Here is a 58,457-nt window from a genome sequence, read left to right as displayed (position 1 = left end):
AGGCAGATCTCTGCAATATACCTGTGAGGTGCCTTGGATTGGCCCTGTATGCTGCCTGGTTTGTGTCTCGGTCTCTGGGAGCTCCCTGGGGTCTATGTTGTTTGAGTCTGCTGGTCTTCCTATGGGGTCACTCTCCCTTTCATCTTCTTCAGTCCTTTTCCTAATTCAACCAATTAAACCATAGGGGTCCTCAATGACTTCAGGTCAATTGTTGGGTGTATGTATCTGCCTCTGTCTCAGTCAGCTTCTGGTAAAGACTCTCAGAGGACAGTCATGCTAGGCTCCCATGTGTCAGCACACAATAGCATCAGTAATAGTGTCAGGCCTTGGTGTACCCCATAAGATGGATACCAAGTTGGTCTGGACAATGAGACCCCTTTCCTTCAATCTCTTCTCCATTTTTGTCTCTGCTGTTCATCCAGACAGGAACAAATATGAGTCAGAAATTCTGACTGTGGGTTAGTGATCCAGTCTATCTACAGGAGGTGGAATCTTTGAGTTCCCTCTCCCCAGTGTTGGGCATTTTGACTAAGGTCACCTCCAATGAGTCCAGAGAGTCTCTTCCCTCCAGGGCCACAGGTACTATCTAGAAGGACCCCCTACTTTTCACTCCCAGAGGCTGCATATTTCCAGTCATACTCCTGGCCCTCTGGGCTTCTCTCCTGTCCCCACTCCCCACCCATATCTCATCCTGTTCCTCTTTTCCCTTCTCCCTCCCCAATCCTGAGCAGATTCCTCCCTCCCTCTGCCTCCCATGATTATATTCTTCCCACTTCTAAGTGGCATCAAAGGCTCTTCACTTGGCCTTTCTGCATGTTACTATGGTCTGTAGGCTGTATCCTAGGTATTCAGTACTTTTGGGGTAATATACACTTAACAGTGAGCACATACTATGCATGTCCTTTTGGGTCTGAGTTACCTCAGGATATTCTGTATTGGGATTAGCTCTTCTTTGAAGGTCTGGTAGAATTCTTCATTAAAACCATTTGACTCTGGGTGTGTGTGTGGGGGGGCAGTTGATGATTATACCTATTTACTTAGGGTTTATGGAACTGCTTAGATAGTTTATCTGATATTGATTTAACTTTGGTATGTGATATCTGTCTAGAAAGTCACCCATTTCATCCAGATTTTCCACTTTTGTAGAGTATAGGTTTTGTAGTAGGTCCTGATGATTTTTATGAATTTCCTGGTTTTCTGTTGTCCTGTCTTCCGTTTCATTTGTCATTTTGTTAATTTGGATATTGTCTCTGTGCCCTTTAGTTAATGTGGCTAAGGCTCTATCTTGTTGATTTTTTTCAAGAACAAGCTGTTGGTCTTAATGATCCTTTGTATTTTTCTCTGTTTCTAACTGGTTGATTTCAGCCCTGAGTTTGATCATTTCCTTCAGTCTACTCCTCCTGGATGTTTGCTTCTTTTTGTTGTAGAGCTTTCAGGTCTGCTTTTAAGTTGCTCATGTGGGATCTCTCCAATTTCTTTATGAAGGCACTTTAGTGCTATGACTTTTCCTCTTAATACTGCTTTCTCTGTGTTCCATATGTTTGGGTTTTATGTGCCTTCGTTTTCATTGACTTCTATAAAGATGGCAGAGTATATAAGACTGTTTCTAAGATTATGGACATTGCTCTACTTCACCGACTATAGGAATACTTCAAAAATGCAATCAAAATAAGGCTATAACTTCAAAAAGACAAGAAGTACTGGCAGAAAAGTGGAGGTAGCAAGAGAGAGTGAGAGCAAGTAATAAAAGTGAAGACAGAAGCAAAAGGAGAGAAAAGGAGAGAGGGGACCCAAGGTCAAGTGTGGGGAAGGGATAAGCAGTAGCAGTCCATTGCCAATGGGGACGGAGTGCTTAGGCAGTGGTGAATAACTGCTGATACTCAAACGACCCAGTGCTAAGAAGATGTGCGTTGGCCGCTCGCCCCTCCTGCAGTCTGAGGCCTGCGGGTAAGTGCACCCAGGAGCCCCCCAGACACATTCTGGGGGATCCATAGACCCATAGCCAGCGCTAGCACGCCCCTTCCGCCACTCGCCCCTCCTGCAGTCTGAGGCCTGCGGGTAAGTGCACCCAGGAGCCCCCCAGACACATTCTGGGGGATCCATAGACCCATAGCCAGCGCTAGCACGCCCCTTCCGCCGCTCGCCCCTCCTGCAGTCTGAGGCCTGTGGGTGAGTGCACCCAGGAGTCCCCCAGACACATTCTGGGGGATCCATAGAACCCATAGCCTGTGCTAGCACGCTCCTTCTGCTGCTTGCCCCCCCTCCGGCCTGAGGCCTGCAGGGTCTGAGCCCCAGACCAGACCTCTACCAGGTCTGCAGTTGTGTGGACCCCGGATTCCACCTGAAACATACTGGAAGGTCCGCTCAACCCAGAGCCACAGAGGAACAACTGAACTCAGAGTGTCAGACAACATACCCTGAGATATCCAAGAGGAGACACTGCACCCAGAACAGCAGACATCTAGCTGGACTGCTACCTTGGAGGCACCATATCCTGAGGCATCCTAGAGATACCACTGTAATCAGGGCAGCTGGAAAAAAATCACAAAGACATCTGGACTCCTAGAAGACCAAACAAAATCGAGACAACTGGAAAGACAGGCTTCAATCAGAGACAGAAGTACAGGTAACACTAGAATTAACCAGATGGCAAAAGGCAGGCGCAAGAACGTAAGCAACAGAAACCAAAGTTACATGGCATCATCAGAACCCAGTTCCCCCATCATAGCAAGCCCTGAACACCCCATCACACCAGAAAGGCAGGATTCAGAATTAAAATCACTTCTCATGATGATGATAGAGGACTTTAAGAAAGACATAAATAACACTCTCAAAGAACAGATAGAAACCCTTAGAGAGGAAACACAAAAATCCCTTAAGGAATTACAAGAAAATGCAACCAAACGGGAGAAGGAATTAAACAAAACCATGCAGGATCTAAAAATGGAAGTAGAAACAATAAAGAAATCACAAAGGGAGAACACCCTGGAGATAGAAAACTTAAAAAAACGATCAGGAGTCATAGATACAAGTATTACCAACAGAATACAAGAGATGGAAGAGAGAATCTCATGTGCAGAAGATACCATGGAAAACATTGACACAACTGTCAAAGAAAATGCAAAATACAAAAAGCTACTAACCCAAAATATACAAGAAATCCAAGACACAATGAGAAGGCCAAACCTAAGGATAATAGGAATAGATGACGGGGAAGACTCCCAACTTAAAGGACCAGTAAATATTCTCAACAAAATTATAGAGGAAAACTTCCCTCACCTAAAGAAAGAGATGTCCATAAATATACAAGAAGCCTACAGAACTCCAAATAGTTTAGACCAGAAAAGAAATACTTCCCGCCACATAATAGTCAAAACATCAAATGTACAAAACAAAGAAAAAATACTAAAAGCAGTAAGGGAAAAAGGCAAAGTAGCATATAAAGGCAGACCTATAAGAATTACACCAGACTTTTCACCAGAGACCATAAAAGCCAGAAGATCCTGGACTGATATCATACAGACCCTAAAAGAACATAAATGTCAGCCCAGACTACTATACCCAGCAAAACTCTCAATCATTGATGGAGAAACCAAAATATTCCATGACAAATCCAAATTTACACAGTATCTCAACACAAACCCAGCACTTCAACGGATAATTGGTGGAAAACTCCATCACAAGGAGGGAAACTACAACCTGGAAAAAGCAGGAAAGTAATCCTCCAAAAACCGTAAAAGAAGGTAGCTACACAAACATATCTCCATTGCCAATAACAAAAATAACAGGAAACAACACTCATTTTTCCTTAATATCTCTTAATATCAATGGACTCAATTCTCCAGTAAAAAGACATAGACTATCAGACTGGATACGTAAACAGGACCCAACATTTTGCTGCATTCAGGAAACGCACCTCTGTGGAAAGGACAGACACTACCTCAGAGTAAAAGGTTGGAAAACAATCTACCAAGCAAATGGTCCCAAGAAACAAGCTGGAGTAGCGATTCTAATATCAAATAAAATCAGTTTTCAACCAGAAGTAATCAAAAAAGATAAAGAAGGACACTTCATATTCATGAAAGGAAAAATGTACCAAGAGGAACTTGCAATTCTCAACATCTATGCCCCAAATGTAAGGGCACCCACATACATAAAAGACACATTACTAAAACTTAAAGCATACATTGCACCCTACACAATAATAGTGGGAGATTTCAACACCCCACTCTCAGCTATGGACAGATCATGGAAACAGAAACTAAATCGAGACACAATGAAACTAACAGAAGTTATGAACCAATTGGACTTAACTGACATCTATAGAACATTTCATCCTAAAACAAAAGAATACACCTTCTTCTCAGCACCTCATGGTACCTTCTCGAAAATAGACCATATAATTGCTCACAAAACAGGCCTCAACAGATACAAAAAGATTGAAATAATCCCCAGCACCTTATCAGACCACCATGGATTAAGACTTGTCTTTGACATGGACAAAAACATCAGAAAACCGACATACACTTGGCAACTGAACAATGCTCTACTCAATGATAACTTGGTCAAGGAAGAAATTAAGAAAGAAATTAAAGACTTTTTAGATTTAAATGAAAATGAGGACACATCATATCAAAACATGTGGGACTCATTGAAAGCAGTACTAAGAGGAAAAATCATAGCTCTAAGTGCTCACAAAAAGAAAGTGGAAAGAGCATACATCAACAACTTGACAGCAAACCTGAAAGCATTAGAACAAAAAGAAGCTAGTATACCCAAGAGGAGTAGACGGCAGGAAATAGTCAAACTCAGGGCTGAAATCAACCAAGTCGAAACAAAAAGAACTATACAAAATATCAACAAAACCAGGAGCTGGTTCTTTGAGAAAATCAACAAGATAGACAAACCCTTAGCCAGACTAACCAAAGGGCGCAGAGACAGCATTCAAATTAATAAAATCAGAACTGAAAAGGGAGACATAACAACAGAAACAGAGGAAATTAAAAAAATTATCAGATCCTACTACAAAGGCCTATACTCAACAAAATTGGAAAATCTGGAGGAAATGGACAATTTTCTAGATAGATACCAGGTACCAAAGTTAAACGAGGAGCAGATAAACCACCTAAACAGTCCCATAACGCCTAAAGAAATAGACACAGTCATTAAAAATCTTCCCACCAAAAAATGTCCGGGGCCAGATGGTTTCAGTGCAGAATTCTTTCAGACCTTCAAGGAAGACCTAATACCAATCCTCTTCAAGTTATTCCATCGAATAGAAACAGAAGGAACACTACCCAATTCATTCTATGAAGCTACCATTACACTCATACCTAAACCACAGAAAGACCCAACAAAGAAAGAGAACTACAGACCAATCTCTCTTATGAATATTGATGCAAAAATACTCAATAAAATTCTCGCAAACCGAATCCAACAACACATCAAAACAATTATCCATCAAGATCAAGTAGGCTTTATCCCAGGAATGCAGGGATGGTTCAATATTCAGAAATCCATCAATGTAATCCACTACATAAATAAACTCAAAGAGAAAAACCACATGGTCATATCACTAGATGCTGAGAAAGCATTTGACAAAATTCAACATCCCTTCATGTTAAAAGTCTTGGAAAGATCAGGAATTCAAGGCCCATATCTAAACATAGTAAAAGCAATATACAGCAAGCCAGTAGCCAACATCAAACTAAATGGAGAGAAACTTGAAGCAATCCCACTAAGATCAGGGACTAGGCAAGGCTGCCCACTCTCACCTTACCTATTCAATATAGTACTGGAAGTCTTAGCTAGAGCAATTAGACAACAAAAGGAAGTCAAAGGTATACAGATAGGAAAGGAAGAAGTCAAAATTTCACTATTTGCAGATGATATGATAGTATACTTAAGTGAACCTAAAACTTCCACCAGAGAACTCCTAAACCTGATAAACAACTTTAGCAATGTGGCTGGATATAAAATCAACTCAAACAAATCAGTAGCCTTCCTCTACTCAAAGGATCAACAGGCAGAGAAAGAAATCAGGGAAATGACACCCTTCACAATAGCCACAAATAAAATAAATTATCTTGGAGTGAATCTAACAAAGCAAGTGAAAGATCTGTATGACAAGAACTTCAAGTCTCTCAAGAAAGAAATTGAAGAACATCTCAGAAGATGGAAAGATCTCCCATGCTCCTGGATTGGCAGGATTAACTTAGTAAAAATGGCTATCCTGCCAAAAGCAATCTATAGATTCAATGCAATACCCATCAAAATTCCAAATCAATTCTTCATAGAGATAGAAAGAGCAATTTACAAATTCATTTGGAATAACAAAAAACCTAGGATAGCGAGAACTATTCTCAACAATAAAAGAACCTCTGGGGGAATCACCATTCCGGACCTCAAACTGTACTACAGAGCAGTAGTGATAAAAACTGCTTGGTATTGGTACAGAGACAGAAAGGACGATCAATGGAACAGAATTGAAGACCCAGAAATGAACCCCCGCATACCTATGGTCACTTGATATTTGACAAGGGAGCTAAATTCATCCAGTGGAAAAAGGACAGCATTTTCAACAAGTGGTGCTGGCTCAACTGGAGGTCAACATGTAGAAGAATCCAAATTAATCCATTCTTATCCCCTTGCACAAAGCTCAACTCCAAGTGGATAAAGGACCTCCACATAAAGCCAGGTACACTGAAAATATTAGAAGAGAAGTTGGGGAAGACCCTCGAATACCTAGGCACAGGGGAAAAGTTCCTGAACAGAACACCAATGGCTTATGCTCTAAGATCAAGAATCGACAAATGGGACCTCATCAAATTGCAAAGCTTCTGTAAGGCAAAGGACACTGTCAATAGGACAAAATGGCAACCAACAGATTGGGAAAAGATCATTACCAATCCTACATCTGATAGGGGGCTAATATCTAATATTTACAAAGAACTCAAGAAATTAGATGCCAAACAACAAAATAACCCCATTAAAAAATGGGGTACAGAGCTAAACAAAGAATTCTCAACTGAGGAAACTCGAATGGCCGAGAAGCACCTTAAGAAATGCTCAACATCCTTAGTCATCAGGGAAATGCAAATCAAAACAACACTGAGATACCACCTCACACCAGTCAGAATGGCTAAGATCAAAAACTCAGGTGATAGTAGATGTTGGCGAGGATGTGAAGAAAGAGGATCACTCCTGCATTGTTGGTGGGGTTGCAAGCTGGTACAACCACTTTGGAAGTCAGTCTGGCGGTTCCTCAGAAAATTGGACATAGCACTACCTGAGGACCCAGCTATACCACTCCTGGGTATATACCCAGAAAATGCCTCAACAAATAACAAAGACATATGCTCCACTATGTTCATAGCAGCCCTATTTATAATAGCCAGAAGCTGGAAAGAACCCAGATGCCCTTCAACAGAGGAATGGATACAAAAAATGTGGTACATTTATACAATGGAATATTACTCAGCTATTAAAAATAATGAATTCGAGAAATTCTTAGGTAAATGGATGGATCTAGAAAATATCATCCTGAGTGAGGTAACCCAATCACAAAAGAACACACATGGTATTTACTCACTGATAAGCGGAGATTAGCCCAAAAGTTTGAAACAACAAAGATTCAACTACCAGACGACATGAAGCTCATGAAGAAGAAAGAACAAGTGAGGATGCCTAGGTCTTTCTTAGAAGGAGTAACTAAATAACCAAGGGAGCAAATATGGAGACAAAGTGTGGGTCAGAATCTGAAGGGGGGGGGTTGTAGGGAGACCATTGTGTCTGGGTATTCATTCCATAGGCAGTCATCAAAAATAGACGATGATAGGGATGTCAGGATGGGAAAGCTGACAGCAGCCTGATAAGGCTGTCTCCTTAGAGGTCTCTCAGAGTCGGACATACCCAGAGACAGGTACCCACAGCTATCCATTAATCTGATCAAAGTTCCCAATGGAGGAGTTAGAGAGTAAATTGAAGGAACCGTGAACCATAAGGGCTGGTGGCCCTGTGAGGAGAGCAAGAATACCAACCAGCCAGAGCTCCCCAGGGTCTAAACCACCAGCCCAGGAGCACATAGGGAGAGACACATGACTCCAGCTGTATATGTAGGGGAGGATGGCCCTGTTGGGCATAGGTGGGAGACAAGATCTTTGGTACCCTGAAGGCTGAGCCCTGAGGGGGGGGAATCTGAGGGTGGGGAGGGAGGCTGGGGGTAGGTGGGTAAACACCTTCATAGAGGCAGGAGGAGGGAGGATGGGATAAGGGGTTCCTGGGTGGTGGGGGAAATATGGTAAGGGGATAAAATTTGAAATATAAATATTATATCCAATAAAAGGGGAAAAATAGAAAAGTGGTTAGCACCAACATTCTTAATAAAATGTCAGCCCTCTTTAAAAAAAAAAAAACCTATCTTGATACTAAAATTTGTTTTGAGAATTGTATATTGCAGAATGATCAACCTTGGTGTATCTACTCAACAAGCAAGCTGGGCAGACCTGCTCAAACCTCTGAGGTCCGTGAATTCTATCTGGAGGCAGCGAAGACACAGCATCAGAGGATTGTCAACTTGCACTCCCCCCCACCCCTCTTCTAATATCTCAACGCCCATAATCAGCTTGAAGAAGCTAATGATGAGTCAGCACCCCTATTCCCTGGGCATGGGGACTAAGGTGGTAAATGTTGGGCTGTCTCCCTAGGAAAAAGTAGTGGTTTTGTCGGAATAGAGAGGATTAGCTAGGGTTTATTGCATAGCCATAACCTATTAGTAGAAATCTGTATAATTAATATCAAGATGAAGATATAAATTCTTAAATGGCACCAATTTACTTTGTTTACAAATTTTAAGGTTTTCAGTGGCATGAGCTTTTTAGTGATATAAGAGTGAGATGAATATTGTTACTCTCATAGGCATTGTACCAGTATAACACACTTAGGAATACAAAGCTTAGACCCAGTCCTTCTTTAACTTTTTTAACTGATTTGAGATGGTCAGCCTGTGAGTTAAGGGACTATAGCAAATTCATGACTTGGAGTTTATTATAAGGGTGTTCTCTATGTTTTATTTAGAAATAGCTGAGTGGAGTTAACAGGCAACACTCCAGATTACCTTACATGGAAAGCTGGTTTTCAAAACATCAGAAATCCTTAGAATTGACATGACAAACATTTCAGTATTAATGTTCATTTTCATTAGAGACCTGTCTGCTCCGGACAGCTTCCTATATTGAATTCTAAGAAGAAACTGAGCATCCTTGGAGTTACTCCAGTTGTGGTGAGACAGCCACTAGGCAAGAATTGCCACTTTCCTTCTACAGACAAATTACTGTCCAGAAAAGGACACACTTGCAGAATAGTCGACTGATTATATCTGCCTAGACAGAGTAATCAGCCCTTAATAATTCTGCAGCACTAAGGTCTGTCAGATGATCCTGGGCCAGAAGGCAGAAGAACAGATGCTCCAACGTTTCGAAGTAGAGCGAGTGTCCAGGTCTTCAGAGGTCTCTATAAATTGGCTAAGTTTTAGAAGCTGTGCTTGGTGCTTCCCACAATTATAGTCAACTCAGTCATTCTGGATTTCTGATGGGGTTGAAAACTTATAGCTATTTACTTTGAGAGAAAAGATCTGAGTGTATGGTCATCAGCTGACATTCATCCTAAAGCCAAGGAAAAAGCCAGGTTCAGAACTAAGTGTTTTAATTAGGATAGATGACAGAGGTGCTGGTTAGTCAACAAAAGGATGGACTGGGTATTAGGACTATCTTGTACCTCACTGGTACAAAGAGGCATAATTATGCTCTAATTGTATTTTGAGAGAAAAGTTTCCTTTTAACAGGAAGGGTGATGTGTAGGAGGAGCTAAGGTGGGAGGAGTACTGAGAGGAAGAAAAGGAGTAAGAAGAGGAGAAGAAGAAGGAGAGGAGAAGCTAGGTGATGAAAGAGAGATAGAGGGGGGAAACAGGGAAGCAGATGTTTATGTATCTCCACCAGTCAAAGATAGTTGATATATCTAGGTTGGGTAGTGGGTTACACCTCTGATTGAACAATACCAAACTTATAAAGCCTATGATTAACATTTCTTAAAAAAATGTATAAATGCAAAAAGGAAAAGGGGGCATGGGATAGGGGTTTTCTAAGGGGGGGGGGAATGGGGAAACGGGATGGTATCTGAAGTGTAAATGAAAGATCTAATAAAAAAAAATCTGTCACCCAAAAAAAAAAAAAAAAAAAAAAAAAGAAGATGTGCGTTAGTATATCTCTGTGTTCATGATCCTTTTGCATTATGTTTCACTCTGGGGGTTTTCCTTAAAGTTTCCACTTTTATTTGTAACAAATTCATGGTTTTCTCCTAAAATATGATAATGATAGCTTCTACTCCCTGTACTCCTCCCAGATCCAGTCCACATCCCCTTTCATCTGGATGACCTGTGTTTCTGTCTCTCATTACAAAAGCACAGGCTTCTAAGAGATTAAATGAAAAAAATAATAAAATAACATAGAATAAGATAAAACACAACTATCACATAGAACGTGAACAAGACAACAGAAGAAAAGAGCCCAAGAGTAGGCACAAGAATGAGACCCAGCTATTCACATAGTCAAAGGTCCCACACAATACAAACCTGAAAGCTATAGTATAATATATTCAGATAACGTGGAGCAGTCCATTTGACTTTATAATAGTGACTTTATAATATATATTATATTATATAATATAATTTTAATATAATAGGATATTAAAATCCTTTCTGTTATTGAAATTGCAATAAGAACTCTGTCTGTCTCCACCTGTCAAAATGTAGTTGATTCAGAGATAGATAGCAGTTATTTATAATTTCAAACAAATTCCAACAAGTTGTAAACCAATTGACTAAAGGTTATAAAATAGAAGCAAAGATTTATTGTAGGTGCAAGGACTGAGGGTATAATAATGGCTGTGTTTATGTATCAAAACTTCAATGATAACTCAGTTATGCTCTTTAACTCTGCACCAGCCTGTAGAGCTAGTGACAGATAATGAATGTCTAGTCTTATTGGATACATATGCAAACATCACTGATGCAAACTTCTTATTCAATTTATGAAGTGAATTTGTGTTTGAAATTTTAGCAAACTTTTGTGAAAAAGAAAAATGGATGCGTGTAAAAACCACGTGATGTATTCCCTAGAAAAGTTACCAAAAACTAGGACCATTACCTTGTATGGCATTGTTACATCAGAGCAGGAGGAGACAGCAAAATTAGGAGGAGGAAGGAGAAAGACAGCAGAGTGGAGTTACTTACAAATTGAGAGGGAAGTTGGGAATTAAGAGAGTAATACCCAGAATGCAGACAGAAAGAGGGACAAAGAAGAGGCTGCAGAGAGAGAAAAAGGAGCAGGCAGGCTTCTCCTTGCCATGAGACAGAACACGTCTTTTCTTAACAGCAAGGCAGGCTTGGTCTTACTAAAGAGGACAAAGCTTTTCTCTTTCTTACAGACTTGGTTTAATTCATTTAGCAATAAAAGGGTTTTCATTCTCTATGAAATGAAGATGTTAGCTCATCTTTTAAACAGAGTGTGTGAATTCTCTCTGCACTCATACTTGGACTTTTGACCTGTATGCATATGTAAGTATGGATGTGTGTGTAAAAGTATGTAATTATGATATAAGTATGCAACTGTGTTCAGCAGGAATGAATGAAGATATATCGATGTGTATACATGATTTTGTGTATGAATTTATGTATTCACGTATATTTGTGTTAAAGGTTTTCCTTTTGTGAGTGACTCTCTTCTGGTTCAACACAAGTCTCTTGCTCTAAACCTCTCTCCTGCCTGACAAGCTAGAGGCAAGTATTCTGGGAAAGAAGAAAAAACCCTGACAATTAGTCCTTTACTTAATCCCCCCATGTTTTATCATGAGGTGCTAAAAGTCAGAGACTGCAGTGTCTGGCCTCAAAGACAGGCAGGCCAGCTACTGTGGAAAAGTAACTTGGACTTAAGATAGGCAAACGTTATTATTATGAAAATCACAAGGCCAAGTGTTGTTCCCACTGATACACTCTGCTCCAACAAGTGTTGGAACAGAACAAGAATGTCATAATGGTCTCTGAAAGAGTATTACTCAGATGCTAAAAGTAAAAAAAAATCATGAAATTTGCATGCAGCTGGATGGAAGAGTACACTCTTCTTGAGTGAGGTAACTCAGATGCAGAAAGAAAAATATGGGATGTATTTGCTTACATGTGGTTATCATCAGTTAAATAAATAATAATAACCAAGCTACAGTTCATCGACCCAGAGAGGTTCTGTATAGAAGAAGTACAAGGTGGACACAAAAATCTCTCTGGGAGGAGAGAATAGAGTAGATAATGTGGATGAATGGGGAGGGTGCAAGAATAGGAGGATTACATGCATTGGGAGAGGGGTGATGACATTGATGAAGAGAATGTGGTAGAAACAACACTAATGGGTAGTTGGGAGGTGGTAAGGAGATTACTGCAGTAGAAACATTGTAAAATATATGAAGTCCATGCAAGTGTAGTATCCAAATAAGGAGAAAGTTGGAGTCTAAATTGGCCTTCTCAGGTCCCCATGCAGGGAACATAAAATCCAGTTGAGAGCATCACATAGCACCCCAGGAATTGCTGAGACCATAGTTTGCTCTCTGCAAACTGAGAGGAACCTTCAATTCTTAAAGAAACACACACACACACACACACACACACACACACACACACACACACACACACACACACACACACACGCATACATCTCATTGAACATGGAGAGGTGTAGAGCTGGTGTCTACCTACACAGATCTTTCACCCCTACATTCTGGTGTCTTTGGTACAGGAAAGTACTCTGCAAGCCACCAAAAGAGAAATGCAAACATCAGTCCAGCCACAAATATCTGGATCTACATGGTGGTCCCAAATGCAAAATATGCTAGATCATCTGTGGCATAATCCTGTGGGAGTAAACAACCTACATCTGAATTGACTTAAGGCCCATCCCACTACAGGGGACCTACACCTGACACTGCTTTGGTGATCAAGACCAGAGACTGGATAGCCCAGAGACCTAGAGTAAATCTAAATGCTATGAGTCATAACACAAAGGGGGGGAGATAAAACAAAGTGGGGAGATAAAATGAATCTTGAGGTAGCCTCAGGTAAAATATGTTTTATTTCTGCAGACCTAATTGTGACATTCATTCTGATGCACTTATTCAGACCTGGCTTGTACATAGAGAAACTAGGTAGACAACACTGGTTTAGAAAACAAAACCCAGGTAAATGTTCAGTGACCAGAATTTGGTGGTCCTATGTTCTGGATGGCTTGGTTTAGGACTATATCATCTATTTAGAACATGATCTCATGTTTGCATTGCATATGCTAGGCCTGTGCACATTTGCCTTCTCCTGTCATTGCTGGTTGCATGAAGACAGTATTGGGATGGGGGTGTTGTAGGTCTCTTGTTCATTGCTTCTGGGGTCTTGGGCTCAATGAGACTGTTATCTCAGGTCTGACCCCAAGTGCTTCAGTGTTAACATTTTCTGCTCTGGAAGATATGGGGCTGAATGGGATTCTATAGGGACCATCAACTTCTCCCTCCTGTGGAGTCACTGCTGGTCTAACTGGTAAATAGGTGCTTGCTGCCAATTCAAAGGACTGCATTGGAGATAATGCAGAAGAAGCAGGTTGGGAAGTCTTCATTCCATGGTCTTCACAGGCACCCAAGAGAATGAGGAAACAATAAGGAGTGGAAGGACTAATGAAAGGAGTGCATTTCCATAAGTAGCTTTAAAGTGACTGGATACACTGTCTGTGGGTAGATAGGTTACACATGTTATTAATAAACCACCATATTACCTAGCTTTCCTGACTAAAGGACATCCCTCTTCTGCAGTTGGATATTTCTGTAGGAGGAAAGAAGCCAAGGAAAAGTCAGGTAACAGTGAAGCCAATCAAGATAAGAAGGTATCTCCTAACCCTTAGATCTAGAGAGCCTTTCTTGCTGAGTCTAGAAACACAGCTGGTTAAATCAAAGTAGTCTGCATAGATAATGAAGCACAGTCTCCCCAAGGACATTTTAAGTAATAAACAACAAATCTTATTTGGGCCAGACTGTTTATAGTCTTCAGGTTTACTATATTAGCACCCCCTTCTCCTTCCTACATCTGCAAACCACATACTGAAAAAGCCCCTTACATGTTGCTTCACAGAAAGGCTATCCTAAAAGCCAGCTCATGCTGTTTCACTTCATTTTAAATCCCCAGGTACATTTTAATCTTTGCTTTTAACCTTGTTTGATATTATATGCATTGAGACATATGACTCCAAATTCCACAGGCTCATAAGTATAAGCATCTCAATGCCACCTACGGGGCACATCCTCTTGAAAAGCATATGCCCACCCAATTCTTATGCTTACTTGCATAGTGTCTTGTGTCCTTTTTCTACATGACTCTTTGTCTTACTACTTAATAGACTCAGTGATGTTGCTTCATGGTGACTATTTCTGAAATTCCTGTCTAATGTGGAATCATTGACTACCTTTATATGAGGAAAATTCCCTGCACTGCAGGGGACACAACTCCTGCTTGTCTTGACATTTGTTTATCTTTATTGTTTTCACCTTCCCAACCAAGATTGTTTGGTTCAGACAACAATGGAAAATACATGTAAGGACTGAAACTGTTTTGATGAATAAGAACTGTGTGTGCCTGTATGCATGTTGCATATTTGGTGTGTGTGTGTGTGTGTGTGTGTGTGTGTGTGTGTGTGTGTGTGTGTGTGTGTGTGTTTGTGTGTATGTATGTGGATGTGGATGTGTTTTTCTGGGTATTGAACCTAGTCACTTGCATAGGCTAGTAAATCACTGTAATGTCATGAAAGACATTTTCAACTTTTATATATAAATGTCCCTCCTAATATAATATTTAAGAATAGGAATAAGGGCTGAAGAGATGGCTCAGCCCTTCAGAGCACTGACTGCTCTTCCAGATGGACACAGTTCCATTCCCAGCAATCACACAGTGGCTCACAACCATCTGTGATGTGATCTGATGTCCTCTTCACATGTGTTTGAAGACAGTGACAATGTATTCAACTATAGGAAACAAACAAATCATTAAAAGAGGAATTGAAATATTATCCTACTTCTGGTATTTAAAGAAATATTACTATTATATAGTGTAGAGAAGATGCCATGAGGAGAAGGCTGACATGAAAAGAATCTGTTTCTCACAGTTTCTAAAGTCATCCTACACAACTCCACACAGGGTATAGTCTCCATGGTGTCTGTGCCCTGTGTGTGCTGGATGCTTCTGTTCACACTATTGAATACATCTGGCTTTCATTCAGCCTGCTGACTGAAATGCTTACGTCTTCTAGAAATAGTTCCACAGCCTATAAAACAAACCTAGCTCATCTTTCCTGGACTAAGTCACATTCACACATAAAACTATCAAAGCCACAAGTAGGACTGCCTGCTTCCTCACATAGTATGAGAATTAATATTGTTCATACTTACTGTTGAACGTTTTCTGTAATATATATTCCCTGTAATATATATTCCAGCCATGACCAGAAGGGGTCTGCTTTTGTAGATCTAAGCAAGTCACACTTTCACTAAACCACAATACTCGCTAATATATAATTATGATGCTAGAAATCTAAGTTTGTTTTCCATATCATACTTCCTTGTTTAAGGTGTAGTTCACATTATGCCTCAGACCATAACTTAGAGTACTTCTAGAGTTTGTACAGAATCTGTGGTGACTGAATCACACCAGTTATATACCCCAGGGAAAGAGAAAATGTAAAAGAAGGAAACTTGTGCATCCCTGGAAGCAGGCATGTACCTTCCTTGAAGAAATCCAGGATCACACTACTGAGAAATATATTGTGAAGCAAGATTGCAGTGAATGCTGTACAGCTCTAGTCTCAGCACTCAAGAGGAAGAGGGTCATGTGGATCTCTGTATTTGAGGCCTGCCACATTTGCAGAGTGAATTCTAGGACAACTAAGGCTACACAGTGACTCCCTGTCTTGACAATCAAATAAAGAATAGTAATATTAAAATGTGAGACTTTCACAACTAACTCTGATGTGGGAATGTGTGTCAATGTAGAGGACAAAGTCCTAAGCATATGTGTCCCAGAAAAGATGTACAAGGTCAGTGATGATCTAATGGCTTCTAATACTGAAGTAGTCCAAGATGACATGACTACCAGAACCTCTGGGACAATTTCTGAGGAGAAAAGGTAGAATCTGGATCTTAAATTATGGTTTTTGTTGCCAGATGGGCACATCTCAGTAACTATGTTTGACATTATTCTGTAAAACAATTTCAGGAACAAATAGTACCATTATTCTTAACTTACCTATTTTAGGATGAGGCACACTAATGGGAGATCACACAAACTCAATTACAGGGAAGGAATGAGGTTCTATTTCACATCCTTCTTCAAAGAGTACCTCCTAGTCTCCTATATCAGTGAAAAGTGCCAAAGTCATAGTATAGTATGTTTGTTCCTACTGAGTCAGCAACCCCTGTGCAATGGAGCAGAGGGCATCCCAGAGCAGGAAATGGATTGGTTATAAAAGCCAAGAGGACCATGATTTCTCTTTCTATTTTCTGTGTGTATGAATCCACACACAGTGGAAATCTACTTTTCTAATATTGAAATACATATCAAGGAGACATTTGCTAATATGGATAAAAACTGTCTGATGGTCTTTTTCCTCGTTAAATCTCCCATCCACATCTCCCTGCATCACGTTAATGGCTGTAAAGCTTCAATCTCAATGCAAGCATGAGTGTGTGCTGTTCTTACTGAGATACTTCCAGGTGGTCTCTCTGACAGTCATAGTGTTTGATTTCAGCAAGTCTCATCCTTTCTATGGCAGGAAGGGGAAAGTTGGGCCAGGGTGGACTTTGTTGATGACCTACCATGTACCATAAAGAACATGCAGAATTTTAGATCTGTGAGGGTACATCCACTCATTTAGAGATACCCAGTGGTAATAACTAGAGCCTGGAATGTCTCAAAAGCATTTCCTGTTGTCATGCAGGACCCTGCGTGTACTGATTTCCCTGGCACCTTGGATCCATGGATCCATGGACCTCCATGAGTTGCCCGAATTCTCCTGTTTATGGAACAACTCACTAGCTGGCTTGTAGTTCTGCAATTTTCAAAAGGGTCACCTGATGTCACCTGATACCATCTTTAATAGATGACCTTTCTCACCATTAAATGTTATAATTTTTGTAAACAGAAAAATTTTCCCTAAAAATATAAAAGGACAAGTACTAAGTTATCCCAGTTGGTTGTTTTGTGTTTAAATTTTTACTTTCAATTATGGGAGAGGAAGGTTGTGGATGTGTCAAACCCAGAGTCATTGGATCCTCTGTAGCTGGAGTTGCAGGCAGTTGTGAGCTTCATGACATGGGTGCTGGTAACTGATCTCAGGAACACCGAAGAAACAAAGAGCTCTTAGCTGCTGAAGAATCTATCCATGTATTTTTCCAGTGTCCCAACCTAGGGTTCTTTGAATAAAGGACACACACACACACACACACACACACACACACACACACACACACACACATATGCACACACATGCAAACACACACACACACAGGCACACACATGCACACACACAGGCACACACATGCACATGCACAAACACACACACACACACACAGAAACACACACACATGGAAACACACACTCATTATTAAGTAGACTTTTATCTATATACATAACTGATTTCAGTGTATTAGGATTCTGTTGTATGATAGGGATTGCTAGTGGAACTTCAGACCTGCATATCGCACTATTTCATTTTATAGCTGCTTAGAAAATAAATTTTCCTGTGGGTATGTGTGCCCACTTAGAAGGCATGATTCAGAGAGACTGTCCTCCACCAGAATGCCTGCTTCTTCCAGCAGCATGAATATCCAAAGTTCTTAAATCTTTCTGTTCAACTATTTTGTATATCATTTTCATTTGTTTATACTCTAAGTAACTCAAGAAAACATTTGTTTTTGCAGGTCTGAGAAACTGATCAGTTTGACATACTTCTGGCTATTTGCATTTCTGATATCCAGGTATAATGGCTAAGACAGTATCTTGGAAACAGTTGTAACTTTTGAAGGGAAACCTCACTGACCAAGCTGTGTTTATGTTACATGTGCATACAATGTAAAATGAGGAGAAGGATGACATAATATTCTGAAAAACAAAGCTCCCATAAAAGCCTCCTTGCAGAAAAACGAGGGTCTCTCAAGGAGAGGTAAAGGTGAAGACTTTCATAAAGGCTCTCTTAGCTATAGTGTAGAGGATCTGAGGAATATATGCATGGGCATGTGTAGAGCTCTAGTGTCTTTGATGTTTTGCAGGGAGTGATGCTTTGAATAAGACTGACTCACATTTTCTATGCTTATTCATTAGTGAGTGAAACTATTTGAGAAAAATTAGAAGGTGTGACCTTATTGGATTAGATATGGCCTTGTTGGAGGATATGTGGTATTGAATCCAGGTTGAGCTTTGAGGTTTCAAAAGCCAATGCCAGACCCAGTCTCTCTTTCTGTCTGTGGATCAGTATGTACAACTACTGTTCTAGCCACGTTTGCCTGCAGGTCACCATGCCCCTGCCATGCTGATAATGAACTAACCTCTGAAAGTGTAAGGAGGCCAATTAAATGCTCTCTTTTCTTTTCTTGTTGAGGATGGTCTTTTTCTGTCCAGGGTATTTTGTTATTCAAGTTGAAATTGAGAATTGCTTTCTATTGCTGTGAAGAATTGAGTTGGAATTTTGATGGGGATTTTATTGACTCTGTAGATTGTTTTGGTCAGATGGCCATTTTTACTATGTTATTCCTACCAATCCATGATCATGGGATATCTTTCCATCTTCTGAGGTCTTCTTTGACTTCTTTCTTTAGTGACTTGAACTTCTTGTCATACAGACCTTTCACTTGCTTGGTTAAAGTTACACCAAGATACTTTATATTATTTGTGACTATTGTTAAGGCTGTTGATTCCTTAATTTCTTTCTCAGCCTGTTTACCCTTTGAGTAGAGGAAGGCTACTAATTTGTTTGAGTTAATTTTAAAACCAGCCACTTTGCTGAAGTTGTTTATCAGATGTAGTAGTTCTCTGGCAGAATTTTTGGGGACACATCTGTATACTTCCCTGTCTCTCCAAGATGTCTGTAAATGTCATCCTTTCATAGATGGCCTTCATTATCTCTCATCCTACCTACAGGAGCCTCAGACATTCCACTTCTACTCAAAAAGATTTAGTCTTACACCCCTGTGTCTAGGGAGCAACAAAATCTTACCCCAATGTCAACATCGGTCTGAAATATCCCTCTTTGCCCAACAGGGATTCAGACCTACCATCTCTCTTGTCAATGTTTCATGTTATATTGACTTTGTATGCCTGTCATATTTGAAACTGTCCAGGATTACTTCAAAACTTCTTCTTGCTACATATATTATAAGATACTACTGCTCTGAAGAAAGAGGCCTTGGACTTGTCTCCTCTGACCAAATGCTTCATAGACCAAAGATAAACATCTGACCTGTTGAAATAATGCAACAATTATAGTCTGGCCTTCCACACAGCTGAAAAATATATGAATATTATAAATACAGAAAAAAATGGAAGCTGATCAAGCAGCACTGGAACTTCCTTGGCTCCACAATGTATTTACATTTACTTCAATGAGAAATGGTCCGTTTTATTTTATTGAAAATAGCCAGAAATTTTACCCCTGTGACAAATAGGTATAGCATTTCACTTTTCACAGTTTCTCAGAAATCCTACTTAGGACCAGGGTGCTTTGACACCCTTATTTCCATGAGCCTGGCACAATACCTCTTTGAGAAAGAGCACAACAGTGCTGCTTCCATGAAAAGCTGCCCAAGCTCCTCCCCCATTCTTCACAGGAAGATTTAGACATTCATAAGAGAGAGTGCTCCAGACCTGGCCTGTGTGATCGAGGAAACCCCACAAAGTCACCATGTTCCCAGTACATCTCCTACATGCAACTTCTAATTTCAGTGATCTTGGAAGCACTGTTTTGACCTAAGATCTCAGAGAACCAGGGTCTGAGGTCCCAAGGACAAGAGTATCAAGGCAAGGGTAAATCAGACTACTTTCTTCATTTTGGTCCCATAGACATAGAGAATCTGTCCTCCATGCAGAGGAATGTGTGGATGGACATATCTTTGAGGAAGACACTGAATATGAGGCTACTGCATTCCAGCCTCTTAGAAGACTTCTAAGACAGTTGTTGTGCCTAGCATGGACATTCAGATGATATGTATTCTAGATTGTGATTTCAAGTTAGGAGCTGGTAAAAGAGTGAGTGCCTAGAATGTTCTATAATTCTCAAGGTATCAATCAACTTTCAACTTCTGCTCAATAGTGCTCCAGACATAAAGAGTAAGAGAGGCTGAGCCTCTTCCACACAATCCCGGGGAGCTCCAATCTCATCCTTCTACTTTAGAGCATCTTGGATCTATCACATGTCCCCAGAGATGCAGAAACAATTCCTCCTCTGCAGACAGGGAGATTGGATATGTCTCCCCTTACCCAAAGTTCTCTTTGTACCCTCTTTTACTGAATTGGCTTCTAGACTATTTCCTCTCCCTAATTATACCTGAAATATTCCTCTTCTTACCAAAGGATCCCATGCTGTCTGTTCTAATATAGAACTACAGTCCACCAGTATCCAAAGGGTTCTCAGAACTTCAAACTGATTTCCTGTGGGAGTGTACTCACTAAGTACTTAATTGTGCCTCCTCAGATCCTTCCAAACTCCTGCCTCTGATTTTCCAGTGGGTCTCAGATTTCATTTTCCCCAGGCCATCTTCAAATATGCCTTTCTAACCAAGGAGGACATCACATTGTCTTCCTCTGGTGCAGGGTCCTCAGACATTCCCCACCCTATCTTTAGGACCTATAGTATTTCCATCCACCCAAAGGGACCTCCAGACCTCCCAGGCTGTACGTTTCAGAGCCCAAGCTTAGCAAGTGCAGCCCAGAACAGAAGCTCACTGCCTCAAGGCAGAAACCAAAATGATGTGTTCCCCACATTTCATACCTAGACCTAGCAGCTGAACATATGCTTAAGAAGGAGAACCAGTGTGGGACTGTCAGCCAGGTTTTCTGATGGATGCTCAGACTGCTGCCTGACCTAGCACCACATTCACTACAAGGAACTGATATGTCTCTGAGGAGGAGCTGCTAGCTGATAAGGCAGTACCTGGAATGTGCCACATTGCATAAGGTAGGCTCGGACTTTGATATTACGTCAAAAAAAGAGTATGCAAAGTCTTTTGGAAGACCATTTCTTACTGATATATTTAAAACAGATATATCTTGGAACAGAGGGTGTATGACTGAATATCACCAGCACTACAAATACCTTCTGTAGCATTGCTGTCTATTGGATTATAAGTATCAGTTAGTACACAGTAATAACTGAAGCAATGAACAACTATGAGAAAGAGGTTTTAGGGTGTAATTCCTAAAAATAGCCAGAAACAAAGGAAAACGTAGTTATTAATCAAATCTATGCACATCAAATGAACATTTTATATTTTGTTGGTGCTTGTAGAAGACTTTGACAATTGAATGTCCAATTGTTATGTGTTAATTTAGAATAGTAAACTATGCTCATTGTGTGTGTGTATGAAGTAAAGGGCACCATATCTTTAGTGTTTAGATTATCATCTCATCTATCTGCCTGTCTATCCATCATATATATATATATATATATATATATATATATATATATATGTGTGTGTGTGTGTGTGTGTGTGTGTGTGTGTGTGTGTGTGTGTTTATGAATGTATGTATTTATGTAGTTATGAATGTAAGTATCTATCATCTGTCTATCCCTCTCTCTGTCCACCCACACCCCCTCTCTCTATCTCTTATCCATGAATATATGTATGCATGTAGCTAGGTAGGTGTGGTACTTTGATGTAATTGGTCCCCAAATGCCCATAGGCAGTACTAGGTGGTATAGCCTTGTTGGAGTAGGTGTTTCTTTGTTTGAGGCAGGGTGACACTGGAGGAGGTGTTTGGTCTCATATATGCTCAAGCCATGCCCAGTAGGCATCTGTCTGTCTGTCTGTCTAAGAGTAACAGGCTTCAATTTGCAGTTATAAAGGACCAATTACTTTATTATTTATGTAAAAAGGTAATCTTACATAAATCTTAAAAATTTATCACAGAATCACAGAACTAAACTTTTATATAAAAAACAATCAGCCATTTCTACTTTGATTCCTCAGAGTGCACATCTATCCGTTAACCATTTTCTTTTTATTAAATCATATCAGGAAATGGAGGGGGAAAGTGGGTACAAGGAATTAATCATCACCTGATCACCAGGTCAGCTTTTGCAAGAAAAGCATGCTTGTTCATAGTAGTTCTTTCCAAGAGTGTTGGCTGAATCATTTATCTGCCCCAGCGTCAATGCTTGAAGAAGTTCAATCTAACTAACACTTGGGTGAGAATGACATTGTCCAATGAGGGTCTAGGACACTCCCCCTTAGAATTTTCATACAACTCATAGATTATGATGGATGTGATGTGAGGGTAGCAAGCAGAGTGAAACTCCACAATCACATGAAGTCCTCAGGAAATATAGTCCTCGGGGCTCTGCCTCTCTCAGGCACACCCACAGTGCTTGGGCTAATGATGGGCCACAGGCCATAAGTTCTAATGGTTTTGTTGTTCCTCTTGCACAGCATCTGACATCTATCTGTTTAACATTATTATTTAAGTTTTGAAGGGCACATAACATACATATGGAAGTCAGAAGTACATTGTCTTTCCTTCTATGATGCACATCTTGAGGATCAAACAGATTAGCTGGCATAGCTGAGTTACCACTTACCTGTCTAACCAGTCCCAATACTGTGTATAACAAAACCATATATATATATATATATATACATATGTATATATATATATATATATATATATATATATATATATATATACATATGTATATATATATATATATATACATATATATATATATATGTGTGTGTGTGTGTGTATACATATACATATATATTATATATACATATGTATGTATGTGTTTGTATATATATGTGTGTGTATATATGTATGTATATATATGTATATGTGTAGACATACATATATGTATATATGACTTCCTTCCTTCAGACTAGAGAAAGCCTTGTTCTTGATGCTTCAGTCTCTCTGAGTTTATATGAGCCCTGTTCAGTAGACTCTAAGGGTCTCTGATGGCCTCAATCCATGTCTGGCTCTTACACTCTGCCTGCCTTTCTGCAGCATTCCCTGGCCTCTGAGTGAAGCGGTGATGGCCAAATAAGGTACTGATCTATGAGAATAGGAAAGTATCAGTAGGAGTCATTTCATCACTCCATTTCTCTTCTTTTGTAGACCACTATTATTTGACTATACCCTAGGTATCTGGGCTATCTAGTCTCAGGTTCTTGGTCACATGAGCAGTCTTTCATATGGGTTCCATCTTGAGGAGTGCACCTTAGGTGAAATCAGTTACTGTTTGTTCACTCCCACAAGTTCTCTACCAACATAAACCTAGCATATCTTGTAAGCACAACAGATCCATATCAAAGATTTTGTGGCTGAGTTAGTGTTTACATTTCTCTTTTGTTAGGCTCCAGAGTATCTTCCTGCATCAAAAGCACTAGAATGTAAGAGTAACTGCCCTGTGTAGGCAACAGCCTGCTTTCTTCATGTTCGCTGACTTGTGTTGGTATTTTCCTCAGCAATGGATCCCCAGATTCAGTTTGCAGAGAGCAGTCCATTGAATATTAATTACTGAGTTAAATGCTACAAGATATACTATTCAGTTATTTCATTTCTAAATTTACTATGCAAAAAGTTGTTTTATTTGAACAAGTTTACAATGTTATTATTAATAATGATATTATTTAGGGAACATTCACAAGTATGTAAAATAATTCACAGAAATCTTAGCCAATCATAAATCAAGTAATCATCTTCAGACATTTAATTTCAAAGTGAAAATTTGAAATTTCTTTTAAATATTACCATGTTACCATTTCGTGGACATATAAACCACTACTCAGTTTACCTTGGTAGATTATGTGAACTAAACGTAGTCACTGTAACTTAAATTGAGAAACCCATTTTGTGCTGACATTAGAATTGCCAAATCAATTTTAAAAGGTGTTTATTATCTGAATTGATACCTATAATATCCTGTCCATTTTACCCTGCAGCAAGTTCTTCATGCCTAGCAGGAATATTCTGGTATGTAAATTCAATCTCTTCAAAGATTGTCAAAGACCAACAGGAAATTCAGATAAGCAAGACAAAAGTTATGATATGTACTAGTATGAGGATAAGCACTGTAAAGACAGAATTAGTCAAGAACAGAATTTACCCCAGACTGTAAGAAAAGAACGGATTTGCCTGGCAGCAGATGCCTTTAAAATTGAAATTATTGGGATATATTGGGGTTAAACCAAGAAAGTGGGTAATGAAGCATTTGGAAATTCCAAGGAGAAAGAATGGAGCAAAGCACCAAGCTAATGGCACAGGGAAATAATTAGATGATAGGAAAGTGCCCCTATGCTTCTGAATGATGCAAGGCTTATTGGTTGTGTAGCCAAAGGGAAACAGAAATCATTCACAAAAAATCAAATATAGCACCCAAACAAATGCCTTTCATCCATCAAGATCAAAAACTGCTCAAATACACTGGCAAGGTGTATAACCACCAAATCAAGTTTCTCATGTCAGTAAAATGGTATCTTCATACGTATAAGCAATTTTACACTTTCTCAGTGTATCAACTGCTATACAAACATGACCTTTCAAAGAATCAACTTGGCTAAGGGTTTCAAATATCATTCTGTGCAACTATGCTCCAGCTGTGTCACTGGAATGAAACCAATCGGCCAGGCAGAGCCACTAATGTGAGTCATTAGTTTATTGTGTCTTCAGGAGAATTGGATGACCTTCCAAAAGTAACCCAAACATGTAAATGTTACAGGAACTCAACCTGTAAACTGGGACAGGCAAAGCAATTGTTTAAGGCCATAGGTGCTACATTCAGGAGTCCAACTGCATCTGTGTTCTGAATCTAATGCACTTAGTCAAACACAGATGGAAGTGTTTGAAATACAACTTGCATCTGTACTCTAAGGAGACTATTGTTTGTTCTTATTTTCCAAACAATACCTATAATAGCATATTATTTGCACAATAGTAATATTGCAGAGTAAGCATTATTTAGTCATTTAGAGATGTCTTTCTGTATCCAGGAAGGCTCAGAGTTGTCATAAATATATCTAGAATAGATCATCTTTAAAATACAGAATACTCTCAGTCATATCATTCCATACATTCTAAGCTCTATTCAAATTCTCTCACTTGTTCTTTCCGTAACACAAATGCAAGTGACTGTCTAGCCCCCACAGACTCTGATTAGCAAGGTTCTGGATCAGCCTTTCCCATCCAGCTAAGAGGCTCCAACAGACATCACTGCAACATCGATGGCCTCCGGTTAGAGGGTTCTATCCTGGCACAAATGGGACTTGAGATCACAGTCCCCTAAGCAGCCCTTACCCTTTCCAATCATGATGCTCAACAATTCCTTGTCATGGCCCGTGACAGTGGGCACCAGACCAGGTAGCACTCTGGACTCTAAGGAAGACAGTCCTCAGTGTCCCTCCCCATTCAGAACGCTTGGATGATTGCCCTGCTACTACAAGCAGAACTCTCAGGTGAGGCAGCTCGAGACAGGCCCGTGCAGGCCCGAGGACCGCCGCTGTGGAGCTATGCTTGATTCTCGAGAACAACGGTCACTCTAGTTCTGTGCCCTTCACCTCCTGGACGCGTCCACATTTCTCGGGAGAGAATGTCGCTCTCAAACGATCCTGCTTAACTGCTACTTTCTGTGAATCACCATTGGCAAGTACATTCGCTGCCCCTTCAAGGGGTAGTAGACCCTTTCCCATTTCTTCTTTCAATTTCCTTAATGACTCAAAATGGCCAGACGTGTGGAGAGAGGCCAGCGAGCCTCAGCAAGGACTTTATCCTCTGACCGTAGACCTCCGTTTTCCCAGCCTCCACGGCCTGGGACTCCCTTCAGTGTCCCCAAACCGGATATTCACACCCTACCCCAAGGGGGGAAGCACTTGCAGGGTTCCCAGCCTCCACGGCCTGGGACCCCCTTTAGTGTCCCCCAATGGGGGAAGCACTTGATCAGCAGAGACCCGAGGGACTTTGTACCTCCGGGACTCATTAGACCAACTAGGCACAAGTTCAGGTGCACAAAGCCCTATGAAGACCAGAGATTCAAGAAACCAGATGCTAAGGTTACAGAAAAGCTACAGGAACTCAAAGATCTTATAAAGGCTTCAGCTAATAAGAGTACCCTGGACACTCTGAGGGATCTGAAAGAGAACAGGACATTGACAGTTCCACTGCCTCTGAGGGTTCCTGAGGGCATGAGTAACCCACTGACTAGGGACACCAGACCATCTGTTTTACAGCCTGCCACCAGAAAAAGAGTGGCCTCATCTTCTGTGTCCATACCTGGGAAGGTAAAGAAAAGCCGGGCAGTGTCTACTGGGTTTGAAGAACCTATGGACTTTGACCAGTTGGGTCACAGTGTACCTGCAACATCTACAAAACACAGTACTGAAGATGCCAGTTCAAACTTCAAAGAAGATCACACTGTGGCTGGGCCATCTTCTGCTGACACTTCTGCTGTGCCTGAGCCATCTTCTGCTGACCCTTCTGCTGTGCCTGGGCAAACTTCTGCTGATTCTTCTGCTCTGCCTGGAACATCTTGTGCTGATCTTCTGCTGTGCTGAGACATCTTCTGCTGATTCTTCTGCTCTGCCTGGAACATCTTGTGCTGATTCTTCTGCTCTGCCTGGTACATCTTGTGCTGATTCTTCTGCTGTGCCTGGAACATCTTCTGCTGACTCTTCTGCTCTGCCTGGAAAATCTTGTGCTGATTGTTCTGCTGTGCCTGGAACATCTTCTGCTGACTATTCGGCTGTGCCTGGGCCATCTTCTGCTGATTATTCTGCTGTGCCTGGCACATTTTGTGCTGATTCTTCTGCTGTGCCTGGGTCACCTTGTTCTGACTCTTCTGCTGTGCCTGGGACATCTTCTGCTCATTCTTCTGCTCTGCCTGGAAAATCTTGTGCTGATTCTTCTGCTGTGCCTGGAACACCTTCTGCTGACTATTTGGCTGTGCCTGGGTCATCTTCCGCTGATTATTTTGCTGTGCCTGGGTCATCTTCTGCTGAGTCTTCTACAGGCCAATGTGAACAGGTAATTTCCCCACACATTCAAGGTTCCCTACACCCTTCCCTATCTAGCCAAGGAGTTCTGGGACCTTCCACTTCTCCTCCAGATGCTCAGGGATGGTCTGTATTCCACCAAAATGTTCTGGAACTAACCAAAGGTTTTCAAGGGTCTGTGGGACATTCCACATCTGCCCAGGCATCCTAAAGACTTTCCACTTGTCCTGAAAGGAAAATCATACATGTCTCCTCTTCCAGAAGGAAGTTCAAAAGCTTATCCCCTACCCTACAGGTCTCCAAACTTTCCACTTCTCCTCAAAAGCATGTTGGGCAAGAACCCTCTGGTCAAGGGGACCTACAACAGGCCCCATCAGAAAAAGACAGCTCCAAACCTTCTTCTCCCAAAAGTAAGATCAATGACTTCTCATTTTTCACAAATGGAGTAAGTCGTACCACTTCTTCCCAGGAGAGTTTAACATGTTTGACAGTTGCCAAAGCAGGGCAGAGAGATAAGTCCTCTCACAAAGACAGCCAAAAATGTTCCCCCTCATCCCCAAAGTGCCCTAAGAAATCTGCTTCTAGTAAAGTGAGCTTGAGAACTGGCCCTGCTGACCAAGGGGATTTCAGAACTTCCCCTTTAATCCAGGAGGACTTTCAAACTCCCACACCATTAAAAAATGGGCTTAGATCATCTCTTACAGTCCAAAGGGGGCTAAATGCAATCACAAGTTTCCATGTGAGCCTCACAAGGCTCACACCTGCCCAAGTGGAGAAAAAACTTCCAACATCTACACCAGGAGCTCAAGGACTTTTGTCATTTTCAGAAGGAGTTCTTGAGAGTTCCACACAGACACAAGATGTGGTGGGAACACCCGAGGCCACCCAAGGGACTCTTGTGCCTTCTGCACACACACAAAGTCATCTAGCACCTTCACCATCTTCACCAGGGGTTCTGAGACCATCCCAATCTGTCAGGGGAGCACTAGGATTGTCTCCCTCTACAGGAGATGGTCAAAGACATGTTCTCAAGTCTGCTCTCCCACATAAAAGGAGAATATCGGATTCTCCTTCTGTGAAAAGGGATCCTGAAAATTCCCACTCCAACAAATGGACAATGAAAGATGCTCCTTCTAAACAGCTGGGCTTCAAAATGTCCATATCTGACAGAGAATTATTCATATACCCCCTACCATCCAAAAGGGCCCTCCTGACTTGTCATCAGGACCAAAAGAGTCAAGGTTGTACCAAAACACTGCCAGTGGGCCATGCAAGCTCCATACTTGTACAGTGTGCTGAGACAATACAACCTTCCCTGCCTCCCCATGGGAATCTAGATCATTCTGTATCAGTAGGAGAGGCTCTAAAAATTTTTACTAACACATCAGATATGCTAGGATTTTCTAAACCTGTACAAATTTCTACAAGTACTAACCCAACTCAGGAAGGGACTGTGGGACAGAATACATATACAAAAGGAGTTCTAGCCACAGGCCCGCCTGTAGAAACGGCTTATGGATGTGGCACATATACAAAAGATGTTCTAGGACATATTCCACCTGTACAGAATGTTCTGGATCCAATCCCATGTGTAAGAGGGGCTGTGGGACGTGATATGCATACACAAGGGTCTGTAGCATCCTGTACATCTAAAAAAGGGAATTCCTTGGATTCCACCTATGCACAAGAATCCATGGGATCTCCCCAAACTTCACAGGAGGCTATGGGAACTTCCCTATCTCTTCAAGAGGATCAGCCATCTTCTCCAACTACACAAGGTGCTATAGACTCTTCCTCATCTGCACAAAGGGCCGTTGGTCATTCTCCATGCCCACAAGTGTCTCCAGAACATATTCCAAATACTTTAAAGGCTCTGGATTCTACCTTATCTTCCAAAGGGGGCTTGGAAGCTGTTTTGCCCATCCAAAGGCCATGAAGCCTGATGTTTCTATACAAAAGGTGTTATCCCCTTCTTCAGCTGAAGAACGTTCCCTTCGAACTTCCACATGTACACAAGGAGGGGATCTAGAAACTTCCCTACCTGCCCATGAGGATCTTAGACCTCTCACATATGTCCATGGTGCTCTAGGAGAGACCACATCTACACAGGTAGCTCTAGTACCTTCCCCACATGCTGAAGCCACAGTCAAGACTTGCGCAGGTACACAGGGCACATTAAGACCTTCTCCATCTCAGCAAGAGGCCTTAGGATGTACTATATCTCAACAGGGTGCTCTACAATTATCTCCACCTACCCAAGAGTGTTCCTTTTACATGCCTTCTCTGGGGGGAACTGGTAGATGTTCTCTCTCTAACAAAGTGGTCCCCTGGCATCGAGATTCTAGGAAAAACAGGTTAAGGGTTGATCCTTCTGACAAAGGAGGCTTCAGAAGTTTCCCATCTGATGAAGACAGTTTCGACCTTCCTCCTTCTGCAAAACGGGGGCTTGCATCATCTCCTGATGCCAAAGGAACTTCAAAAGCTGTAACTAATCCTCAGGTGAGTCCCACACCATTTATGTCTCTCCCAAAGACCTTGGAATGTTCCACAAATGACCAAGGGACTATGGTAAGTTGCCAATCTACCCAAGGGCATGCTGGACAATCCGTATCTTCCCAAAAGGCTCAGTGGCCTTCTCTGTCTACCCCAAAAGCTCTAGTATGTTTACCATCTGCTCCAGGGCTTCAGGGAATTTTTTCATCTCTCCCAAAGGCTCCAGAACATGTTTGCCATGCTCAAAGTGATTTGTCACTTTCCAAAATAGACTTCAAAACTACGCAACCTTTTCTAAAGTTCCAAGGGTCTAAGGGAAAGTCCACATCTAAAAAAAATTGTTTAGAATGTGTGCCATTACCCCAAACATCTCTGAAAACTTCCACGCCTTGTAAAGCATCTAAAAATCTTTCTGCACAAGGTACCCTAGAGCCTTTGGTGTCTGAACAAGGGGAAGGGACAGAATACCAATCAGAAAATGACAATCTGGGACAATCTATATCAGCACAAGGGACTGGAGGCCCTTCACTATGTCATAAAGGGGCATTAGGATCTACTCAACATGCCCATAGGAAGGAAAAAGTATTGCCATCTAATCAGGGGGGCTGAAAAACATTCTCTGTCTCTGAGAGGGGCTAGGCAACTGCCCAAATCTGAAACTAGGACTCTAGAAAATTTGCCATCTAAACAAGGATCTTCTTCTAGTACCAAAACTACAAAACCATTGTTATCTTCCAAAGGGAGTGTGAAACCTTCATCATCTGCACAATGTGCTCAGAAAGCTCCCCTAACGACAGCAGGTACTCTCACAACTGTGGGATGTAAACAATGGCCTCTAGAACATTCTATGGCTGTCCAAGAAACTGTGGGTTCTTTGCCATCTACCCCAGAGTTTCCAGAGAATTCAACATCTACCCAAAAAGAGCTAGGGTACTCATCACACAAGGTAGAATCTCAGGATACCTCACCTTCTTTCCAAGGGACTACAGGCCATTTGCCATGTCCCTCAGAGCCTACAGGACATTCACTATATGATCATGGATCTCAGGAATCTTCTTTAGAAGTCTCCAGTGATCTAGCACATTTTCTGTCTACCAAACTTTGCATATCTGCTCAGGCAACTCTGTGCCAGTCACGATGTACTCAACATTCTCTCCAGCAGTCATCATCTTCTCAAAAGACTCTGGGAACATCTGAGTCTGCCCAGCGTACTACTCATAGGCATTTGTCTTCTGTCTCAGGTTCTTTAGGAAGGTCACAGTGTGTGCCGAGGACTACAGGAACTTTGCCCCATGCCCTGACGCCTTTTGGTCAAACCTCACCAAAACAAGCAAGTCCAGCCCCTCCATCATCTTTGCCAAAAACTGTGTCAAGTTCCCTATATTCCCAAGCAGCTCTTGAACCGCATGCATTGGCACAAATTTCTCCATTACCATCAGCATCTACTCAGGTGTGTGCACAAGCTTCCCTTTGTGCAGAAACCACTTTGGGAAAGCTCATAGCTGCCCAGGGGATTAAAGAACCTTTGTGTCCTAGCTCAGGGACTCTAGGTTATAAAGAAAGTGACAAGCAGGAACTAGGAACTTTTCCATGTGCCCAAGTGCCTCTGTTAATTCCCTTATCTGCAGAAAGAACATTGGGATCTTTGTCATCTGCACAAGGGGTTCTGGGAACTTCCCTATCTGCCCAAGAGTCTCTGAGAACGTCCACATCCAAACAAAAGCATATAGAAACTGTGTCATCTGTTCCAAAGTCTTTGAAACATCCCACTCCTTCCCAGAGGGCTCTTACATTTTCTCCACCTGCTCAACATACTGGACAATGCACATCATGTTCCCCACAGACTACTGGACCTGCTCCAGGGGTTCTAGGAGCTTTGCTATCTTCTCAAAAGCCCAAGGAACTTTCAAGGGCAGCAGAGGAAACTTTTTCTGTGGGGCAAGACAAAGAAACACAGAGTACCTTGGGCCATTCGCCCCTGGTGAGGGAGGATGTAGCATCTTCTCAACCTGTGTCAGTGACTCTAGGAACTTTGCCACCATCACCTCCAGAACCTGGTAGACATTCATCTTCTATCCAAGTAGGGGCAGAAACTTTTGCATCCAGTCAAGGGTGTCTAGCACCTTTGCAATCATCCCAGGGGCTTCTGAAACTTTCGATCTCAGCCCAGGCAATGATAAATACATTACAATGTTCTGAAGGTTCTTATAATCCTCTGGGTCTTTCCTCTACAGAACAGGGAACTCAAGCATCTTCAGGTTCTGCTCATGGAGCTGTGGGTCCCTGTTTATCTACACAGGGGACAGTATGTCAATCCACATCTAAGCAAAGTTCTGCCCATCATTCTACATCCCCCCAAAGGTTTTCAAGTCCTTTACATACACAAGGTACAGGAACATAGTGCACCTCTACACCCTGCACAGTGGCAGATTCACCATCTACTCCAGTGTGTGAGGGATATTCCCACCCTGCTCAAAAGACAGCAGGAACTTTGGAATCTGAACAAGGATCTCTGACCATTTCTGCAACTGCACAAGGCTTTGTTGAGCCTTTGCCATCTCCGCAGGGGCCTCTAGGATATTCATCATCTGCACCAGGTGTGCAAAAATCTTCAACATCCACCACAGGACATGTGGTATCTGGTGGCTCACCTCTGGAACTTTCAATATCTGCCCACCTTATTCCCTTACTTTCTTCCCTAAGCCTTTCGGATACTTCCCTTTCTGTAGAAGGGACTTTAGATCTCTCAAAACGTACTGAGGGTACTCTAGGACATTCTTCTTCATGCCAGGGACCAAATGAGTCTTTGAATTCTGCTCAAAGGGCCCAACACACAGATCCACCTGCTTCAGAATCTTCAGGATCTATGCATTCTTCCAAAGGTCCTATGGTAATTTCTTTATCTGGACAAGGAACACTAGGATCTGTATCATCTTCCCTAGGGCCTTTGACAATGTCTCTATCTGTTCAAGTGAATCCAGGACCGTTGTTATCTGTTCAAGAAGCTGGAGGCCCTTGCCTGTCTTTACAGGGGAATCTGGAAGGTTACACCTGTATGCATGCCAAGCCAGGAATATCCAATTCTTCAACAGATTTCAAATTTTCAGCATCTACTACAGTGAGTCTAGGATCTTCTCCATCTGTCCAATTGGATTTGACAGTGCCACAGCCTGACTTATTACCACTGAACTCATCCCTGTCTGCCCAGGGTGTTCTAGGAACATTGACATCTACCCAAGGGTCTCCAGAAACTTCCTTGTTATCCCAAGAGCCCCCAGGAACCTGTTTGGATAAAGAGACTGTAGGATATTCACCATCTAATCCAGAAGATCTTGGTCTTTTTGAATCTGCCCTGGGCACACTAGAAACATTGCCATGTGTGCAAAACACTGCAGAAATAGCACCTGTTGCCCAAGAAATTATAGAGCCTTTGTCACTTGCAAAAAATTCCCTCAGGTTTCAACCTTCTTCATCACTTAGTCCAGAGTCAGAAGAACCCCTGCCATCTACCCAATGCATTTCTATGAGTTCAGATTCTGTGTCAGGGACTGTAGAATCTTTGCCATCTGTGCCAGGGGCTCTGGGGCCTTTGAAAACTAATGAAGGTGCTCTGGGTCTTTTAGTATCTGAAGAAAGGATTCTGGGAACACCCACATCTCCACAAGAAACTCTAGAACATTCTCAACCAGCCCAGGGGCTTCTAGAACCTACGCCATCTATCCAAGACACTGTAGAAACTTCCTTTTCAACAGAGTTTCTTGGACTGTCCCTTTGTGCACGTGATGACTTTGTTTCTATCTCTCCTCATAAAGAACGCCAGAGGCGTTTCTCTTTTCCCAAGAAAGGCCCTAGACTTTTCAATTCTACCAAAAGGGTATTGAAATCTGTCCCATTTCCTAAAGGGGATATCCAAACTTCCCTTTCAGAACTTGATGTCTTAAAACGTATCTCTTCTGCTGAACGTAGCCTCACATCTTTCAAGTATGCCAAAAAAGACTCAAGTCCCACTTCCAGTTCCCCTCCTAAAGAAGGTGTCATTCCTTCTCCCTCTCCAGGAGGTTGCTCCAGACATTCTAATATGGGAGAAACAAGATCAAGACATGCCTCTTTAGACCAAACAGGATTGAAATCTGTGCCATCAGAAGATGAGGGCTGGGAACTCTGCCATTCTTCCAAAATGGGGTTAAGAGGTTGCAATTCTGACAAAAGGGGTGCAAAGCTTGAAACTGAGACCAACAGAAACTTCACCATTTCAGATTCTGCGAAAGGAGCCTGTGGATCCTCACCATCTCCTGAGGAGGGCCTCAGAAGTCCCCCACCTCCCCAAGGCATTCACAGACAGTCCAAGTCTACTAAAACCACATCAAAAGAGGCCCCTTCTGACCAAAGGGACACTCAAGCTTCCAATTCTGAACATGAGAGTTGCAAACCATCTTCTTTGTCAGAAAGAGAGCTCAGATATTCTTTATCTTCCAAAAAAGATAAGAAACCTAAAGCTACTCCCCAAGAGGGCATAGCATCCTCCATCTCTACTGAAGAGTGCACACAAACCACTAACTCTCATGAAGAGAGCCTCAGGCATTCCACCTCTCCTCATGAGATTCCCAGACACACTACTTTTACCAGGAGAAGAGAGAGGAATGCCTCTGAAACCCATGGAGCCCTGAAAAGGTCTGCTGCAGACCTAGAAGGCATTGAGTCATCTCAAGATGGAGACAGTCCCCATGGGGGTTTCAAACACTCATCATCACCCCAAGAGGATACCAGCCACCCTGTTTCTACTAAGGAGAGCTCAAAACATGCTCCTATTGTCCAATAAGGAGAGAAACCTTCCATTAGTTCCAAACGGGAGCACACAGCTTTGGTTCCTATCTTATGGGGATTCATCCCTCCACCAGTTCCAAAAGGGAGTACAACATCACTCCCTGTTAGACAAAGAAATTACAGTCATATCATATGTCAACCAGAGGACCTGGTACCTTCCCTCTCCTACCAAGGGAGAGACCCAGCACTCCAATATGAATCTGGATACCCCCTTTATAACCCTTCTGACCTTGGGGGCCACAGATACACACATTTTGTTCGAAGCAATCTCAAAAGGATCCCACTTCAAAGTAGGAGATATACTGGTTATATCTTCTCCTCTAAAGGAGCTATCAGTCCTTCTCAAACTGACCAATATGGATTAAGACTTTCTAGTTCTTACCAAAGGGACATTGGATATGTCCCCCCTGTTTCAGGCAGTCTCAGAATGTTTCAGGCTGAAAGAGATAGACTCTCAAATGCCCCATCTAAGACACTGGGTCTTAGAGAAGCTTTTTATGACAGAAAAGTATTCAGAAATGTGTCTTATAATCAACAGTGGGTCAGACCTTCAAGTTCTGCCCTAGGAAGCTTCCGAATTTCCTCTTCTTCCCAAGGAGGTATCAGAGCTTCCCAGCCTGCCAAATGGAAGCTCTAAGGCAGCCCATCTCAAGAGGGTGGCCTGGGCCCTACTCTCATTTACCATGGCTTTTTCAATTCTTTTTTTAATCTAAAAGTCACCCTTATATTTTCCCACTCTGTGCCCCATATAAACAGCAGGAGTTTAATACTTTTTCTTCTCATCCACCATCTATCAAACTTACAACTTCTATTTCTAGCTGCCTCAGATACACATTGAAGCATCAGGTAAGTTCTTCTGACTAAAAGAATGCTAAGTATTCCCCCTTCTGATTAAGAGTAGCTCACAATTTGTAGTCAAAATGGCATGCTATAAAATGTGCTCTTCATGGAGAATAACATGTGCTTCTTCTGACCACTGTATATCTAGGCCTACTTGAACTGACCTAGTTGGTGAAAAAAACAACTCCCTCTATTAAAGTTGCACTGAGTGCATCTTATTCTGATCTGATGACCTAATGACCTCCATCCAAATAACAGGACATGGATGTCTGAGGTCCTGATGCCTAAGAGTAGCCTGCAAAGTCATAAACCCAGGAGAATATATATATTTAAATATATTTTTATATATTTATATATTATATATAATTATATATTTGTATATATACATCTGTATGTATATATACATATATATATATATATATATATATATATATATATATATATATATATATATATATGAAATAACAAACCATGCCATGTTCAAAAATAGGCAACTGAGTTATCAGGAGACCTAGCTAAGTACTGCCTCTTAGCGTGTTGGAGATTGATTACACTGCTCCCTGGCTGGCCTGCATGATAGGAATGTTCTTGGTTCCCATGAAGACTAGATAAGGAAATTTTCAGGCCTTCTCTACTCTCCAACTTGACTCTTGATCTTCCTCTGACACAAGAGTCTTTGCAATTTCTGTTTTCCCCTACATGGTATGAGACTTTTGCCTCTAAAGATTGGTATCCTTAATAGTTTTGGGATATGTCAACATTCTCATTCTGTCCATGGGTCCTTCAAATTGTGTTTCTGACACAAAAGCAGGAAAACACACACTTCCACAAATCTCTGAATTGGAGCTCAAATCATTCTCAAGGTTCTCAAGGGGTCCTCAGGCATACTCTGTCTTAACAAGGAGGCTAAATGCACTCCAGTCATTCTCAAGTAGGCATCAGACCTACAGCTTAAGAACTACTGATCTTCCAAATTTCTGTATGGATCAAGGGGACTTTTGACCTGTCCATTGTGAACCAGGGATACTCAGATCTTCCCCAATAGCCTAAGTGACCTTCATCTTAACTGTATAGGACCAATGTGCTTCACAACTTTCAGCAGTAACTCAAGGGTGGTTCAGATATACCCTCTCAACATCAAATGTGTAACAAATTCCCCAGTGTTCAAGGGAGCATTAACATACAATTCCTTTGAGAACCTGAAACCTCAAACATTCATTAATTGCTCAAATTGACCTCAGAGTTACCACTTCAGAACTAAGGTGTCCCATAAGTCCTCAATGACTTGAAGAGGTCCTAAGACCTATGACATAATAAGCAAAGGACTTCAGACCTCAACAAGAAGGCCACAGATACAGCCCTTTTATGATCAGCATACAATAGAATTGATGAAGTCACAATGGGGCCTCAGATGGACCCTTCTAGAACAAGGACAATTTATGTCTCCAGCTAATAACTCCATCAAGTCATGCCCCCTCAGAAGTAAACAAACCCATGATGACAAGGAGCCTGATACCCAGTTGGAATATCTTCTGAAGAGGGCCTTAGCCTTATTTCCTCTAACCATAGTAGCCCCTGACATTAGGGTATGCCAACGGGGTCAGCTGACCTTGAATAAATATATTTTATTCTTCCTCTGTCTGCACTGGAGATGTCTGAGACATGCCCCTTTGATGAAGCAAGCTACAGAACTGACTTTGTCACTGAGGAGTGTATCTCAAACATTCAGGCTCACCTGTAGTGTGACCTACAAGGATCCTTGTGACCAAGAATGCACAGGAGCTTCTCTCTTTGTTCAGGGCTGACTCAGGTTTACCACTCAACTAAGAGAGACCAGAAATTCTCCCTCAGATTTCATTGGTTATGAAATACACCTTAGACCACCAAAAACAAAACAAAACAAAACAAAACAAAACAAAAAAAACCAGACAACCCTGGATTCAAGTTCCATGGCCACTGAATCAAAAGCTCAGCCTGGATCCAAGGCCATTTATATATAGGAAACACACCCAGATACTTTGGCCCAACTTTTCAGAAGAAACCTCAGATCGATGTTAAGTCAACAATGGAGTCCTCAGAGACAAGAATTTTCTAGAGTTATCTGAAGTCGTGGAAGCTTGGATTTCCTGGACCAACCTCCTCTACAGAAGGTAAACAGGGATATTCCCCTACTGTCCAACAGGGTCGAGGGCCTTTCTCCTTTTCAAAATGGTGGTATTTTTCTTCCTCTGATGATTGGGGCCTTCAAAGTCAGCCCTTTGACTCAATAGGCTCTCATAACAATCCCTACTGCTCAAGGGCCTGTGGTATATTTTACCTCTGACCAAGGTGCATTGCTCCCTTTGGTCAAAGTTCACAGAAATCAAGAGGAGAAAGCAAATCCTGGAACCTTATGCTACTTCCTTGAGTAAAGTCACATGACCTGTTGTGAAATCATCTGTCTAGCATAGTTCTGGTTGGTTGGATATAATTCTTAGGAGGCAATCATGCTGAGGTGTGATCACATACCCATGGTGATCATGAATCATGGTAACTCTATTTGGTCTCCTGCTGCTTCAGCTAAAGGTATGGATATTCTAGACTGAAGAACAGTTCGAAGGTGAGGCAATGCTAAGGCCTCATCAGCTAAGGTAAGCAATTTAATTTTTCCATAAAATATTATGGAATTTTTTATACTCAGATCATCTCTCCCATCACAAGGACATCCAGGACCTCCTTTCTTCCCAGGGGTATGCACTCTTTCTACCTTTGATTAAAGAAGCATCATATTTTCCCACTGAAGCAAAGGGAGCCTCAGATCATTCCAGTTTGTCAGAAGTCTTAAACATTCATTTAGTTTGAGGAATCCCATACAACTTCCTGAACATCTCTGTGAGTTTTCATGTCAGTGACTTCTCTGCAGGATCTGTAATCAGAAGAATTTGTGTTAAGTCCATTTCAAATTGGAGGGTGTCTAGATCTCCCTTATTCCAAGAAGATAGAAAGTTTGCTTTTTCCTTGACAGTGTATGTCAAAGATTCTTCATTGCATCATTACTGAACCTACAAAACTGAGCTGAAAGGGAAATCTGGGAAACAATAAGAAAAATATCTGAGGCTCAGTCTACAGTATCAGGAAGCTGTGAACTATGGTTTCACAAACTTCTCGTTCAGCTCAAGGAAAACTGTAGTTTCAGTAATGATGCAATGAAGAATCTTTGACATGCATACTTTGTCAATGAAGAAGCATACATTCTATCTTCTTGGAATAAGGGAGTTCTAGACACCCTTAAATTTGAAAGGGACTTGATACACATTCTTCTGCTTACAGAGCTTACAGAGAAGCCACCGACATGAAAACTCACAGAGATGTTCAGAAGTTGTATGGGATTCCTCAACCTAATTAAACGAATGTTTAAGCCTCCTTTGGACAAACTGGAATGATCTGAGGCTCCCTTTGCTTCAGTAGGAAAATATGATGCCCCCTTAATCAAAGGTAGAAGGAGTGAGTACCCGAGGGAAGAAAGGAGGTCCTGATATCCTTGTGACAGGAGCGATGATCAGAATATAAAAATTCCCATAATATTTTGACCAAGCATCCCCTGACAATGGTTTCCTCAGAGAATCCACTTCTAGTCATAGAATTCTCAGTGCTATTTCTCTAGGAGGTCTTAATGTTTCCCTTCTGATCTGGATGACAAGTCATCCCCAAGTGACTGAAGGGATGGCAGATCACTCTGAATGGACATCCTGGGACATAAAATGATATCCTTGAACCTGACAGTAAAAATCTGAGCCCAGATCTAACTTCTATCTTTAAGATTGACACTTGAAATGGAGCAGGTCCATCTTTGCTGCCCCTGCCTGTGCTGCTGTTGAACACCTTGTGGAGAACTTGGAGCCAGAGATTACCAACCAATTTGTAAGAAAAAAATTTCTCTGTTTCCTGGGAAGCACGCCTCAGAGTCCCAGAACACATGGGTATTCTGGACTGTGAGGACATTTGCACTTGATAAGGTATTTTCTGCACCTTCTTTCAATTCCCATGGTAACCTATTGCCTGAGTGATTATGTGACCTTTCTGCTCTTCCCTATCCTCCCAACATATTTTCTATCTCAAAGTGAGACCCATGACCTTTTCACAAAAGATCAATGTACTTTTTATAACTAACTGATCAGGCATAGTTCCAAAGGTGACTATTTCTGTAAACAAGGGACCCTAGTCCACTCTGATTTGAGGTCCAATAGTCCAAGTTTAGAATCAGAGCCTAGAACCTGTGCCATCTGACACAAGGCAAGTCCACAGAAACGTAATAACTTCCAACATTTCTGCCTAGATCTGGACAGCTGAACAAACTAGATGTAACCTAGCCAGCAACAGTCATCCAAACCCTTGGGAAAAAGAAATGAGTTTCTGCCTGCTCTCTCCCAGAATGAACACAAGCGATACAGATACAAAACTCTGAATTGGAAACGTATAATTGCTGCCAGAAAATTTCTCCACTGTATAAGGTACTGTATAATGGCCTTTACAATTGACAGAAGTGTATATGGCACCTTCACTCTGCCTGAAGAAGATTCTGTTCTCCTTTTTCAACAGGGCCTCAGGGTTAATGTTAACTTACTCCTTCTCACTACAGTGAACAAAATGGCAGAACTCTCCTAGGACTAACATTGCCCTAGACCCCATTTGCCAAATGGGCCCTTAAAACACCTATTATGCCTTACGTGTTCCTTACAAATTCCTATTCCTATAAAGTTGCTTTGAGTCTTTTCTCCTTAAAGGGCTGTCAGATCAAGGGAGCTTTATACCACTCATTCTACATAAAAGAGCATCTAACATTCCCTGTCTGTCTTCCCAGTAGGATTTTGGGCCTATTGTTGACCTCCACCTGCCAAATAGATTTTAGACCTTCAATTTCTGCAAAGGGGGCCCTGGGAAATCAAAATCTATTCAAAAGGGCTCTCAAAACTAGCCCCTGTGTAAAAAGGCTGTTTCAAACCTTCATCCTCTACACCAGGGGACTTCATGTCCACCTGTGCAACTAAAGAACCACCAGACCTTCTCTTCAACCCATGCCTCACAAACACCCCATTAACGAAGTTTTCTTTAAAGCTAACCGCTCTGTCCAAGATATCTTTACAACACATTTGCAAACAATGGTACCTCACATTTCTCTGCTTTCAGATCATGGGATAGAAGATATAAAGATGAAATCGGCTTTCATACCTTGTGCCTCAAAATTGGTCATCAAAAATGCAGAACTGACCTTATAGTCGCATGTAATTAAAATGGTATAAAAGCAAAACAGAGGAGGGGGAATGGGATAGGGGGTTTTAGGGAGGGGAAATGGGGAGAGGGCATGACATCTGTTTTGTAAGTAAAATATCCAACAAAATATTCTAAATTAAAAAATGCATGATGCCTATCAATTATTTGCAGATGTGTGCAGTTTGAACACAGATTTGGGGAAACATCAATGCTTGTTGGAAGATTGAGGTGATCATTGCCTGGACTCTCACAGATTTCACATAGGGTATGCATCTGGGGTGAGGCAATCAGAACATTCCTCCAGTGCACAATGTAGTCTAGAACCTTCCCCTGCTGACCATGGGTGAACTGGATATTTCTGTTCTACAAAATAGGACTGGGGACCTCTAGCTTATGAACCAAGACATTCAGGATTTCTCCTTCGCTGAAGGTTGTCTTAGAACTTCTCATTCTGGGAAGAGGTTCCCAGACTCCTCTGTTGCCCAGTTACTTTCACACTCCTTGTTTTTTGAAGTTCCTGAGAGAACTCGGCCTCTGCCCTTCCCTTCATCAACAATGTGGCCTTGGATCTTGTCCACTTCTGCAAGGGAGGATGTGAGCCACTGTCTTTGACCAAAGGAAGCTCCCACGTTCCTTTTTTCCAAAGGTGACATTAGATATGCTCTTTTGAATAATTGTGTATCGTGCCTTGTATCTTCAAGAATTCTCTTATGTCTTTGAACTACCTCCAATGTATACACTATAATAAGAGAGATCCAAGCCTTTCACCTTTCACCATGGTGGCTAAGGAAATATATTGTTTCACTCTAGTTTGAGGTCCCAGGACCTATGTGGAGAATTATTGGCTGGATCCTATTTTATGCTCCATAGCCTAATCACATTGCTGTTGCCCATACATGGACATGTTAAGACAAACTGAAGGAGGCAACCCAGCCAGGGACAGGCATCCAGGCTGTTTGAAAAAGGATTGTCTTGTTGCCTGAACTCCCCCAGACCAAACACAAGTTGTGGAACCTCTACCAACTAAAGAAGAGTTAGAAGCTGAAGAGCAGTGCTGGGACCTTCCTTTACTGAATAAGGTAACAGGGTCATTCATGTCTATCAGGATGCTGCATGGTACTTACCCCTCTCCTAGGGCTTTCTAACCCATCCATACCTTTGCACAACCAGGTCTCAAAGTTTTCTCTTTCTCATAAAGGCCCGAGCACTTTCTTTCTTCCCAAATTACCTCAGTTTTTTTACTTTACTGAAGAGAATGTCAGACCTCCCTCCTACAACTAAACCTACTGCAGACCTTCCCCATTTGTCCAAGGTGGACTAAAGTACTCATTTAGAGGAAACACCCTCAAACTTTCTGTTTCTTTGAAAGCAGGCCTAAGTCATTTGTCTTCTGGCTAAAGAGGCCCCAGGTAGAGTAAGGCTTATGCCATCCCTTCTGTAGAAACCAGAATCAAATCCACTCACATGCAGTCCAGTGTAGTGTAAAAGGAGGCTATGATTTCCTCCTTCAACAACAAGGACTATAGACATCCAGTTCCTGGACAAGGGTGTATTTCTCATGAAACAATGATGACAGAGACCACAGGTTTGTCTCCTATGGCCAAGTGGGTCTCATTCATTCCATCTGTAGTCACAGGAAATTCAGATGTAGCCTCTAGCTATGGGACACCCTAGTTCATAGCTTCATTCCAAGGGCACCTTACACTTGACTTTAAACACGTCTTACATTAGTGCCAATCTCTCTGACCAAATTGCCAGGCAAACACAATTGCAACCTCAGAGTGGGACCCCACAAGTTTCTGGGTGTATGACAGAGGGTAGAAAATGGAAAGTGAAAACTAACAGATATGCGATCTATAGGTGGTTGTCAGAAATGCAATGTTCCTGTCTCTCATTTAAGGATATGCACAGACCAATACCACTTTGAGGGAGTATCAGATTTCAGACCACTTCTCATCCTGAAGAAAGAGCTTGCTGATTGTTTCTTGTACTCTTCCCAACAGGATGTACAATATATGGATAATGAAAGCTGGGAAGACTCTTTGGACACAAAAGATGCAGTACCATACTGTTCTCCCACTACCCAAGGTAAGCTAAATTTCTCCCTTCTGCACAGTGAGAGGATTAGAGCTTGCTATTTGTTTAAACATGGCCAGGCACTTTCTTTCTAAGCAAAGCAGTTCTGGATGACTCCAGATGTTCCATTTATGAATACAGACTACTCAAATTGCATCTATTTTCCAGGCATCACATACCATCTCCTTTGGATGAAGGGTCATCAGCACTTGACTTGGAATGGGTGGCCTTCAGGCCTTTCTGCTCTTACAAATACTACCCTAAACCTTCCCCTTCTGTCCAAGGTCTGTAATAAAAATGACTGGAGTTCACTACTGGGATCTCAGGATTTTCATTGTGCCTAAGGGGACCAAGATCAAAGGGTCCTCAAAGCATCCCCCACCTATATATGGGCCTCAAACATAACCCTCTGATGATGAACTTTAGATCATTTCCCTCTAACCATGGCCACTAAGAAAATACCTGTGTGACCACAGGGGCATCATTTAATTCTGCCCTGTGTTAACAGAGCCTGACACTTCAGTCTTCTGTTTTTCATACCATCCTTCATGCACTTACCCATGTAGCTGATGACAAACTTCAGGAGGACTTAGAGACTGACAATCATGACTGATGAATAATTCTTAGATTGCTGCCTACCACAGTGTAACTGAGGATGCAAATCTTCTAAACTGTGAAGCAGTCCTACCATCCCTGCTCAAGGTAGGCTAGGACATTTTTTCATCCTTAAAAAGGTTTGGGACTTTAAGCAGACTCTAAGTGTGCTTTAATCTTCTACTTCTGAACATCATTGCTTTAGACAATCAAATTCTGTCCATTATATATCAAATGCACCCTCTGCATATAAGAGGGTCCAATATCTATCTTACAGGATGGACAGGGCATGAGATAATCTCTCCCTGCCCAAGGTCTCAAAGTCCACTTTGAGTCAAAAAGGTCCACAATAATTAGAAGGATTTCAACTTCATTTCTGATGAAGGAGGGCACAAAAATTCCACTTAACTGTATCTCACATCCAACACCTCTCATCTGAAAGGGACATCAGAATAACTACTTTTGTTACAGTAGTCCGCAAATGCACACTCTCTGTCCAAGTGGTCTGTAAATGTCATCCTTTCATAGTGAATCTTTGGTGCCTTTCTCTCTGCCTATAATGAGGAGCCTCAGACACTCCATGCCTGCTCATAAATATTTACTCTTACCCTTCTGTCTAGGGGGCAACAACATTTTCTCCTAATGCCCACAGTTCTTGAAATCGTTTAGCCCAAGGTGGACTCATGCCCACCCTCTTTTGAAAGGTGTCAATTGATCTTGTTTTACTGACTTTGTGTGCTGGCTATATCCCAACTGTCTAGGATATCTTCCAAGCTTATTCCTACTACATATATTCTGAGACATTCCTCCACTGAAGAAAGAGGCCTTGGACTTATTTCCTCTGACCAAAAGTTTCATAGCCTAAAGATAACCATTCAACCTGTTGGAATATTGAAACAACTGCAGCCTGGACTTTCCCACAGCACACAAAATATATGGACACTCTAAATACTGAAAAATAATTGGAAAGTAATCGAGCAATACTGAAATTTCCTGTGGTCCACAAGGTATTTACATTTTCTCCAATGAGAAATGGTCTTTATTATTTTATTGAAAATAGAAAGAGATTTTACCTCTGTGACAAATAGGTATAGAATTTCACTTTTCACAGAGTTTCTCAGAAATCCCACTTATGACTAGGGTGCTGTGACACTCTTATTCCCATGAAATCTGGCACATTACCTCGTAGAGGAAGGGCACAACAGTGCTACTTCCAAGCAAAGCTGACCAAGCTCCTCCCCCATTCTACACAGGAAGATTTAGACATTCATAAGAGGCAGTGCTCCAGACCTGGCCTGTGTGATTGAGGAAACACCACAGAGTCACCCTCTTCCCAGTGCATCTCTTACACACAACTTCTAATTTCAGAGGTCTGGGAAGCACTGTTCTGACCTAAGAGATCTAAGAGAACTGTGGAGGGAGGTCCCCTTGAAAAGAATATCAAGGCAAGGGTAAATGAGACTACTTTCTTTGTTTTGGTCCCACAGACCCAGACAGTCTGTCCTCCATGCAGAGAAATGCGTGGATGGACATATATTTGAGGAAGACACTGAATATGAGGCTACTGCATTCCAGGTTCTTAGAAGACTTCTAAGACATCTGTCATGCCTAGCACCAACTATCGGATGGTATGAATTCGAGATTGTGATTTCAAGTTTGGAGCTAATAAAGGAACATTCTTTAATTCTCAAGGTATCAATCAACCTTCAACTTCTGCTCAATAGTGCTCCAGACATAAAGAGTAAGAAGGCTGAACCTCTTCCATACAATCCTGGGGACCTCCAATCTCATCTTTCTACTTTAGAGCATCTTGGATCTATCACATGTCCCCAGAGGGGCAGAAACAATTCCTCCTCTGCACACAGGGAGATTAGATATATCTCCCCTTACCCAAAGTTCTCTTAGTACCCTCTATTACTGAATTGGCTTCTAGACTATTTCCTCTCCCTAATTATACCTGAAATATTCCTCTTCTCACCAAAGGATTCCATGCTGCCTGTTCTAATAGAGAACTACACTCCACCAGTATCCAAAGGGTTCTCAGAACTTCAAACTGTTTTCCTGTGGGAGTGTACTCACTAAGTACATAATTGGGCCTCAGATCCTTCCAAAGTCCTGCCTCTGATTTTCCAGTGGGTCTCAGATTTCATTTTCCCCAGGCCATCTTCAAATATGCCTTTCTAACCAAGGAGGACATCACATTGTCCTCCTCTGGTGCAGGGTCCTCAGACATTCCCCACCCTATCTTTAGGACCTATATTATTTCCATCCACCCAAAGGGACCTCCAGACCTCCCAGGCTGTAAGTTCCAGAGCCCAAGCTTAGCAAGTGCAGCCCAGAACAGAAGCTCACTGCCTCAAGGCAGAAACCAAAATGATGTGTTCCCCACATTTCATACCTAGACCTAGCAGCTGAACATATGCTTAAGAAGGAGAACCAGTGTGGGACTGTCAGCCAGGTTTTCTGATGGATGCTCAGACTGCTGCCTGACCTAGCACCACATTCTCTACAAGGAACCCATGTCTCTGAGGAGGAGTATGCAAATTTCAAAATCTACCCAACCAAACATGCTAGTTTACCTCTATAAAATGGTCACAGATTTCCACTCTCTTCCCAAGAAACCCTCAAATATTTCAGCTCTGATCCTAGGGATCGTGTATTTTCTCCATGGTTTTGGGGGTTTCACTTCTTTCCCATACCCCTCGACAAGATTCAGACTACTCTCCTCTGACCCACTCATCCCTGGTCATACATCTCTGACTAGTCTTGAGGGCATTCAGGGCATATGAGGCCTTCAATAATGCCCACATTGTCTCACACATACTCTTTCTGATGAATGGGATCTTCAAACTCCACCTCTGGCTAAGGAAACTTCACACAATCCTTTCTCATTAGATGGGGTCTCTGTAGTGATATCTTTATCCTCTGTGCAAACTCTGGTTTTACCTTCTGACCAAGCAGCTTTCCCACTTTGCTCAAAATATGTAACACTTACACAATGCGGACAAAGAGGCCTTGATCATTCTCCTACTTATCGATATAGCATTCCTTCCCTCAGGTATGAGATCTCCAGAGGAGCAGAAAGAGGCTGAAATACCATTCATCATCTTCAGAGCTTTCAGCATCAGTGGAGTGGTCCCAACCTTACTGCCCAGACATGGATGGTTGAACACAAACCTGCTGCTGCATGCAACCTTACTGCAATCACTACATCATCCCTTTGGCAATTTCTGTCACATTATATTGTGATTACACTTTTTCTATAGAAATTAAATCATTTTAAAACACATATCTGAAATGTTTACTGATTTCAACCTGCTTTATGTCTGGTTTTGTTATTTGATGTGCTAATTTGTGGACTTAATTCAAGTGGTCTGTATAGATAACTAAAGCCCAGTAAATTACTCTTCAATCTCAGGCTACTATTCCATGCTTGGAATGTTTGAAAGAAAAAAATACATGTAACATGTTTCACACTTCTGCACCTTCTTCTAAGTAAATCTGTGGATGATTGAATGAGGAGTGAATGAACATATTTCTTTTACTGGCATACCAAGAACATACTCGTGGATAAGGTAAGTTGACAATGTGATGCAAAGAATAGTTGTCACCAACTCATTTCTTTATGATGTATAATGGAAAATACATTTTGTATACACATTTAATTCTGTAAATGGATGCATGATCAAAATATCTATGATGGTCTTGTGAACTTAACCTAATATACTTTAGATATTTTAATTTTCCCTCTCAAGGAATACATTTAGTATGTGTAGAAAGATACTTCATGATATTTTCATATAAGGTTATATAACTTTTCATACATAAATATGAAGTTCGTTGTAGAAAGTTCTTTAAACCAAGCATTTACTCCACTATTTCAATTTAATCTGTTCCTTGAGTCTATTAATATGTGGCCCTTGGGAATATATCTCCCAAAACTCCATTGCTAATACAGCCATAAAAATACTTTGGATACTGACAGAATCCTTGGAGTGTGTACATATAAAATCACAAAATTTTGTTTATATTCTTTCTGGGATATGTTGTTCTACAATCCAGAATGTCTTTTGCATCATTTTTTAAATCAGTGTTTCCGTTGCTTTGCTGTACTTACAAGAGTTGCTAGAAATGACTGCTGCTTTAGGGGTTAAGTATTTTGTTAGTGGAGATATAACCAGAACTCTAAATAAAACTTTCTGACTGAGTGATAGGTAAATTTAGTTGCGCTATATTCAAAGTTAATTTATCATTGAACCATACCCTTTGTTTTACTGGAAAAGAAAAAGTGGTTTGCTTTTTATGGCTGGGTCACAGTTTGTATAGTAAAGAAATGTTGTAACCTTTATATCTCAATTTTAACATTTCTTTATTTGTATTATAGGAAATTGATGATGTTGGAAAAAACACATGTATCTTGGAGTAGAGGTTGTATGACAAAGTATATTAAGCAGCACAAATACCTTCTGTAGAAGAAGTGTGTGTGGGAACAGGGACTCCAGTAAAAAAAGCTGGGTCTGCAGAAAGTGATTGACTGACTGGAAATTTAGTGCTTTGGAGACAAGGGACATTTTTTCTCTGTGTAGGTCATTAAGGGTTAAATTATGACCTCATGACATTCACAGTCAGATGCCAGCATATGTTAGAAGGACATGTGGTATACAACTTTCTACCCCTGCATTGCTTGCCTATTGTCATAATGTTGAGGCCTAAATGACTCCTGTGGGATCTGGAAGGGACTAATAAGTTAGTTAAATCACTTATAGCTGTGATGATATCTTTTCAGTGTTAAAATTCTATTGCTACTTCTTCAAAGGTGATCTGGTGTTTAGTACATTGCTTCTTTATTCTCCATATTGATTTATATCCCTATGGCTCAGAATACCCATGTTTTCTCACACTGTTACCCACTCATATTGCCATTCTATAGTTTGAAGCTCAGTTTGACCCAGTATTGGCCAGTGGAATTCATGGTGTCTTCATCTGATGCCTCTGGAGTATTTCCTGAGTCTGAACATTTCACTCTGTGTCTTTGTATAGTACATGGAAAGGCGGGGCTCCTGGAAATGTAATGGTAAATGGACAAGCTCACACTTCCACTTTGTGTATATATTCCCTGGCATTGCTGGGTGTGTTCAGGGTTATCAACTAGGAAGAAGAAAGGGATCCTGTATTCCTGCTACTGAAGTAGTCTGGCCAGACAATCCACCATCATTCCATCCTCTGGGATTTAGCTGCTTTCTCCTCCTGGTTTCCTCTACTCCATGTTTATTTCCTGTGTGTTACCTTCCAGTGTGACAGAGAAAGGTTTGATCTCTGTATCCCAGAAGCATGAGCTCATTGAGAAGAATGCAGTGTGCTGTGGAGATTCCTGACCTGAATGCATGTATAGAATGTGTGTTTGCTCTGGGCAGGCTTTTTCTCTTCTACCATCCTATCCTAATTAACAGGTTATTCATATCCTGTCTCATGTTCATCAGCAGTCTTTTGAGGTTAAGTGTGATTCCATGTACAAAAACACTGTGCCAACTCAAAAAGAAGGAGGGACAAAGACTCTCTGGAGTAATTCTTTTACAGCAGGTGTCCATGAACTCAAGGGTAGTTGCTAAATTAGTGGTCCTCACATGTGGTGTGTGCTGCATGTCTAGCTCTTTCTGGTGTCATTCTTAATATTGTTCCTTCACAATCTTCCCGTGTAAAGTTGAGTTCTTAATACACCCCTTTATTCTCCACATGGGAAGTACTTCTAACTACTTGCCCAGGAAATCTTTGGGATCTTCATATTGAACACAAACACACACACACACACACACACACACACACACAAACACACACTAGTTAAATTGTAATTGCCTTGGCTACCTCAAAGGCAATTTCTAAATGCACTCATAAATCTACCCTTGCTACTCCATGTCCAATCAAGGAAGTGGCCAGTGGCCACTTACCAGAAATTTCATATGGCTCTTTGGCCTTATCTACTGAACCTCCTATGTCCATCCATCATTCACCCCCATGTCCTTGTGATTCCTTTCTCCTCCCTCCTGATGCCTAGCATTTGCAACTCTGTGGTCCTGACCCATCTCTCTTTGCACAGTTATTGAACCCTGGCATCTTTATTGATCAACCAAAACCCCATTGGGAACAAAGACCTTTAAATTTTGGACACACATTTCCAAGTTGAATTAAGCATTAGAACCAGTCTCCAACAACCCATGTAATAGTAAAGTCTCCAATTCATATAATCTGTATGTTTAGAGAACAATATCACATCATACCACACCACCACATATAATCACACCAGACCATAGCACATCACCACACACCATAGCGCACCAGAATGCACCACAACACACCAGAGCATATCACTGCAACACATTACAGCACACTGCATCACACTATAGCACACCCATGCACACCACACTACACCACACAGCACTACAGTATATACATTCTTGCTCCAAACAACACACAGATTGATATAAAGAGCAAATAAAATTTGTACATTGTTAATGCATTTTCTTCAGTCTTTATGTTGTACTGTCTTCCAATATTTCTCTTTTCCCTCTGTAGACTTGTCTCTCTTTTAAGAACTTCCTTTTGTCCTGATGAAAACTATGTGTCATGTTAACAAACCAGTTTTTCTTTGTATTTTGTGTGTTAATTCCCTTAAAGTCCTAAAGAATAATTTATCTATACATAGAAATTCAAGGTGGACAGCTGGTTAATTTCAACATTTGCTGTGCCACATTCTCTGGACTATGTGACTTCTTGAAATAAAATGTGTGTGTGTGTGTGTGTGTGTGTGTGTGTGTGTGTGTGTGTGTGTGTGTGTTTCTTCTACCTGAAACAGGGTAGAACTTTTAACTTTTAAATTTACTCCAAAATTTTCAGCATATCTGTTTTTCTATTGTGTGTCCTTTCACACCTAAATGTACCTTCTGCTTTAATGTCACATATTTTATTGTCCTCTCTCTTTCTATCCTCCTCAAATCTTGTCTACTTCTGTTAGTGGTCCACTTTCTTGATTCATGACCTGCAAAAACACACACAGACATACACACAGACATACACACACACTCGTCCATACACACACTGAAGCCACACTCACAATGCACATATAGTTCTTCATTCAATAAACGAGAAAAAACATGCAGCATTTTACTTTACTGTGTGTGTTTTATCAGTGAGCATTTTGAAAGTTTAAGCCCTGCACTACATTTATTTCTGTATAAGATCATTATTCTTTAGATATTTTTCACTTTTTGTCTCATATGAAGTTAATGTTGCTGTGATAAAAACACAATGGCCAAAAGCAAGTTGGGAAGGAAAGGTTTGTTTGGCTTACACTTCCACATCACTGTTCATCATCAAAGGAAGTAAGGGCAGGTTATCAAACACAGCAGGAACCTGGAGCCAGGAGCTGATGCAGAAGCCATAGAGGGATGCAGCTTACTGACTTACTCACATGTTCAGCCTGCTTTTATATGGAACCCAGGACCACCTTCCATCAATCACTTACTAAGAAAATGCTCTACAGGCCTGCCTACAGCATATTCTTATGGAGGCATATTCTCAGTTGTTTCTCTGTCCTCTCTGATGACCCTGCTTTGTGTAAAGATGACACAAAACCAACCATCATGCATGTGTGTGTGCTATTTCTTACTTTAGTGTGTATTCTTTTGTGGTTTGGTTTTCTTTTACATAGACTTCTAGCTGGCCTGGAATTCACTATGTAGTGCAGGATGACCTTGACCATCTTGTGATCTTCCAGTCTCTGCCTCCTGATTGTGGAAGTCATTATAGTCACACACCATGCAATTCTTCTTGGAGTTTGTTTTTCTAACACACTCACATTCAGTTTCACATTTAAATAGACACTTTTGTTACAGAGGGGACAATTTGGAGGTCTATTATTCTTAAGAATAAGCTATCATTTTGCAAAGAAGAGCTCAACAATTAGACAGGCTGTAAGTTTTGGTAGCTTTCAGGAGAGAAGAGAGGGGTAGGAGAAATAGAGAAAGCCATCCCTTTGGAGTCAGGGTACAAGAGAGCAGGAAGTTTCATCAGTTGAGTCAGTAGTTTACTGTGCTGTAGGTAAATGATGGGCATGCCTAAGCCCTTCATATAAGAAAGAATTCCAGAGTGTCAGAACAGGCAGGCTCAGGATTCTCACTGGTGTCTGAAAAAGAAAAAGGAAGAAAAAACAGACACATTTGACTTAGAATTTTAAAGAAGATTAAGGAGCAGGGAGGATGGCTTTTATAACTTGCAGATGATTCAACAAGTAAAAGTGCTTGTTTCAAAGGCATGCATGCTTCAAGATCTGAGTTCAGATCACACAAATCATGGAAAAAGCCAGATGTGGCCCTCACAATCTATAATCTCAGGATTCCAACAACAAGATGGGTGACAGGGGCATAAGAACTCACTAAAAGCTTGTGTGCCACATACCCTGGAGTATGTGCTGTGTGCAGTATCCTAAAGCAGCAGAAAAAGAGAAACCCTGACTCTAAAGATTGAGGATAGAACTAAATCTAAACTAATATTGTCCTGTGACCTCCACACTTGCACTATGCCATTTACATGCCTGTACACACACACACACACACACACACACACACACACACACACACGGATATCATTGATAGAGGATGCACATGTATATATCTTCTGTACATAGTGACAGTATTGACTGTGTTCAGTTTCATGGAGCAAATGAGTGAGATGGACAAATGGATTCCCTCTGTGTGCTCTGTGTTTGCATGCATGTGCGTGTTGTCATACTAGCTTCTACAGCTTCATCATGTCTATTCTTTATAATCAACTTAGACCAGGATTGGGTTCCAATCTTGGCTTTATATTAGATATACCTAAGATACTAAGTTTTATATGCCATGAGAATATAATCCTGCCCATGCTCTTCCCCTCCCCACCATACAGTACATCAGACCTGACTTGCACTGATGTAGTTCTTATGATACCCACAAGGTGGCAGCATTATATTCTTACAATTTAATGAAAGGGGCTGATATTTTACAGAGTAGCAAATATCCCCAAGTTAATGTATTTCTAGTGTGTTGGGAAGCTTTGTGGGTATACTAGAGCAGTTCCATTCATGCATTACCACAAATCTTGTGCTCAACATTTCACTTCATCTCCACTCAGTGTAAAATGAGCAGTTCAAAATATATATACAGAGGCATTTTATGGAGAATATGGTATCCATAGTGGGATTGAATTCTGTGGCTCTCAGGTGTGTTTCCCACATATTCCAACCCCTCTCCAGAATACTACGGTATGGCTACTTAGATCCCTCCCTGTCAGACACCTTCACTCTCTGTCAATCATCAGCCTAGCACTATGTTCCTTGGTGACTTTAAGAGCATCCTGGTGTTTGTGGTCTGTTTTACTATAATTCTTTCATGCTGATCATTTTAACAGGCAAAGTTGGAAATATTTGTTCATGGTGGATTAGGTTTTATTTGTGTGTGTGTGTGTGTGTGTGTGTGTGTGTGTGTGTGTGTGTGTGCCTGTGCTTGTGTCTGTGCCTGTGTGCATGGATGTCCAAGGGAATTGGGAATATATGCCTTTGTTTATACAAATGAGTGTATGAGTGTGTGTGTTTGTGTGCCTGTGCATGTGTATGTGAGTGCCAGTTTGCATGCTCATTTCGGGGGTGTTATGTGCCTATGTGCATTTTTGTATACGAATGAGTGTATGAGTGTGTCTGTCTGTCTGTCTGTCTGTTGTCTGTCTGTCAGGCTGTATATGTGTGTGTGGTTCATGTGCACGTTTACATTCATGTGAAGGCCACAAAAGGACTTTGGGTGACTTACTCTATCATTTTCTGATTTATTCACTTGGGAAAAGTTCTGTCACTAGACTTGTAACTAGGCTGGAAGGCAGCAGGTCTCACCCGAAATCCATCTTCACAGCAGAGGGTTAGAGTTGTATGTGTCACTGTGGCCAGCATTTGTGCCTTTGAAAGTCCTGGGGGATGGGACAGTCCTAGAGTACAGGATTAATGTAGGAGACTTGTCAGGAAAGCATATCCTTATCATGAGCAAAATGATCCTTATGACAGGAACAGAAATCTTTCTCTTAGTTTTATGCTTTAAAACTTGCAGATAGGCAGGTAGAGACATTTAAGGAAAACTGATCTACATTTGTTACAGTCTTTGTAACCAGGATATTCTGTTTTTTTAAAATTGGGTATTATATTTACATTTCAGATTTTATCTCCTTACCCCACTTCCCCCCACCACCCAGAAGCCTCCTATCCCATCCTTCCTCCTCATGCTTCTATGAGGCTGTGCCTCCACCTACCCCCTCCCCACACCCACCTCCTTACACTCACATCCCCCCCCACTCGGTGTTCAGCCTTCATGGGACCAAAAATCTCCTCTCCCACTTATGCCTGACAAGGCCATCCTCCCCTACATATACAGCTGGAGTCATGGGTCCCTCCCTAGTGTACCCAGGCTGGTGGTTTAGACCCTGGTGTGATGTTACTAACCCTGCAGAAAGACATTGTAATTACTTTGTCATGATAGTCCAGTTATTGTAGGAGTGCCATGTTTGAAAGAAGATAAAATTTGTTTCTATTCATATAATTTTTTTTCATTGAATAAAGATTGTTTTTTCCTATAAGCAATAAGGTAAAAATCCCATAAAAGTAGTAAACAAGAATTCATAAATGATCCTGAAAGAAATGATTCAGATCCCTTGAGGCTGTAGGAAGGCAGCTTCCGGAATTGTGGCTTGATATAGGCTTTGATGAGGGTCTGGGTAGACATGGGGATGTAGCTCAGTGGTAGAGCACATGCTTTGCATGCATGGGGTCCTGGGTTTGATTCCCGGTGTCTTCACACTTTTACATTTTTCTTGTCATGGACTTTTTTTTTTTTACATAGGGTGTCACAGCCTGGAAACATTTCCATGGAGACGTCAATAAACCGGTGACTATGATAAAAGAGCTCATCTATGTCCATGACAACAGCGTTCCTCTAGAACCCTGATGACATTTCCACGGAGCCTTCCATAGTCTGGGGAGTACAGCATGCTCAAACCTCCAGGAATAGGTTTTGGTCACAGCTTGACCAAAGCTCTGCTTTCATGCTGGTGGCAGTTGCCTAGAGGATGTGCTTTCTCAGAGTGGTGATAGATAACAAGGGTGAATGAGTTCTGCTTTAAGAAAAAGAAAGGGAGGGGTGGATGGAGCATTCCTAGGTACTGAGCAGAGAGAGAAGGAGCATTATGGTTGTCATAGTACCTGGGGTCTTTTGGAGACCTTCAATGGAGACCTAGTTGATGCACCAAGAGAAGCATTCTCTCTTACCAAGATTGTGGGTTCCCAGAGATGAACACTTCAGTCTCCCTGAGGGTGGGAAGACAGATGCAGGGATCCCAGACCAGAGTTGGCTCACTTCTACCTTGGGATTTGTGGCTAGTGAGTCCCCTCCAGAAAGAGAGAGACATAGGGCAGTCTGCCTCTCAGAGGGTGCTGTTCTGTACCATGATGCACAGGTGCCATTTCCGGGAGGGGAAGTGAGGAGGGGGAGATAGGAGAGAACAGAGTGTGTACACTGTGCTCCCAGTATTCCCCTAGTGAAACCGGTATGAGAGGTGGGACATTAGGTGGAAAATTCTAAACAATAGTCTATGATGGTCCTGTATAGATGTCTCAGATGATTATTTACATATGCAGTTGGCTAGAATACTTTCTTTTCCTTTCTTTACTAATTTTTGGTGGTGTTGGGTTTTGTTCCTTTGTTTTTTGTTTTTTTTAAACTTCCAGGTTTGCTTTGTTTTGAGACAGTATCATGGTGTCCTAGCCTGGCTTAGAACTCTAAATGATCCTCCTACCTCAGCTTCGTGGTGATGGGGTTATAATTGTGGAAAACCTATGTGCTTTGGATTAACCAAATTTTAAGAAATTTTAAGTTGTCAGTTATTGTGGTACCCACTCTACCAAGTAACTCTGGTTCTCCTCAGAAGCCCCAGCCATGCTGCTGTCTCCATACCTGACTTGTTAGTGTTGCTAACAAATCCCTTATAAAATGAGCAATCTTACTCAATGCCCCAGTTCACACAACAGCCCATGTGCAACTTTTCACATTTTTCAATTTCTGTTTACTGCTTGACTTTTGGAAGCTTTTTGGCAAGTTCCAGAAAAGTTGCTACTGGATATGAACTGTTCAAACTTTTCCCCTAGTCATGGACTGAAAGCTTCTCATTTTGTAACCAATGGAAACTTTTATATTTTATAGATTTCACCTTCTCCAGTTCTCCAATTTTGGTTTTTCCTTGCTGTTTTGTCTGTGAAATATTCATGTAGCACCACGTGATAGAGACTGTTTTTTTTTTCTGTGTTGTGATATATACTTTATTTGATAACTGTGTACTTCCAAATTTATATTTTAATATTTATTATATTTTATGGGAGTGTTGTATCTTCATGTACACCACCATGCCAGAGGCAACAGATTCCCCTATAGATGGTTGTGAGTCACCATGTGGTTGCTGGCATTTTAATTCAGGACCCGTGGAAGAGCAGGCAGTAATCTTAAACACTGTGCCAACTCTCCATGACCAGTATTTATATTTCTGGGTTCGCATATGTGCTTAACTCAGCACTGTTCTCAGACAGACAATCCTTTCTGCATCAAATTGAAATTGCATTCTTATCAAATATCAGTTGTCCAGGATGTCAGGCATAGAACACATGCCCAAAATCCCAGCACCTTGTGGGGTTGTAGCAAAATTATATTCAGGTCTTCTCAACCCAGTCTACACACAAGCTTGATTTGAGCATGGGATTCACTAAGAAATGTTCCCTCAAAATAGGCAGTTGTCTATAAAAGTGTGAGTGTAACTATGACTGTTGATTTCAGTCTTTCTGGACTTATCCACCTTGTTCCAATAGCATTCAGGCTTAGTAATCTTACTCCCATATGGAGGTCTCTTTTCAGGCACTGTTCTTCTCTGTCTTTGTTCTGTTTCTTAGCTTCATTCTTCTATACATATATCTGTGAGGTTTGGAATTAGTAAACCCAATTAAAATAAATAGTATTATTCATATTATTGTTGCATTGAACATGTAGAACATTTTTTAAGCAATAGAGATCTTACCAATAATGAATTGTCAGACTGATGAGCATATATTGTGGGGAAGAAATCTCACAGGCGGGGGGGGGGGGAGGGAGTCTGGTGGCGGCAGGGTCCCAGGGTGGTCAGGCATCAGGGTCCGGGACGGTCTTCCCACATCGCCAGCAGAGGATCCCAAATTCACACAGCTGTCGGTGGGCGGGCCAGCGGCTGCATCGCAAGGTTCTAGGGTTCTAAAAGCTGGGAATCAGGCAGAGAGACCATGTGACAAGTGGAGTCCGGTTTTTCAAAGCTTTATTGTTCATGACATGGTTAATGGATGTAAGTGGTACACGTTTCCTTCCCTCCCCCCAAAGGCCAGGGGAGTCTCATTTTATAGGGAAGGAAAAAGGGGAGGGAATAACTTAATTAGCTACGCCCCTGGCCTTTTGATAATTCATTAATATTTAAATCTCTGGAGGTAGATACTTGTTAATCACGCCCTCTACCTGTGTCCTACTTGACTGAAGGTAACAGGTTAAATAGAGTTACCTAGTCCAAGGCCCAACATCCCACCCTCTTTTCTTTCATAAAAAGAGGGGTGGCACATCACACCACAACATCATATTTTACCACACCACACTATAGCACATCACCACATACCATAGCACACAAGAATGCACCACAACACACAACACACCAGAGAATACCACCGCAAAACACTACAGCACACCACATCACACTATAGTGCACCTCAGCACACCACAGTATACCACTCTACACTACAACATATACATTCTTGCTCCAACCAACACACAGATTGATATAAAGAGGAAATAATATTTGTACATTGTTTATGCATTTTCTTCACTCTTTATGTTGTACTGTCTTCCAAGTGTTTCTCTTTTCCCTCTATAGACTTGTCTCTCTTTTAAGAACTTTCTTTTGTCCTGATTAAAAGTATGTGTCATGTTAACAAACCAGTTTTACTTTGTATTTTGTGTGTTAATTCCCTTAAAGTCCTAAAGAATAATTTATGTACACATAGAAATTCAAGTTGGACAGCTGGTTTATAGCTACATTTGCTGTGGCACATTCTCTGGACTATGTGACTTCTTCAAATAAAGTCTGTGTGTGTGTGTGTGTGTGTGTGTGTGTGTGTGTGTGTGTGTGTGTGTGTGATTTCTAACAGAAACAGGGTACAACTTTTAATGGTTTCAACATGATTTCCTTTAATTCTTTTTTCTGGTGTCTAGGTTGACTCCAAAAACTTTGGCATATCTGTTTTTCTATTGTGTGTCTTTTCACACCTAAATGTACCTTTTGCTTTAATGTCACACATTTTATTGTCCTCTCTCTTTCTATCCCCCTCAAATCTTGTCTACCTCTGGTACTGGTCCACTTTCTTCATTCATGACCTGCAAAAACACACATACACCGATACACACGCACACACACATACACACAGTCATCAACACACACACTAAAGCCACACTCACAAGGCACATATAGTTCTTGATTTAATAAATGAGAAACAAGCATGGAGCATTTTACTTTACTGAGTGTGTTTTATCATTGAGCATTTTTAAAGTTTAAGCCCTGAGCTACATTTATTTTTGTATAAGATCACTATTCTTTCGATTCACTTTTTGTCTCATATGAAGTTAATGTTGCTGTGAGAAAAATACAATGGCCAAAAGCAAGTTAGGAATAAAAGGTTTGTTTGGCTTACACTTCCTATCATCACTGTTCACCAACAAAGGAAGTGAGGGCAGATTATCAAATACAGCAGGAACCTGGAGACAGGAGCTGATGCAGAAGCCATAGAGGGATGCAGCTTACTGACTTACTCACATGACTTGTTCAGCCTGCTTTTATATGGAACCCAGGACCACCTTCCATCAATCACTTACTAAGAAAATGCTCTACAGGCCTGCCTACAGCATATTCTTATGGAAGAATATTCTCAGTTG

General features: G+C 41.3%; 1 long non-coding RNA gene, 1 other non-coding gene and 1 pseudogene across 15 annotated transcripts; all 3 read left to right on the top strand.

Moving 5' to 3' along the window:
* The first annotated feature begins 33,991 nt into the window (after positions 1 to 33,991).
* On the top strand, positions 33,992 to 36,583 carry LOC117701250 (uncharacterized; annotated as a pseudogene).
* Positions 36,584 to 39,698: 3,115 nt separating this feature from the next.
* LOC143433891 (uncharacterized) lies at positions 39,699 to 46,687 on the top strand. 14 transcript variants are annotated; one of them, XR_013070077.1, is made up of 10 exons: positions 39,699 to 39,968; positions 40,645 to 40,751; positions 40,900 to 40,993; positions 41,243 to 41,807; positions 42,732 to 42,816; positions 42,973 to 43,088; positions 43,371 to 43,506; positions 44,160 to 44,405; positions 44,886 to 45,090; positions 46,457 to 46,687. It is a non-coding gene; the product is annotated as an uncharacterized LOC143433891 (long non-coding RNA). The 14 variants fall into 14 exon arrangements; XR_013070081.1 differs by having other exon boundaries at positions 39,700 to 39,968; positions 43,432 to 43,506; XR_013070078.1 differs by lacking the exon at positions 43,371 to 43,506 and having other exon boundaries at positions 39,703 to 39,968; positions 41,243 to 41,374; positions 41,539 to 41,807.
* Positions 46,688 to 54,194: 7,507 nt separating this feature from the next.
* On the top strand, positions 54,195 to 54,266 carry Trnaa-ugc (transfer RNA alanine (anticodon UGC)). Its single transcript has one exon. It is a non-coding gene; the product is annotated as a tRNA-Ala (tRNA).
* The last annotated feature ends 4,191 nt before the right edge of the window (positions 54,267 to 58,457 follow it).

This window comes from Arvicanthis niloticus (assembly GCF_011762505.2).
Source record: "Arvicanthis niloticus isolate mArvNil1 chromosome Y unlocalized genomic scaffold, mArvNil1.pat.X SUPER_Y_unloc_11, whole genome shotgun sequence".
Taxonomy (NCBI): Eukaryota; Metazoa; Chordata; class Mammalia; order Rodentia; family Muridae; genus Arvicanthis; species Arvicanthis niloticus.
This window is presented reverse-complemented; position numbering and strand designations above follow the sequence as displayed.